Source organism: Pistacia vera, unplaced genomic scaffold (assembly GCF_008641045.1).
Source record: "Pistacia vera cultivar Batoury unplaced genomic scaffold, PisVer_v2 Contig345, whole genome shotgun sequence".
Taxonomy (NCBI): Eukaryota; Viridiplantae; Streptophyta; class Magnoliopsida; order Sapindales; family Anacardiaceae; genus Pistacia; species Pistacia vera.
In genome coordinates this window covers 269,668-325,988 of record NW_022196163.1, presented here as the reverse complement: position 1 = coordinate 325,988, position 56,321 = coordinate 269,668, and the positions used below count along the sequence as shown (strand labels likewise).

At 35.3% G+C, this 56,321-nt stretch overlaps 6 protein-coding genes and 1 pseudogene across 7 annotated transcripts; 4 read left to right on the top strand and 3 right to left on the bottom strand.

The window, feature by feature from the left end:
• LOC116138964 overlaps positions 1-2,546 on the bottom strand; it is a 6,331-nt pseudogene extending 3,785 nt beyond the window's left edge.
• Positions 2,547-5,235: 2,689 nt separating this feature from the next.
• On the top strand, positions 5,236-6,983 carry LOC116138963 (DNA-directed RNA polymerases II, IV and V subunit 6A-like). The gene is made up of 4 exons (XM_031424637.1): positions 5,236-5,344; positions 5,441-5,496; positions 6,392-6,459; positions 6,656-6,983. The coding sequence occupies exons 1-4, from the start codon at positions 5,236-5,238 to the stop codon at positions 6,723-6,725; spliced, it is 303 nt and encodes a 100-aa protein (XP_031280497.1). The 3' UTR covers positions 6,726-6,983.
• A 4,969-nt stretch (positions 6,984-11,952) lies between these two features.
• Positions 11,953-14,453, top strand: LOC116138990 (F-box protein PP2-A12). Its single transcript, XM_031424667.1, has 3 exons — positions 11,953-12,535; positions 12,685-12,803; positions 14,001-14,453. Exons 1-3 carry the CDS (start codon positions 12,224-12,226, stop codon positions 14,422-14,424), a joined length of 855 nt encoding a protein of 284 aa, XP_031280527.1. The 5' UTR covers positions 11,953-12,223; the 3' UTR covers positions 14,425-14,453.
• A 2,030-nt stretch (positions 14,454-16,483) lies between these two features.
• On the bottom strand, positions 16,484-23,265 carry LOC116138952 (probable transcriptional regulator SLK2). Its single transcript, XM_031424630.1, is given in 11 exon segments — positions 16,484-17,732; positions 18,444-18,513; positions 18,620-18,713; positions 19,068-19,168; positions 19,785-19,853; positions 19,942-20,156; positions 20,604-20,652; positions 20,915-21,046; positions 21,293-21,882; positions 21,885-22,278; positions 23,215-23,265. Coding segments are annotated over 10 exon segments (2,571 nt in total). The 5' UTR covers positions 22,222-22,278; positions 23,215-23,265; the 3' UTR covers positions 16,484-16,818.
• Positions 23,266-30,030: 6,765 nt separating this feature from the next.
• LOC116138991 (protein COFACTOR ASSEMBLY OF COMPLEX C SUBUNIT B CCB2, chloroplastic) lies at positions 30,031-32,614 on the top strand. Its single transcript, XM_031424668.1, has 6 exons — positions 30,031-30,213; positions 30,296-30,408; positions 30,488-30,559; positions 30,996-31,139; positions 31,247-31,400; positions 32,385-32,614. The coding sequence occupies exons 1-6, from the start codon at positions 30,057-30,059 to the stop codon at positions 32,591-32,593; spliced, it is 849 nt and encodes a 282-aa protein (XP_031280528.1). The 5' UTR covers positions 30,031-30,056; the 3' UTR covers positions 32,594-32,614.
• Positions 32,615-35,140: 2,526 nt separating this feature from the next.
• LOC116138977 (dihydrodipicolinate reductase-like protein CRR1, chloroplastic) lies at positions 35,141-38,454 on the bottom strand. Of its 2 annotated transcripts, none has more exons than XM_031424650.1 (10): positions 38,227-38,454; positions 38,009-38,131; positions 37,711-37,785; positions 37,560-37,625; positions 37,337-37,432; positions 37,089-37,205; positions 36,536-36,628; positions 36,151-36,252; positions 35,990-36,061; positions 35,141-35,883 (listed from the first exon to the last, which is right to left on the bottom strand). In XM_031424650.1, the coding sequence occupies exons 1-10, from the start codon at positions 38,335-38,337 to the stop codon at positions 35,851-35,853; spliced, it is 888 nt and encodes a 295-aa protein (XP_031280510.1). In that variant the 5' UTR covers positions 38,338-38,454; the 3' UTR covers positions 35,141-35,850. The 2 variants fall into 2 exon arrangements, with proteins under 2 accessions (XP_031280510.1, XP_031280509.1); XM_031424649.1 differs by having other exon boundaries at positions 35,146-35,883; positions 35,975-36,061; positions 38,227-38,449.
• A 4,864-nt stretch (positions 38,455-43,318) lies between these two features.
• On the top strand, positions 43,319-44,884 carry LOC116138974 (BAG family molecular chaperone regulator 1). Its single transcript, XM_031424644.1, has 4 exons — positions 43,319-43,556; positions 43,672-43,928; positions 44,018-44,164; positions 44,269-44,884. Exons 1-4 carry the CDS (start codon positions 43,319-43,321, stop codon positions 44,683-44,685), a joined length of 1,059 nt encoding a protein of 352 aa, XP_031280504.1. The 3' UTR covers positions 44,686-44,884.
• Positions 44,885-56,321: the final 11,437 nt, after the last annotated feature.

Here is a 56,321-nt window from a genome sequence, read left to right as displayed (position 1 = left end):
ATGTAAAACCAATGAGCTTCAGAAATTTAAGTAAATGCAAGACAAACTATATTATGCATGTAACCATCTGATGATTAAAAAAGCATGGGCATAAATGACATATTAATTCAAAAATGAGAAGTTGCATGAGGGTAATATTAGCAATACATTGCATCGAGGGAGTGCAAAAAAAAAAAAAAAAGGTTTAAACAAATAGGTGGTACCACAAGCAATCAATAATTAGTGAACTCACAGAAGGCCGTGTCGCTGATGATATAAGTATTGCATCAGCCGGCGAGCACAACACCACTATCATAAGGGCGCTTTAGTGCATTTGAGGGGTTGCATTCCCTGTTGCTGCATCTGCTGCTGCAGAATGTCCTCCTGTTTGATACCAATGTGGTTTCTTCTGCACCTGGGATAGATTATTAGGTCTGAATGAAGGATCCAGGTACTCGAGGGCCCATGGGAAGAGAAACTTGGCAGTTTGTGATGTGGGCAAGGATGTAGCACTCGACGCCCCTTGTCTGCTGACTCTCGCACTTGCTGGGCACTCGGGTCTGGATGAGAGCCCTGCTGCACTACCGAGGAACCATCACAACTGATGAACCCGAAATACTAATAGTTATTAGATGAAAATGACATGGTGATGCAGGTAAGGCATATAGGATTCTGTATTGATGCTCGCACTCTCTGCAAATGAGGGCCTCCTGAAAGAGCCGAGTTTGCATCTGTGACCAAGAACTCGCCCCCACACTTGGTCCGAGTTTGCCACACTGTTCAACACCGCATTATCATATCCCCAGAAACCGGACCCAGATTGGGGCGTCCAGTCCCAGGAATTGAATTAGATGAGTCCATATGATGAGCTCAAGTGGAGAGTTAACTACAGCCTGGGACTGCCCATCTCCTTGGAAGAAAATTCCGGAACTTGAGGAAGAGGTCACCCTCCAGTCACCGCGATGGTGCCATAAGGGACACCACCTCCTGGTGGCTGGAGTCTAAATAGCTTTCCAGAGCCAGGCCTGACTATTACTTTCAATAATAAATATTCCTCAACTCCCTCAATATCATAAAAATACAAAAGCCATGCAAATAAAAGAAACAATCCCAAAAAGCATATCACAGACACAACAGAATTATCTAAGTTTTCCCACTCCACGACCAATGAGAAACAAAATCTGAACCCCTGATTCAATACTGTCATCAACTAACTCAATGTATTACAAATCTATGAGGATGATGAATCAAGTGCTTCGTACCCTTATCGGAAATGGAGCGAGAGATAAAAATCATTCTGTTATATTAATATGATACTATAAAATCAAAAATTTGATATCAAAGTTAAACCCTCAACTTAAACATATAACATTATTTATAACTTAAAAAAAAAAAAAAATATTTACAAAGAAATGATATCCTTATAACCTAAACTATATATTTACAACATATGTTAAAAAGAATACCTGCAAAGAGGTGGAAATAATGATCAAATTCTAAAACCCGAAGACCCGCATATTGGTTGACTACTTGACTTTGATAATTTGTGAAGTCAAGCAATTTTTTCCTTAATGCTTTTCCACTAAGCATAGTCTTATTGGTATATTATACGGAAGAAGGTCAAGCTCACGTGTTTGAATTTCTCTTATGAGCAAAGACATGTTCCCACTCAAAAGTTTAGCGAAATACCAAGGTTTTACCACTAGTTTCTTATTCCAGATATCCACCTTAAAGTAACAGAACAATGTTTATAATAATGTTCAAGGGTGAAGTTGTCATTTTGGCACTTCCTGTCTAATTGCCCTGAATTTTTTCTCTCAACTAGCCACCACTGGGCTCACCTGCCGACTGCTGCCGGCGATTTGAGCTGATACTAGTCGGATTCTTGCCAAAAACCGACAGAATTCATCCACCCAAGCCCGATTGCATAGCCTTCTGCCTCATCGATGTATTTTTGGCCGGATTGGCCCTTTTTCGGAATTTTCCAGTCGAGAGCATTCTCGTCTCGGTCAGATTTGGCCGGAATCTGGTGTTGGTGGTGTTCCCCGTACACACCAAAGAACCCTGGCTCCCACCATCAAAACCCCACCCTTGTTACCCCGCACTGCACACACTGTTCTCGGCCACAGCAACGGCGTCATGCAATCGTTTTTGCCGGATTTTGACGATTTGGGTGGCCAAGACCCCTACACCACCCACCCACAACTCGCGGCTCTTCCCTACAAAAACCCATCCTCTCCGACCACGGCAGCCACTATCATAGTCCACACACTCAACTAGGGTTTTGCGTTTGTTGAATTTGTTGTTGAAGGTTGGATTTTGATGAAATTGAAGCTTGGGTATCGGTTGATTGATTATTGCGTGTGGTTTTGCTTTGATTCTGGTCGGAGAAACCCAACCAACCACGTGATCACCTCCTAACTTCACCTGTCACCACGTTTTCTGTTTGCCTCAACCAACCCAGACGCCACTTCACACAACGCACGCCAAGCCAAAGTGCGTAGAGAGCCCTTCCAAGACGCACTGTTTTGTGCCTGCTTTTGCTCACAGCAGCAGGCAACCCCCATTTTCTGTGTTATGTCGACGGCGGTTTGTTGGTTGACGACGGTGGTAGATTTGTTGATTTGTTTTCATTATTTTATTTTTTGTATAAATAAAAAAAAGTAGATTTAAAAAAAAAAAAAAAAGGCTGGGTGGTGATAGTGCGGCTGGTGGCAGTGGTGGCAATGGTGGTGGCGGGTGGTAGTGGCTAGGCGGGGTGGTGGTAGGACTGTGGCTGGGTGGTCGGAGATGGGGATGATGTGAAGCTGAAGAAAGGGTGTCATTGAAAATAAATTTGAAAGTAAGATAATTATTTTCTAATTTACTATAATGAGGGGGTTACAAATAATTTATTAATTGTTCTTAAGGGTAGGATGGTAATAGCATCTTCTGCATCTAGGTTAGAACTAAAAATAATTACACAGAGTTACTTTAAGGGTGGGTATCTGAAATAAATGAAACTAGGGTAAAAACTGGGATTTCGCTAAACTTTGGGTGGGAACAAGTCGTTTATATCTCTTATTTATGGATATGTCATGCAAGTGATGTCACTTATGTGTATGGGCAATACTATGCTGAGTCTGACGAACGAATCTCATAAATACAACGCGGTAGTTGGTAATTGATTTAATTGATTTTTCCAGCTAATGAATTATCAGAAACAAATTATCAATTATCACGCTGGGTGTTATGAGAGAAGTTGTGGAGATTAATTTGTAAACCCTATACATATATTTCTATATTTGCTATTTATTATTATTATTATTAATTATTGAGATGGACATATAAAAACTTAAAATTATTTTAGTTTATTGAACAAAAACAAAAACATGATAAGAACAAATTTCAGTGGTGGTAAGATCAGGATCCTCAAATCAAATTTTCATGCATGGATCTTACCAAAAAAAGTTATATCGAAGCACTATCGATCAGATTCAGTCGGTAGTACGCCGCTGTACCAAATTCTGGCCACCTTTCGACGGTGGTGGCCGGAATCTGACAAATATGGGTTGGTGAGGTGTTTTTATTAATTTCTAAAAAAAAAAATTGGAGGGTGTTTAGTTAAATTAACAAACCTACAAGGTTTAAAAATAATTAAATTAAAATAAATAATATTTTTCGAATAAGAAAATAAACGTATATTTCGGATAGAATAGGGAGAAAATTGTAAAATAAATGCATTTCTATCCCATTTTGTGGGTTGCGACCTGCAAAAAGTTCCACATTAGTACCAAGTTGTTTTTTATTAATATATCTAAGAGTTTCTATTGTTACACTCACGTACAAGATCATTACAAGTCTTCTGTCAAAAGAAAAATCAATTACTGCTTTGAATCAGTTCAGCGTTACGTTTGCTCTGGCTAGAAGAATAGAGCGACTTTTAGGAAAGTTTTGAAAGCAAGATGAGACTAAGCGAAAGTTTGTCACTTGTATGGCTGCAATTAATTAGGCTCACTCGCATGCGACAATCTGGCAATTTGGTAAAATCATTGTGGACCTGATAATTTCTCTTCAAATGTTAAGAATTTAGCCGAAGGTATCTAAGTCAGCTCTTACGCATCTCAACTAATCTTTTGAGGTCTTAAAATTAATGACCATGTAAACCTCCAGTAGCCACTCTATTAGGAGCCGAGGTGAATCAAATTCAAGATCTTTTGAGTAATACACCCAAAAATCCTAATTGATTACTCAAACACCTAATGATGGTTAAGTATCGTCAATCATGACTGCCTCCTTTCTACAAATTTTCTTTAGTTAGAACCAAGTAAATTTATATCAGTATCAAATTGTAGAAATGCCACTGATTAATTCTCTAATTCAGCTTCTGCTGACTGAGTGCTGACTACAATAATAGAAGCAGAGAAAATAGTCCATTTAGTGATTAGCCCAATGAATCCTTAAGCCCATATTTCCTTTGGGCTTTTAAGCCCATATTATCTTTAAACAAAAGTCCAATACCCATTTCCTGGTTCTATGTGTTAGTCTGTAAGCATTTGAAAGGACAAAGGCACAAAGCACTGTCACCTGTTTTGGGAGTAGTCGAAGGAGAAGGAGCAGTAGCAGTAGCAGAAAGGAAAACAAAGTTGTGAATCAACCATGGCCGATGATGATTACAATGAAATTGATATGGGGTTAGTTATCTCTTTCACTGTAATATAGATTTCTTACTTATACGAATAGGGTTTCAATTCTTCATTTTCATTTGCGATATCTTTTTAAGAGCCTACAGATATTACCCATGGTGAGTGACTGAGTTCTGATTTTTTTTTAATTAAATAATCAGTTTTTGCATTTCAATGAAAGATGTTTATTAGATGTGTAGTTTCTTATAATTGATATGCAGTTATTTTGATGGTGTATGACTTATATATTAGATTGTTTCCAAGTTGAAATTATCTTTACTGTTCATTATAAAACCAACTGTTACAACATTATACATATGTTTATGACTATTTCCAGCGATGGAATTTTTTTTTTCTCCTTTAGTTGGTTTATGAACTTAGTGAACTGAGTAAATTTTTTTGCAGATACGGATGAGCCACCAGAGCCCGAGATTGAAGTAAGGAGTTATTAGTTTGTTTTGCCTGCCGAAAAAGTCATGAACTTTTGTTTCTTCCTGTCTTAATGAACTAACATGAACTGGTTGAGTGCTGAAATAGGAAGGAGCCGAGGAGGATGTAGAGATAATAACAATGAAGATGTAACAGGAGATCTATGAAGCTGAGGAAAAAGAAGAAGAGGACAAAAAGAAGCAGTCGGAAAACATCGAAATATATGACCAAATATGAGCGTGCCAGAATCTTAGGTACTCGAGCTTGCAGATCAGGTTTTTTCTCTTCTTTCTCTTGTGTAAACCCTATCAATCTAATATTTTGTTTTTTTATCTGGGTCAAATTAATAAAATTTTCCTTTTCACTGAGCAGTATGAATGCTCCGGTGATGGTTGAATTGGAAGGTGAGACTGATCCGCTTGAGGTAAGATTCTTTGAGAGTAATGTTGGATGACTAATCTTTTTTTTTGCTTCTGTATCACATCTTATCAAGTCTGCAGCCGTTTCTATAGTTAGGATTCTACTGGTTGCACCCACTGAATTCTAACGATCAGACCTTTAACTTGTTCCTTCTGCCAATTATGGGACTGAGCATGAGCATTTTGTTAATATTTGCTTTCATATTTTGTTTGGCACAAAGAGTTGCATGTGTAACTTTGACTCTGATTGTGGACCTATTTTGGGCTGTGTGGTAAATTCATGATGAACGAACATATGAATGGGTGTATTAGAAGTGCACGTCCATTTGCATACCAGAAAAGGAAGTAGGATATCCAGTATTAGCTCCTTAATTGTTTTTATGAAAAATATGAACTTCTCAACACTGACGTTCCTTCTTCCTACTTTTTCTATATAACAAAGTCATGCTTCCATTTGGAAATTATATCCTGTTCTATCAAATTATTTTGGCATGATAATGTTGCTTACATCTTGTTTTATAGCATATTCAAGCTGGAGTTGGCACTCATGTTGAATGCCGTTGTAATTGTAGTGTTGCACCTAATTGAGATCTTTTCTTTTTGTCACCCCATTGGGACTGCCAACTTCTCTTGACTTTTTTTTTTTTTTTAAATTAAAATAAAATGTTGGGCCATGCTGCAGGGTTAGCCTTTTATTCTGTTAGTGTTGTTATTTTAGCTATGCTCTTTTTTTCTTAACATTTCAGACATAAAGGGATGTGTTGTGTTGTAACATTGTCATGATTTTGCTCTTCTATATTATGTGTTACATAAGAGCTTTCCACTTCATTTATCCATCTACTAATATCATAATGTTATTTTCATGCTACAATTTTATGATGTTGCGTTCTACCTATTTAGATTGCTATGAAGGAGCTTCGGGAGCGGAAAATTCCATTTACCATTCGTCGTTACCTTCCCGATGGAAGGTGAGATTGTTAGTTTATAATACTGTTTCCTTTTTAGTTTTTCTTTTTCAGTAAAATTGTTTTGACTGATGGAATGTTAGCGTTAATGCTTTGGAATTTTATTGGAAGAAGTGCATTTCTATATTCTCTACATGTTTTCTGCTACATCTCCTTCATATTTGATGTACATTTAAACGGATTTCGTGTAATTTTCCAGTTACGAAGATTGGGGAGTCAATGAACTGATTGTTGAAGACTCTTGGAAGAGGCAAGTGGGTGGTGGTTGATGACAACCTCAATTTTGACCAATTGGCTGGAGCCTTGACTCCAATGTTAAAAAACAATTGCAGGTTTGGAACTAATGTTGTGTTAGATGTCCATGAAAAGAGTTTTAATTGGCTCAATATCTTGTATGTTGTGAGGCGGCTATTTGATTTCTTTCTCAACTATGTAACCAGAAGACAATTTTGTATGTAGCGTAAACCCAACTTTTAAACCCGTATTGGAAGGTTTATCAAGAAATTACTTTGATAACTCAATTTTTATGCCTAAGTTGTATGATTTATTTTCCAGAACGTAGAAATTCTTTTACAAAGTGTGAAATCTTAACGAAATTTTCGGTAACAAGCAACTTGTTTGATCATTTTTGGCCTGAAAGGAAGCAGGGATTTTTTTTTTTTTTTTGTGGGAAGATTTAAGCTGCCAATTGTAATAACATCGGAAGCGTATTAAAAAGGTCTTGAGCTTATGAAGAGAGAGTCCTTCCACTTAATAGGTTAGCCTTTTGGGTGTGACCCAGTCCATGACAAGTGATATAGAACATACCTGATCTGTCTTTCAATGTTCCTGTTAAGCACCCACATAAGGGCGATCACATGTGATTGTGGGTTCACACGAGAGTGAGGTGGACTGGTAGGCAGGGAGCTCCACCTATAACGAGGGTGTTACAAGATTGGGTAGGAGAGAATGTAATGAATCTCATATCAGAAACATAGTGAGAAAGTCTTAGGTTTCTAAAGGTTGGAGTCTCTCTGGTCTCTATCTAATAGGTTAGCCTTACTCTCAGCCTGTTACGCAATACAACATAATAAACTAGCAAAATTATCAACAGAGGTTAGATTTGTCACTCCATTTATTGTTTTTTGATTTTTCTGAACACAGTATGCTCTGCTACTTGACAGAATGTTATTGCGTTGCAATTGCAAATGATATTTATAGTAAAAAAAATCCAGCCGTCCAAGAATACGAATCACATGGAGTTGTAGCACATGCTTAATTTTATAACATAAATTGAAAGCCAACAACCCCACTTGTTATTTGAGAACATGAATTAGATATTATCTGAACTTTACCATTCAAATTGCGCCATGGACATGTGAGCAGCATCACCTTTTATTGGATTGAGTTTTAAAAAATTGATTTCAAATTGACATATGCCTCTATCAAACAGCAGAACTTACGTTTCTTCACATTTTCAGAGTTCCAGTTTAGTATCTGTTTCCCCTTTTTGGTTCTTTCTTTTTTAAGATTTTCCCAGCTTGATCCAGTTGTAATGTGATATGCAGCAACTTGAGTAGTGGATGTCACTTTCATAAGGCTGGGATAGGTGCAAAAATAGAGGCTATAAAATGAAGATAAAGAGATAAGTAGTATAAGTTATTATGAGGCAGCTACGCTTCTGATATGATAGAGACTGCACCGCCCCAGTACTATGATATTTGAGATTTTCGATTATATTAAAGGTGAATTAATTGAGTTTCTAAACTGATGCTCGACACAACCACTATTGCTGTCACTTTCTTGCTGCTGTCTTGTGTCAGAAAATCAATCAATTACAAGAAACCATATTGGCATAGTTAGCGCACTATCTTTCAGAAGATCAAATCTCCAGGGTGTCATCTCTGAAACTTCAGAGAAAGCCAATTAACAAAATACCCAGAAAAATTTATAAACTAGAGCTTCCAGTCAAATTTAAACATATATACACTTTTACACTATAATATTTGAAGTGGTTGGCCATTTCATAACAAACCTCATATAATATTTGGTAATCTCAATTTACGGCTAGGTTTCAGCAATGTGAGATCATCCATCCGCCATTAAAATACCTTCAGTGGCTACATGTCTTCAGACTTCATGTGACAAATGTTTCAACTTAATAATTTAATCAACTTTTTTCAACATTTGGGTACATGATGAGTTATTTAAGATTAAACTTTGGTTATAATTTAGGAACAGCATGTGATTCATGTTTTCACCAAAATGCGACTGTTTTATTACTTAAAAACAAAGGCAAAGCAACAGCAACCTAAGATTAATTAACTCCAAAAGACAATCTTGAAGTATCTGTGGAAGATGGAGGTATAGCTGGTGGAAATTTACAAAGAGAATCATATTCTAGATTAAAGTCACCACAACCTAAGAGCCAGAATGAATCAATTCCCACCATTTTTATTCACAAATCAGACAATAAAGTAGGGTTAGATTATGCCTGCTCAAATTCCTAGGTTCCATTCACATCCAAGAAATACTTTTGGAACCTACTGCTACTTGAATAAAATTTATGGTTTTTTTTTTTTTTTCTTTAATGGACGATTGAAAAGGTTTACAATGCTAATCACAAGACTAAACAAAAACATCTTATTCACACGTGATAATATATGATTAATGCAGTAAAAGACATTTATGGAAGGGATGAATATGAAGACAATGGGTGGCTTATCTTTTGTACTAGCTGACTCAGCCCCAGTCTGCTGGTGGACTTAATAAATTACGTGGACAAATTGCTTCAATAATATAAACTTCTAAATTATTTATTTATTTGGTGCGATTTTTGAAATTTTTGTGTTCCTCAGAGAACGATAGACCAACCACAGCCATTTTCTATTTTCAGAATACCCAAATAATTTATCGAATTTCTGACTTTAAATTTAATATTATTTGCTTTTATTTTGTTAGGATGTGGGTTAAAGTGGGATCAGCTGTCTGATAAAGTTACCTTAATCTCAATTGTCTTGACAAAAGACATTGTTTTTTATGAACGGGTGTGACTAACTTCACACAACATAATTAATCTTTTAGAATCCTAAATTAGGGATCATAAGAGCCCCTAACCTATTAGCAATCGAGGAATTAAGAAGCTTCCTACCTTTATTAGCAACCGAGAAGAGATTTGAACTCAAAACTTCTTGAGTAATACATTCAAGAATCTCTATTGAACCATTTGGTCACTCAAAGGTAGTTGAGAAAGACATTTTTTTTTTTTTTTTTTTTTGTATGAAAGGTGTCTGGCTAACTTACGCATACCTTAATTAATCTTTCAGAACCTTGAAATTAAGGATCAGGTAAGAGCTTCCTACCCCTATTAGCAACCGAGGAGAGACTCGAACTCATAACTCTAAGAGTCTCTATTGAACCGTTTGACTATCCAAAGGTAGTTGATAAAAGACATTTTTTAATTGGGTAAAAGATATATTTTAAAAGGATTGATAACAAAATTTATATGTGTAACTATGCATTTTATGAAGGTGGTTATTAGCATGAAAGTAATGAAACCGTAGTAAGTAAGGATATTGAATTTGATAGAATATTCACATATTTGCAAAACTTTTTATTAAAATTTTAAATGGAAATTCCCTTAGATTTTATTTATTTTAAGAGAATTATATGAAAGCGATTAGTTATTCATAATATTAATAAATTTATGAAAGTTCATGTGTCGAATTGCATCTCTTTTTTCCAATATATTGATGATGGTGCAGTTGTCTTTATGTAATCCATTGCTTAATAAATTGCCAATCTCATGTTAGTAGTCAAATGAGACAGACCAAACCAAGAAAATATATATATATACATGTCAACAACGTGCTATAATTAAATATCAATTATAAATTTTAAGGTTGGGTGCATGTGCAAGTTTTATGACCTTCTAGTGGTTAAAAAACAATAATCTTAATCTAATTTAATTAGATACACCACAAATGTAATTAATTTTACTAAAAGATTAATATTAGTTATTAAGATTTGAATAATATTACATATATAAATTTTTCTTACAAACTCATATATATATATATACTAAAATGAGATAAACTCAATAATTAAGATAAATGATATATCAAACATGCAAGGTTACTACATCAGCTTGTAGGAAATATTTGTATATTTAACGTTAATCTTAAGATTTTCCAACTAAAACAAATCACCAATGTCAAGAGACAGTTGAAAGTTGAAACAAAAGCAATTAATTAAGCTAATTCACTCCATTTTTTTTTTTTTTTTTGATAAACAAGGTATCCAAACACCCTATAAACCCAATGTTTTAGATAAGTCATAAATGTGTTAGACGATCCCAAAAAGTCAATAAAGAGAGCAAACTTTCTTAACTGCTAAACCAACCCCTTGGAATTAATTAACTCCATTTTCTCTCCAAGCTCGTGAGTTTATTACCACCAACGTCAAGAGACAGTTGAAAGTTGAAACAAAAGCAATTAATTAAGCGAATTCACTCCATTTTTTTTTATTTTTTTTATTTTTTGGATAAACAAGGTGTTCGAATACCCTATAAACCCAATATTTTAGGTAAGCCATAAATGTGTTAGACGATCCCAAAAAGTCAAGAGCAAACTTTCTTAACTGCTAAACCAACCCCTTGGAATTAATTAACTCCATTTTCTCTCCAAGCTCGTGAGTTTATTACCATGTTCATTTATAAAGTTAAAACCATTGATAGTCAAAAGAGTATTTTTTTTTTTTTATAAACATATAAAGCTTTCTATCAATTAAATTACTAGACACTTATATAATATTTTTCATTTTTAATGAAAACGAAGGGAAAACAAAAAAAAACTTAAAATAACATGCAAAATAGAAGGTTAATTATATAATAACAAGGCGTAAATAATTAAACACCATTTGAAATAAATTTTATTAATAAAAAATTAAAATATCAATAAACAAATTGTTTATTCTTTTTATAACCTAAACCTTGATGGGAAAGGAGGTGTGAAGAATTCAATTCTTTTCATTATTTTAAAAGAAATATCCAATAAATATCAAGTATTGGATTAAAATAAAAATAGCTGAATTCTGAATTCGAATTCGAATTCTGCCCGACACTAATAGGTGTGGCTACTATCATTAGAACTCTAATCCGATCGATAATTTAAAAATCTAGAAAATTAGTTAAAATACGTACAAAAGTATACATATACTCCAATGATTTAAAAAAAAAAAATAGTTTAACTTAATGTATGGGTTTTATTTATTAAGCAATTACTCAAATATACGTAAAGCTTTGTTTGATAGTGTCAAAAAAGTAAAGTTAGTAATTAATTCTTAGTTTAATTATTAATTATTCCAGTTTTAATAATTGAAAAAATTGACTGTTCTTCCGCTTCCAACACGCTACCAGGAACCGTGTTTGGATAACACAAAATTATTCGCAAACAGATTAATTCCATGCACAGTCATGTACACGCCCTTCATGAATTGAATTTGTTTAAAATTTTCTATTATTTTTTTTCTCAGTGGGGACTCTCCATTTTAGAATTTCTCTTTATCCCTTTTCTTACACTTTCTTTTTTCTCATCTCTCATAGCCTGAAAGGCCAATTAATATCTCTCTCTATCTTTTACACATACATGATCAAGAAAATGTTGAAACTTTCTTCAATCTCTCCTCCCACCTCCGAACTCTTTTATTACCTTCTTCTCTATCTGTAAACCTTTGGTTTCTTGATATACAGAACGGTCTTGTTTCTTTTATTTGTTTTTTGTTTTTATTTATGGGGGTTGGAGTGTCTGATCTTGCAGCTGAGACTGATTCATATTCAAGGTCACCTGGTCTGGGGGATATACCTGAAAATTGTATATCGTCTATTCTTTTGCACTTTGATCCTCCGGAGATTTGTAAATTGGCACTGTTGAACAGGACTTTTCACGGCGCTTCTTTGGCTGATTTTGTGTGGGAAACCAAGTTACCATCAAATTATAAGTTTCTTGTCAAGAAAGTTCTTGATGAGAATCCAGAAAATATAAGCAAGAAAGAAATTTATGCAAGATTGTGTCTTCCTAGTCGCTTCGACAATGGCACCAAGGTATGTTGAGCTAATTTTGAGCATATGATTAACTCTTCTAATGGATATCAAACCCTTATTCTTTGTATCTGTAGAGGAAAATTCTTAGAAATGAAAAGCCTAAAATATGTGGTTGTAAATGGTTTTGTTTTCATCTTCAATTAATGCAGGAAGCATGGTTGGATAAGGGTAGTGGTAAAATTTGTGTGTCCATTTCTGCAAAGGCAATGAAAATCACAGGGATCGATGATCGAAGATATTGGAATCACATTCCAACGGAGGAATCCAGGTATTTTATTTATTTTTTTCCTTTTTCTTTTCTAATATATTGTATTTATGTGTGATGGGAAAAGGTTTATTTTCATTGGAGAAAGAATAAAAATCACAACTACTTAGATATTTATATCGTAATTATGTTCTTGGTGGGGCTATGGCAATTGGCACATCCGATAATATTTTTTTTCAACTACCAGATTTTTTCTTGTGAATATCATTTCAAAAGCATAAGTAGGTCGTCTTCGTTCTATCAGTTATCAGTATTCTCTGTATGATTGTCGTTTATAATTATGATTTTTTTATTTTCTTTTTAATAAGAAAAAACAACACAGAAAACTTTAATTTAAATTTTTCGAAAATTCCTAATATATGATGAATAATATGCTAGAAGATAAGACTTATAAATTCAACCTCTTTTTACAAGCTTTTATTAATGGAGGTAGCATTTCTAAATTCAAAACAACTATAATTAGAATCTTGGAAGGGATTCAGCTGGTCTACTTGTCTAATTTAAGAGAAAAAGTTGACAAAAACGTTGATATTTTAAAATCTTTTTTATTGGCTCCCTGATTAAACAATTTTATACATTAATTAACGAAGCAGGCCCATCTGGGAAAAGGGTTCACCAGTAACCATTTGCAACTTGCTACCATGGAAAAGGACTGGTCACTGGTCAAGTTCGCTATCTTTGAAGATAATAATATGCTTAGAAGATGATAATTCAATTATTTATTAGATTACTTGTCTTGTTAATAGAGCACTAGTTAATTTAAAACCATTTCTCTGTTGCTAGATGCTTCCTGCAACGACTACATCATGGTCAGTGATCGCATAAGCATTAGAATAAGTTTTTTTTTTTGGTTACTGTACTTCAGTCTATCGTGGCTGGTTAGTTCAATTTCTTTGACAAGTTACTGCAATTGTTATATAATATATCTCGCTTTCGCTTAAAAAATCTTTGACAAGTTATTGAATCAAATATGGCATGTATAACGTGAACAAGTCCTTGAAAATGCTTTTTTTTTATTGAACTGAAAGATTGTGTGAAAGGATCTAAAGATTTTTCTTCTTGTTTTTGTTCTCAGCCAAGCCTACCATTATTGAGTGTTTACAAATTCTTAGACATGCTTTGATTTTCCATGACATGGTTCTAGAAATGTATATTTAATTTTTACAACATTGACAGAAATGTTTTCCTTCTGATTTTCAGGTTTCACACAGTGGCATATCTTCAACAAATATGGTGGTATGAAGCGATAGGAGAATTAGAGTTTGAGTTTCCTCCAGGGAGCTACAGTATATTTTTCAGACTGCAGCTTGGGAAAGCTTCAAGAAGATTTGGCAGAAGGGTTTGTAATTTGGAACAAGTTCATGGGTGGGACATTAAACCTGTGAGGTTTCAGTTATCGACTTCAAATGGACAGCAAGCCATTTCTGAATGTTGTTTATATGAACAAGGGAACTGGGTTCTCTACCATGTTGGTGATTTCGCCATTGACAACAACTCTCACGACATGCTTACTAAGATCAAATTCTCAATGATGCAGATCGATTGTACACATACAAAAGGAGGGTTATGTTTAGATTCTGTGTCGATATATCCAAGTGAATTCCGAGAAAGATTAAAAAAATAAGTTTTAAGTTTGTCAGGTGATCTTGCAGTATATATATTGTGCAACTCTTTATTAGGAGATGTGGGTTAGTTTTTAGAGGTCCACTGATAGTTGCAATTACAGCAGAATAATGTATATGCATTTGTGCCTGTTTTTTTTATGTTCCTTAATTTTGGTGAATTAGTTCTTTGTTGGGTGGTTTTGCATAAATATTTTGAGATTTGTTTTAATACCCATATTGTTGTTTCTATTCTAGTGAATGGAGATGAGACTAAACTGGGGCATGTTTTGTCTCCAGTCATGGACCACAGCTTCATTGTTTCTGTTAAACAATCGAATTCTTATAGAGTAATGTTACCCTTACTTACTTCCTTTACTCACTTTTCTTACTCACTTTTGTAAATATACAGCATAGTATGGGAGTGAGTAAAGTGACAAAAGTGAGTAAGAGAAGTGAGTAAAGGGAGTGAATAAGGATAGCATTTTTTATTCTTATATGATGAAAAAGATAAATTAAAAATAAAAATCGCTGACTTGCACTTGCCAGCTAAGTGCCAGCTTGGAAGCCTTATCCAAGAGGATGAGAACAAACAAAAAGAATTTGTAATAGAGTAATGTTATCGTTATCGAAAAGAGCGCATTGAATTCATGCACCGAATGACGTGGCATAATCTTGACCGTCGATTAATATTAACTCATAATTAATCGACAGTTAAGATTGTATCACGTCATTCGGTGCATGAATTCGGTGCACTCCTTTTGGTAACTATATTATTTTTCTCTGTAATATAAGGAGAATTATGGAGAGCTAGGGCCTGGCTCTGCCTCTACCTTTGTAATTCAATTACTAGTATTTGGGTAAGAGTGATGACGACTGTACACTAGAGAAAAGAATAAGAACAGGCCCTACTAAGGCTGTCAGTCGAGCCGAGCCGCTCGCGAGTCAACTCGGCTCGGCTCGTTAAATACTCGAACTCGGCTTGATTATAATCGAGCTGAGCCAGCTCGAATTCGACTCGAGTAAGGTACCGAGCCGAGTTCAAGTCTACCTCGACCCGGCTCGCGAGCCAATAGTGGCTGGTTTAGGGTATAATACAAGTTTTTGGTTTGTTTTATAATTTGACATGTAAAAGACTAAAAGGTTTAAAAAATCACAAATTAACCCTTAACCAAATAACCCCAATTAACCCAAAATCAAATCGCGTAAATGCATTCTCCCCCAAAGTTCTATGCCGTTTTGATGATAATTTTGATGGACATTTGTATTTTTTTTTTTTTTTTTGTTATTGTTGTTGTTGTCTTGGTCCTCTTGGATTGTGTAATACGTTGTTTATGTTGATTTGGATGTGATTTAGATGCAAATTTATCAAAAATTGGATCTGATTTGTGTAAAACAAGATCTGCAAGTTATATTAAAAAAGGGTCAAACAAGCCATAATCGAGCCATACTCGAGCCAATTCGAGCTTGCGTTAAACGAGCTCGAGTCGAGTCACGAGCCGGCTCGTTTATAAACGAGCCAAATTTTCCTGACTCGGTCGACTCGAACTCGTCTAATACTTAACCGAACCAGGCTCGTTTAGGGTGATACTCGACTCGTTTACACCCCTAGGCCCTACCTGTTACAAAAACTTGATTATTTTCATTGTTTAAGAGTAAGTTTAAATCATTGATATTGGCTATTTTTAATTTCCAGACTAGTGTTGCAGAATTGAATTTATTTTTTTTTTTGTTTCAAATATCTAATCTATAGTCATTACCTCATTATGATTTTATGATACGTAAAAGCCAAATGTATTTATTTCTGACCTTGGCCTACTATGACCATATAATTTTTGTACACTACAAAACGAGAATCTCGTTTATGGATCCAACAAAAGCATCCAAAGATTCTTAATATAATAAAATCTCAACGAAATGTGTATAAACTTTAAACGCAACTCTTAAATGCTTCGAAAACCGCTCTTGATCAAAAACAATGCACTAGATATTCATCTTGACTTTACTGGGATGTGTAAAAAGCTAATAAATTCATTTACAAGATAAATAAATGTAAAAATTTCTCATCGAAACATGACAATATTGAATTTTAAAAACATGTATCGCAATCAAGGAATAGGGAAGGAGATACTGGAGTCAGAAGCTGTTCTTACCATTTGTCCAATAGATTACACTTGCAATGACTTGGGAGACAGGAAAAACTTAAAGGAAAGAAAGAAGAAAAATAAAAAGGAAAAAAAGAGAAAAAAAATGATCACTAAATAACCTAATAGAGTACAAGTGCATGCTGTCACAACAAATTCGATAATCAGAAAAGCCAAAAAAGCAGCTATTTCCAAATATTCTGTACAAACTACAACGATATATGCCCAACACTCACTCAACAGAAGCCAATAATTGAGCTAGCCTTTAGTTCGTCATGCCTTCCACCCATATCCCATTGTATCGTCAAGGTCGCTGTTAAAAAACCCATTTTCTGTGAACTCATGAGCTATATCCTGAACAATATCATCCTGCAAATGAAGATTCTGAGGCAAATCTTGTGCTCTCTGGTTAAATCCGTTATTCCCACCACCACCAGCCGCTGATGAATCACTGTTAGAAGCACCTTTGAAACTGTTGCTCCGGCTTGGTGGACCTGCAACACATCCTGACACATTGGAGGTGGCTGCAGTTGCTGCCGGAGAATTGCCTCCAAAACCTAATCCACTCCTTCCCATAATCCCATTCGCCTGCCCACTATGAGATTGCTGTTGCACTCCTGTCCCACTGTTATTAGACATCTCCTGCAGCAAATGCTGGATCATCTGCTGCTGCTGTAAGGCCGGGTTACCTTGAGAGGGCTGTGAATGATTCTGTTGGAGCATGTTATTTGAACTCAGAGAACGATGCTGCAGCTGATGTGGCTGTTGTGGAGGTAGATGCTGACTAGAAAAGCCACTAACTGGCAAGTTCTGCAGGGAGCCCTGCATGTACGCAGAAGGCCCTTGGAAGCTTGAAGTTGGACTTTGGTTAGAATTATGAAACGAAGAAGATGCCTCCTGTTGATGCGAGTTAGAGTTTGAATTTATTGAGTTCTGCCTCATGAGCAGATTCTGGTAATTAGTAAGTGCCAAAGCAGCCTGTGCTGAACCATTTAAAGCTCCTCGACCAACCATGTGATGGTTATTGTTCATACTGTTGTTTATTCCAGGATGCAATGCCATCAGCTTATTGAGGGTGTTCCTGTCTGTTGGCAAACCCTGAGCACTTGCCAGCTGCTCCACTTCCTGCATCTTTTGCATCTGGAGCTTAGACACAGATGCATGTCGAGGATAATTTTTCAAGCCCTCTGCAATTAAGGATTGGTATGAAATCAAAGCAAACATATAAATTTGGAAAAAATAAATAACAAATATAAAATAACTGCGTTCTCTGGTCATATGAAAAAATAACATACAACTGAAATAACTAAGCAAAATTGGACAACAGAGTTCAAAAATATTGGGGGGAAAAAACAATTACCATAACAAGAATTATACTTCATCAAATAGGAGAAATAAATAAATAAGAGCTCCCCATCATAAAGAAACTAAATTTGAGTGGATTGTACACTTCAAACTCAACCAAAAACTAAAGACTTGAAGATGAACAGACAATATAAATCTGCCACATATTACTAAGTACTTCCATAAAAAACAATCCAACATCCATTTGCATTTAGAGGAAATGGCGGCTAAACAAGCAGAACAAAAGTGGGGAAAGGCCATATTTCCCAGACAGATTGCTCCAATTTAGTATTAATTTAAGATGATATAATCTCCATGTCATAGAGAACTACATTCTATCAATATGATTTAAAAGACTGTGACCAGATACAAGTTCCATATTATCTTGATCCTTTCAGTAGCAGATATACATATAGTATCACAAGTTAACAGGAGTTACAAATGTACCTAGTATATTTCATAAAATCCAGAAGATAGAACACCAAGATAACTATCTATAAAGGTCAATATAGAAGTATAAAATGATATATGAAAAACAAGCAACAGAAAGTTACCAATTGGCCCAACTTTTTGCTCCCGACAGAAATCTATCAAATCTTTCATGCTGTTGACAACCTCAGAGATCTGAAATAATTGATGTCAATTACTGTACAAAAACTCAGAAATTATACAAACACGCCTTACATTACTTAATACTAGAATTGAAACCCTGAAACAGCTAAACTTTTACCTGCAAACACCTCACATATCTTTTAGAAAATCCCAAGTCATTCAACGACTGGAGCTCCAAGCTCTTTGCAAGCTGACGTCCAGCTGTCAGGACCCTGAATTAGAACAAAGAACAAGCGTAAGTACATTCTCTGCATTAGGTGTTTGCATTCATTCCTAATCACTCCAAACTAAGCATGATTCACAGAATCCTTTTATATAAAATAAAACCAGGCTCAAATCAGAGCAATAACACGCAGTATTAAATAGCAAATGGTAACTAAACACATCTCCTAAATACAGCACAACCAGCTCACCAGGAACCACACTAATAACTTGCCGAACATTTAAGCCATTAACCATTGTAATAGATTACTTTACCGATGCCCCTCAATATTAGAGGACAAAATCACAAGGAAAAGGAAACAAATGGCATCTATAAAATGTCACTTGTGGCTCAATTAACTCACATATTGCTGTTCGTTTGCAAGTCCTGCTGAGAGACCCCATCAGCTCCACCTTCAGAAATTGTGCTCTGACATTTTTGGGCAACTTGAACCAACTGGTTGACCTGCAGAAAGACGTATGATAAGCAGTACATGTTACAAATATATATAGAAATGTGTATATCCTGACCTTCATAATGTGAAGAAATAAAATATGTTTACAATTAAGAAGACTGTCCAAAATTACACACATTCAGCAAGGCAAAAGATTGTACTTATGGACAAAAGAATCAAGATAAAATAAAGCACATATTCAAGGCAGAGACTTACATGGGTCAGAGTGAATTGCAATAAACGAATTGCTTTTGCCTCAGCAATAAATGTGTCATTGAACTAAGAATCTCATTATAATGAGAACACTACCATTTCAGGGAAAAAGAAATTAAATAATAAAACTCCCCACCCCTACCCCAATCTCTTAATTAGCAGACTTTCTGTCCTTAAATGTGCATCCCATGTAGAGAGTCGCTTCTGCCAGTTTTCAATCACAGGACCAACAATCTCAAAGGCCAGTCTTTGAAATATGAGGACCAATTTAAATGAAATAAGAGAAGCAAAACATGCCACAATAATTATTAACAGCAAGATCAAGATTTTTTGTTGTTTATGCATGAGTACATCAGAGAAACTTAAGATCAACTAAATCAAAGAAATAGATAATAAGGTATGAAAAATCTGTACCTGTGGTGCAACCAATCTTCGAGGAAGAAGCTCTTCATGACGACGAGCACAAAATTCCCATGACAATATCTAAAAAAGCATAGAGGTCCCCACAGGTTAGTCAGTCCACATAAGCCAATAATTCTAAAAGTGAAATAGCATCTTTTTGCTTTTTTACCTTTAGGTCATGGGTGAATATGATACGAAGCTGACCCTCACGAACAACACGAAGCTGCTCATACACACTCTCTTGAACTGCTTTTCCGTACTCCAACATCATTATTCCAGAAGGAAATCGACATTCACGTGGCAAGTCCAAAAACATAAGCTCATCAATGACACCACTACCAAATTTGATTTCATTCAGCCTAGGGAGCACTTCAAAAGTTGCCTCTGCAAGCAGGCCCCATAAAAACTATAGTTAGGTATCATTTGAATCAACATATCATAACACAGTAACTGACAAACAGAATAAGAAAGTTTTGCGTTGAACATTACTATTTTGCAGCCTAACTCCTTTATAACAACTAATAAGAAGAATTTAATCATGCAAAACAAACACTCAGAGTATAAACTATATTGGCAGTTTCTCTTCAATTCTAGTGGTGACCAGATAAGCAGACTCAACAATGATCTACAACTAGATTGTTAAGAATCTGAGTAGAGAATTATCTGACTCATATGAAATCAGGGAACCTTTTCTCTCTTTGGCATACAATTGTTCGCAAACTCAGCTTGACCAATTTTGAAGTCTGATTTTTATGTAAAAGCATTACCAAAATCCTACTTTAAGAGTAAAAGATTCCAAATACAGCCTGTAAAACTTCTCAAATCCCTTACCAAATCCCCTCCCAGATTTTGATCCACATATGTCACACTGCCATGAATCCTGGAAAAGAAAATAAAACACCATAAGATATAAAAAGAAAAAATAAAGGGATATGTTAAGACGAATAATTATCTATAAGATATGAAATTAATGCATTTTTTTTTTTTTTTTTTCTACTCCTCCGTGATAGAAGCTTGCTCAAGAGATCATCATAGTGTAATGGGAAATATTTTTATATTACATGAAAATTTCACTTATTAACTTTAGAAAAGCATGGCAAAAATCTTAAGGTTCCTAAATTAGAAACATCACAAAAACTGACCATAGCTGCTTGGGGGAAAACACCAAGTGCATGATGTCCAACATTATCATATAATGACAAGCACCACCTTTTCTTTGCACGAGGCGAATAGTACTCCGTCACAAACTTCCTCCAATACGCAATAGTATTTTCCTATCAAGATTGATGTAAAACCAATGAGCTTCAGAAATTTAAGTAAATTGCAAGACAAACTATATTATGCATGTAACCATATGATGATTAAAAAAGCATGGGCATAAATGACATATTAATTCAAAAAATGAGAAGTTGCATGAGGGTAATATTAGCAATATATTGCATCAAGGAAGTGCAAAAAAAAAAAAAAAGGTTTAAACAAATAGGTGGTACCACAAGCAATCAACTAATTAGTGAACTCACAGAAGGCCGTTGTCGCTGATGATATAAGTATTGCATCAGCCGGCGAGCACATACACCACTATCATAAGGGCGCTTTAGTGCATTTGAGGGTTGCATTCCCTGTTGCTGCATCTGCTGCCTATACTGCATCTGCTGCTGCTGCTGCAACTGGGCCCTTTGCAAAGGTGGCATGGACTGTAGAATCTGCTGCTGTTGTTGCTGCCTCAGCCTCTGCTGCTGCTGCTGCTGCAGCAAAGCCTGTAACTGCTGGTTACGACCTTGTAACTGCATGGAGTCCTGTCTCTGCAGCAGCTGTTGAAACACCTGCTGCTGCAGAATGTCCTCCTGTTTGATATCCAATCGTGGTTTCTTCTGCACCTGGGATAGATTATTAGGGTCCTGAATGAAGGATCCAGGTACTCGAGGGCCCATGGGAAGAGAAACTTGGCCAGTTTGTGATGTGGGCAAGGATGTAGCACTCGACGCCCCTTGCTGCTGACTCTGCTGCACTTGCTGGGCACTCGGGTCTGGATGAGAGCCCTGCTGCACTACAGAGGACCCATCAACAACTGATGAACCCGAAATACTAATATTATTAGATGAAAATGACATGGTGATGCAGGTAAGCGCATATAGGATTCTGTATTGATGCTCGCACTTCTCTGCAAATGAGGGCCTCCTGAAAGAGCCGAGTTTGCATCTGTGACCAAAGAACTCGCCCCCACACTTGGTCCTGAGTTTGCCACACTGTTCAACACCGCATTATTCATATCCCCAGAAACCGGACCCAGATTGGGGCGTCCAGTCCCAGGAATTGAATTAGATGAGTTCCCATATGATGAGCTCAAGTGAGAGTTAACTACAGCCTGGGACTGCCCATCTCCTTGGAAGAAAATTCCGGAACTTGAGGAAGACTGGGTCAACCCTCCAGTCACCCGAGATGGTGCCATAAGGGACACCACCTCCTGGTGGCTGGAGTCTAAATAGCTTTCCAGAGCCAGGCCTGACTATTACTTTCAATAATAAATATGTTCCTCAACTCCCTCAATATCATAAAAATACAAAAGCCATGCAAATAAAAGAAAAAATCCCAAAAAGCATATCACAGACACAACAGAATTATCTAAGTTTTCCCACTCCACCGACCAATGAGAAACAAAATCTGAACCCCTGATTCACTACTGTCATCAACTAACTCAATGTTATTACAAATCTACAACCTCTTGCGTGACCAAATAGAGTGCAATGTTTATGGTATCTTTGAGCTTTCGACAAATTTGTTGTAGGGATCTAAACAATGTTCAATAGAAAAAGCAAACAACAAAATTAGCAATAGAATAAAATAAGTTAAACCAAAAGAAAAATTACAACATTTGACAGCATCTCACCTAGATAAACTTATCAAAACTAAAAACTTGAAGAGACAACAATTATTCCCAAATTAACTCCTTAATAAGGAAAACAGCTAAATTTTTTTACTATACTCGAAAACCCTAATTTTTACTCAGCTAGCTAAAAGAATACAACTGATACAGACTAAGACTCCAAATTAGTAGAATTAAGAACGCGTATTAGTAAATTAATCCTACAACTTACAAAATTAAACTCCTACTGAATTTTAACCTCGAATCAATCACGCGTATCGTGAACCACGAACTGTGATCAAGCTCAAATCGACTACAATAAAGAAAAGTTCCCGAACTTCAAAGGTCGGTAAAATCAACCGATTAACCTTAATTGAACTCTTAAACAAGGAGATCAAGAAAAAGCAAAGCAATAAAAGTTGCAAACACTGATTTCAAAAGCAAACTTTGCTTTTACAGTTCCTGAGATCGATCAACATATAAGAAGACAAACAAAACAACGGACTCTATTGCATAAAATTAAGCAAAATTTATAAACGAAAAAAAGATATAAACAAAAAGTTAAAAGAGAACACTAACCTGAAAATCACGAGCTGGAAAAGAGCAAACGTTACTTTTTGCTAGCTTAATTTTAGAAACTGAAGAATTATAGAGAGAGGGTGTTCGAGGAGGCTGTTTATATACCTAGCGGGAATTGCAGAGAGGGAGTGACCGGCTGCACTGGTAAGTCACCGGCAATATCAGGTGAATCACTGGACACGTGTCTTGAAAAGAATTGTATACCGTAGTCGGTGTTTGATCGCGCGGTGGCGACGCGAGTTTGTATAACGTGGCGTCATATCATTTGTTGATCTATAGATTGCCTAGGGTAGGTCTCATGAGCTAGTATCTAATACAGTCACACCAACTAAGCTGTTCTTTAATCAGAACACGCCACGTTGCAATGTGCAGGATATAGGGATTCATTTGTTAAATAATAGGGGTAATTGTGGTATTGAAATGAAGGCAATTGGTTGCCGTATTTGCCAAAAAAAATATGCTTATGTATATGATAATGTCTTGAAATTTACTGATTTAGGATTAAAGGATAGGGATAGATGGTTGCATTGCCACGTGTAAATAACATGTTAGAATAGAAACAGGCACTCGTGTGAGCTGCTGCCAGTGTAAAAAGCATAGAATATTAGATTAAAAATCTTGCAATTTTGTAATTTTCTATTATATTTTAATTAACAGTAAAGACTTTTAAAATTAAATTATAGACCTTTGTTTTGCAGCTTTTGCTTTCCTTTGTAATTTTTTAAGTCATCAATTATTTATTTTTAAATTGAGAGAGCTAATCAAATGACATGGCTGTTAGATAAGGAAGAGAAACTGGTTTTTTATTGGAGGCACAAGATTTAAAGAATTTTATTTAGAATGAGTGTCAACATCGTTGATCAAGTTTTGGGTTAACCTTTGATTTTATGTAGTGTCTGATTACAAATAATAAAGCTATGGGCTATCATATAATATTAGATGGGCAGTTTTATTAATGAATTTTGATAATCTTTTAAATAAAACGTACCTAACATTTGAAGAATTTTGTGACATAATTATAATCCCAATATATTGTTAAAGTATGTTCAATTGTTTATATTTTATTACAATCAATCCCAAGTTTGATATGTGTTTGCCGAAAAGGTTTCAAAATGTTAAAGTAAATGCCTTCTTTTAATGATTTATTATATGGTTTTATTTTTATACGATCAACTTTTGATCATTAAAAGATACTCGATACTAATGACTAATAATACAACCAATGACCTGAACTGGTATAAAACCGGCTCAATTATTAAATTTGAGAACAAATTTTAATTGTTTTGAGTATATATCTCAAATATAAAAAAGTATTTAAAATGTAAATGATAAATATTATTCATATTAATATGATAATCTTATATTAATACTACGTTTAAAATAATAAAATTATTAAACAATTAGAAGATATTAAACATTATTCTTCTATCATATATGAAAATTTATTAAGTTTAATTTTTTTGAAAATCAAATCCTCCTTCATTTGACAATAATAAAATACGAAATAATAAAAATTACAGTTTTTAATACAAAAAAAAAAAAAAAAAGGCTAAACTATAATTTTTTAGTATTAATATTGTGGCCAATGACAAGACTTTAAGTGACCTAAAGGTCTTATATTCGGTTTCACCAAGTAGTCATATATTACATTTGTGAATTATCTGACCTATTAGCTTATAGGGGTGTTCAATGGACTTTAAGAATTAGCTAAGATCACGCAAATATTCTAGACATCCTTGTTATAATATATATATTATATATATATATAATATTATATATATTTTTTTTTTTTTTATTATTCTATATTATTATATATATATATATATATATATATATATTATTATATATATATAGGAATAATAAAAAATATGCTTTTTCTCTAGAAGTAATTTAATATGGTATTCACAATTTATTAATTATAATAATTGTTCCACTATTACATTGACCTAAGTAACCATATAGTATTGAATTGGCCTCTTTCTGGAATATTTAATAACTTAAAGCCTTAATATCATTACTACAGATATTGCTCCACTAATTATTTGACTTGATTCTTTTCTTTGCACCAATCCCTTGATCCTTAACCTCATGACTTAAAATCATTATACTATCTTTTCATATTGTATATTGCATTAAAAAATGTAGCAATCTAATATGGACCAAAGTAGCATCTTCATCTTTTACCATTTTCATTTTTGTCCGTCACGTCCTTTTAATATTCAAATCTAAAACAATTCAACGTCAAAAAAACGTTGCTGAAAGGAACACTAGCATTTGATGCACGTGCAGGGCACAAAATTAATGGTCCATGTGCTTTGATTATTTATCTCAACCGTTGATTGATCTAGGGCCAGACTCTAGACAACTTCTGAATATATTCCTATGGTTTGAGATAATTTTCATTTTTCATAACACCTTATATTTTTTGGAAAGAACCAATGAGGACCATATTTCTAGACCGGTGATGACATTGTTTATGTTGTCAATACAAAAGATAATATTAAATAGAAGTGTTCAGTTCTGGGTACCCTGTATTTTTTTAGACCCGAAACCAGCGTTTCCTTGAAATTTGAAACTAGAATCGGAACCTGTAACAATGGTTCCGATTCCGATTATGGTAACCTGTAAAATTACAAGGACCCCTCAAAAGCTTTTAAAATGAAAAAAAAAAAAAACCCTTCAAATAACCCCCCCCCCCCCCCCCCCCCCCCCCCTCCTCTTAACAGAATAAATTATAAATTATAAATTCAATTAAACAACTCTATTACTTTGTAAATGTAGATTCTCAAAAGTCAAACCAACTTAGTTATGAAATATAAATATAAAGTATTCACATTACTTTTTCTACAAAGTTTTTATAACCCCATACTCTTTAATTTTATTTATATTAATCTCGGTTCCCGGTTCTGTTTCCAAATTTGGGATCTTAAATTTGTGTTCCAACCCCGTAACAATTGATTTGACAAGTTAATGGAGATATGTCTGACGGTTAGGAGATTTGCTCTCTTCTTTGAGTTCGTAAGTTCAAATCTTGGGGCTACCTCATATAATAATATTGTGGTTTTTCTAGTTATTTGGGCTTGTAAAATGTTCAATGGATTCCGAAATTACCCACCCCGATTATGAAAAAAAAAAAGAATATAATACAAATTTGAGATTACAATTTTGTACGTTTGGATTTATTAATGCAAAGTATAATATTATGGATGTAAAGGTTGATTTCAAGTTTTTTTGAAATTATCATATGTTACAATGTTGTTTTTATATTTAATATGCAAGTATAATATTATTTTATAAGGTTATTTCAAGTTTTTCTAAAATTATTATATGCTGATTTTATGGGCTTCTATCAACCTAACTCTTAGGGTCTGCTTGAGAGTTTTTTTTTTAATTGGTTTTGGAGGGTTTTTAATTGGACTGGTTTTGAGGTGTTTAAAAACCCGCACTTGCCAATTTTTAATGGGTTGTTTGACTGGTTTAAAAACCCCCCAAACCGTGTAGTGTATTTTTAAGGGGTTTTAAAACACCCCAAATCGGGGTGTTTTGGCTGGTTTATAAATTTAATCTCAAAAAAACCCCTTTCCACTCCCTTTGCTGCACACAAATCTCTTGTTGCTGTTGACTTCGCTCTAGCACACAAATCTCTCGCTGCTGCATACGAATCCCTTTGCTGCACACAAATCCCTTTACAATCACACGAATCCTTTGCTGCCACACATCCTTTTACAATCGCAATTCACAGAAATAATTAGCAATCATGTTATAATTAAATTATTTTACAAATATATAACTAATAAAACTTATTAAAACAAGATCCTAAAAAAAGATTAGAGAAGGGTGCATACAGTAAACAAGTAAACAGAATTATTATATCAAATAGATTGGTACCAGTGAGGTGATTTGGCTTGACTGTATCCATAACTAAGATTTGAACGCCTTCTTTCAGGGCTGTAGGTGATTACGGTTTCCTCATTGTTCCCTTGAACATTTTATAACAAAAGGGTTTGAAGTGGAAGACTTCTCAAAAAATTTGATGAGAAATGGAACACTGGAGCCTATCACGCGACAATGATGGCTAACCATTCACTCTTTGGTGATATTACGTGTATAATCCAGTTACAAAGGCGACCAACGTTCCGAAAAGGGCGATATTCAACAAGTTCTTGCTATAAAAATTGCTGAGTGCAAGAAGGCAGGATCACCAACCATTGCTAGAATTAAGAGAAATACCACTGTCATGGAAGAACACATTGCAAGTGAATCAGCCAACACAAATATCTATATTTATCAAGTTAATTAAGCAAAGAGAGAGTGTTTTAACTTTATGGGTATTTATATAAATTTATCATTTAAAAAAACTGTTAAGACCGTTGGAAAGAAACTCCCAAGCACAGGTTGAGTGTTTTAAAAACCGCAACTAAAAACTTCTCAAAACCGTTACAGTGGTTTACCCTCAAAACCGCTACGATGTTTTACCCTCATAATCGTTACCATAAAACTCCCAAGCAGACCCTTATCGAAAAATTGTTCAAATCCAACTCTGATTCTAGTATTGTTTAAAATTCGGTTAGAAATATCTAACACGTAAATTTATTTATAAAAGTTGACTTTTATATTAACTCTATTTATCTTGTACCATGTGAATTTGTACAGAAGACTTTATATGCCAACTTTTTATGTATAATATTATTCTTTATAAAAATAATGAATTCAAATACTAAATAAACAGCTCCAAAATTAGTATCAACCCATTTTGGCATCTTGATTGTGATTTCAATTTCATTAATATCTTGGGTTTAAACCTCGGGGCCTCTTACGATATTTGTGATTTATTTTAGAAGATTGGGTTTGTAAGATATTTAATAGGTTTCGGGGATTAATTAAAGTGAACACAAACTAGTCTAAATACTTCAATCGTTAAAAAAAAAAAAAAAAATTGTGGTTTCCATTATTAAAAAAGGATATCCATATTTAAAAATAAAAGGGAGCAAAAAGTTGTGATAACCCAATAAAAATTAGTTAAAACTAGAAGATTTAAAAAATAAATAACAGTTTTATAATCAAGGGCTTATAAAAACAATTCAATGGAGTGTATTCATCAATGTTCTGAAAACCGAACCAGACAATAACCCATTCAAGGGTTCGATTGCCGGTTTGACCTATTGGATCGGTCGGTTGGACCGTAATTTATAAAAAAAATTTAGTCCCTAAAGGTTTGAAATTCATCAAAAACACCCCTATAGTACTCCCTTAAGGTTTGAAATCTGTCTAAAACACCCCTGTCACGCTAAAATTCTGGTGAGTGTGGCGGCAGCGACGATCCGCGGCGAATTGAAGCTGGAATCTTGGGGCTTTTGATGTGCAAGTGCCGGCGACTCTGATGGTGGTGTGACGGAGTTCCATCGGCGTCGGAACTCGCCGGAATCAACGAAAGAAATCTGACGTCGCGTAAAGCCGTAAGCTTTAGGTGGACGGCGATCGACGAAGGCTGGACGACGGCGACTGAAAATTGATGGGTTTGGTCTTGGAGATGCCGTCCGTCGAATGAAGGCGTTTTTTTCGTCGAAAGATGCCAGAATCCAGCGACGATTGGACCGCGATTCGGCACTATTCTGGTGGTCCAACCGCGATCCAATCTAGTTTAACTTCAAATAACGGTTTTTTATATATATCGGACCAGATTTACCGTCGGTTGTCGGTCGAACCGGTCCGATCGAGTGGTCTGGTATGATTTTCAGAGCACTGGTCTATACTATTACAACTCATGACGTGTTAAATAAATTAGATGAATTGTTGTAATAGTATAGACTTTAAAAATTGACCCTTCTATTATATACTGATAGCAGTAATGTCCCGTTTATAATGATAGGGACATTCCACATGCTTAAATGTGAAGAGCTCACATGACGTGTGGAAAGCCACGTGCAACCAATGAAATGAAATAGCTCCAGAACTTGGAAAACCGCTAGTACTAGTTTTCCTGTGGGCTAATTACTGCTCCATTCGCAGTATTATTCCCGCCAGAGGCTTTTCTACTCGCACTTGGGCTCCTTTCTCCCCTCCATTTCTCAATACTAAATTAGAATTTAGTCAAATTCGTCTTCAAAAAAGAAATAGGGAATAAAGCCATTTATCTTGTAAAATTATTGATTCTTCAAAAAGAGATCCCTCTTTATTGATTCACGATATTCCTATGCATAAAAAAAAAAAAAAAATTAATTAAAGATCCAAAGGGAAATTTCAACCACCATCAGAAATGATAATACTCAAATCATGCTAACTAATAAATGAATAATTTAGTGTTTGAATTTTGATTTCAATTACTTGTATTTATATTGAGCTTGAGCGTTATATCGGTAACATTTTCGTTTTGGTGATTTAGGATCTTAAGTCAGTTTATATATATCTTGATTAATCATTTTTAAACTCTAAAATTAACGATTAAATATATCCATTAATATTCATCTTTGTTAACAACGAAAGTGAACCAAACTTAATTAAAGCTCTTGACTAATGCGTACAATATCTCGTTATTTGTGATATTGTTTGACCGGTATTATTATGGTGCAGTTGACATATTTATAATAATATGATATTATTTCGTATTAAATAGCTGTAATTACATACAAAATTAAAAACACATCACGATATCGATATCAATTACAAGAACCACTCACCTCGCTTGTCGCGTGCTTACACTTGCCAATCTACAAAACAAGGTCGGTAAGATTGTTTATGAAGCTACGACAGTCTATGACGCCTGATGGAGTGGCATCACCGTACCAAAATCCTCTCATTTCTCTCACACAGTCACACTCCTTCACAAACAGAAAAAATAGAAAATGAGCATCCTCTTATCCAATCCGTTAATTCAGTTAAAAATTCCAACCAAATATCGCGCCAAAACCAGCATCAAATCATCATCAATCTCCGCCCGCCTTGACAATTCACAACAGCCGGAGCAACAACTCAATCTCTCCGTTCTACGTTTCACATTCGGTAACTCGCATACATGTATATGCTTACACACTTTTTTTGAATTTCTGTTTTTCTAAGCTTAGACGCTTCTGTTTGGTTGCAGGTATACCTGGATTCGACGAGTCGTATCTACCGAGATGGATCGGCTACGGATTCGGCTCGCTTCTGGTGTTGAATCATTTCGTATTCTCCAATTCAGTCACCTCAGCGCAGCTGGTTAGCTAACTCTGTTTTTTCGTGCTGGTTTATTTTTACTTGGATTTTTTTTTTTTTCAGGATTTTTTTTTGTTTACAGAGAGCAGAGGGACTTGGCCTTTCTTTGGCTGCATTTTCTGTCGTACTTCCTTACCTCGGTAATTTTCTCAAGGTAAATCTACGTATTTATGTATATATATATTTTCATTTTGTTGTTTATATTTGTAATTTTTCACTTGTTCATGAATTTGAACTTTTTAATGTTGTTTCATTCTGTTAATCTAAAAATGTATGGCCTGATATGAGTTTCAAAAGACTAGATACGTTATAAGTTTCAGGATTATTTTTTTAAATTTTAACAATGATGAAAACACATTTGCTAGTAAAACTACTGACAAATTAGGTTAGCTTTTTGAATCAAATACTGTATAATTGTGATTTAGTAGTATTACCAATTTAAAGTTTGTATTAAAATTTAATCCTAAACCTATTAAGTGGAAACAAGTAAACAATAGTGTGTGATTTTCCATTTTTTTCCTTTTCAAGTTTATTAGACTAGGATAAGTTAATGCTTGCCGATTGATGTAAGGATGTGGGAAATCATGCAGGGTGCTACTCCAGTGGATCAGAAAATTCTTCCTGAAAATACCGAGCAAATTTTTGTCATGTCACAGAATATCTCGGATACTTTGAAGGAGGATATGGCTTGGGCTACCTATGTTTTATTGCGCAATACAAACTCCATATCTGTGGTATTTTCAACTATAACCTTTCCTGTAATATGGTATGCTGGTGCTCCATTTTATTCATAATATTAATTATCAGCATTAGTTAAATGCTTCTTGTTGCCAATTTTCAGTTGATATCATTTCGAGGGAAGTTATGCATACGTGGCTACTGGAACACTCTAGATGGTTCATCGAAAACTCAACTAGTTGAATGGTTTGAGAGACAGATTGAGAAGATTGGCTTGTCTGATTTGAAGGAGAGCCTCTACTTTCCTCAGAGTGCTGGTAAAAATTGGCCTTTGCTCTAGAAAATAGTAATCTTATGTATTGGAATACTTTCTCTCTTTCTATTTTTCTTTATTAATTTTGCGCATCGGTAATAAATAGGAATGGTACTTGAAAAATATACTAGAAATTGGCTTCTTACAACGTGCAGAGATGATAAATTCTCTGTCTCTGTATGAGCTAAAAAGTCTTGACATTAAAAAATTAGTTGATTTGACAATCAAAAGGGTTCCCTTCTCTCAAGAAAGGGAGAGACAAGGGAAATTATACTCAATTAAAAGTGAGCGAATGGAATCCCTTAATCTTAGAGCCATAGATATATAGAGAATTATGTGGAAAGTTGTAATATGAGGCACTTTGTGGTCTGTCTCCAATATTCTTATTAGGAGAGTGATTCATTATTAAATTTCTTTCTCAGATTTAATAATGTCTCTTGGTTATGTATGTATCTATTATTTTGATTTCTGGCTTGGATGAAGCTGAGGTTGGAAAGAGAGGGCTCTCTGCCTGTGATCCCTATCAACAAAAGTCAAAAGGCCTATAATTGATACTAGCGATGACCCCCTTTATTTTTCGAGACTATTCCTTTTATGTAGTGATTTATTTATGCGTTTATTTTTGGTTGCATCTGTTCTTGTGGAAAATGATAAAGTGGAGAACCTCAGGTTCATTATGCTCAGATAAGGCTCATTGTCACCGTCTAACTTTCTTGTGTTTTTGAGATATGAGTGTCCATCTTGCTAAGCTAATTAATTAACTGCAAGTTCGTAGTTTTGTTTGGTTTTAAGCAAGATATTAGTGACTTATTCTGATCAATTGGCATGTTTTGGGCGGGATATCTTTCTTCTGCATATTCACATTAGTTTCTGATAATAATGGTGCTATTTACTTGAGTGCTTATAGTTGATTATTTGTCACTTATTTAGTTATTTATTTGTTTTATTCTAATTTTGTAGCAATATGAAAGTTTGATTAATTTTGCAGATTCAGGACTTTGGAAGATGCTTCCCAAGGAGACTTCTTCTCTCTTCGTACAACCAGTCATACAAATTCCAAATCCTAGTGCCAATGAGATGGAAAAGACTGAAGGGTTTGTCCTACTGGCTTCTAGCATTTGGTATGCGTATAGCGATAAAGATAGAGCTTGGATAAGAGCAATTGCTAACAAATTTAGAGGTGAAGCCTATGTATAAATTTGAATTGAGTTTAGGGGAAAACTCCCAATTTTGTTTTTTTTTTTATTATTTTTTTTTCTAATTTTACCGAAAATATAATTTAAAGCCACCTAAATTCTTATATATTTAAGCCACCTAAATTCTTTCATTTCCGAATACGCCAGTGTTAACACAGGTTATGCGTATTTTGTAATTAGGTGTTGATTTCATGTATACCATTTTGACTACTTCACATCTTTTATAGATATGGTGTTACTTTTCTAGTTATTACTATTGCAAAGTTATGATGAGAACCCACTCCCAAAACTCAAAAAACAGTAAAATAATTACAGCCAACAGCCAAGAAATAGGAAGAAAATAGATACGTGTTGATATTCAACAAATTGATAACAATGGTAGCAAACAACAAAATATACCCAGCACTCAACCCAAAAGGACAAAATCAAAATATGAAAGAAAAACAATGCTGGACTTTGGGCCAGCTCTCCCTATTGCTAACTTCAAGGATTAGCTCCTCCAAATTTCCCTATATTCTTCCTGCCCTAATCAGCTCTCTGCCTCTTTTTATCCTCCAGCTCTCTCTTCTCTCTCCTAACTGAATTCCTTTGCTGTCCTAACCCCACTTGCCACTGTCATAGCCTAAACCGTGGAAGTTTCCCCACATCCCTTAATCCACTACTTGCTATCTTATTTCACTTTTCCTAACCCTTATTATCCAAGATCATTACCCTCCCCAGGCACTACCACCTTGTCCTTAAGGTGGGAAGATGGAGATTGTTTACTGACACCATCCCACTCCTCCACTCCTTCACCGCCCTCTTCTTCTTTACCCAACTCTTCCTCAACTTTATCGTTCGCCAGAAAGGAGTCGATTTGTTGTTGATCATGGGCGTTGACCCTGAGTGGAATGATTTTCGGGGAAGCTTTATCGAATATGAGTCTAATTTGGGGAATGGGTATTAATCTGGCTTTAGATCTGGATAGGTCAAAATTGAATTGGGTTTTGGGCTGGTCTTCAGGCCTGCAAGACTAGAATAACTTTGAGCCCAGTTATATTTGTTTTCCCATATTTGCTCAGCCCAAATTTTAAATCCTGCCAAGCCCAATTTTTTTCCTCTATTCTTGGGCCAACTAATTAATTGGACTATTGAGTGGATTGACCCAATCTTACTTTAACCTAATTCAGGTTTCAGCCCCATTACAACAGCAACCCTCAAAATTTCTTCTTTCTCTTCACTTAACAGGGGTGAAACAACCTCAAACTTACTCTAATCTTCTCCACACGTCTAGCTGCTGAAAGATTCATAAGTTCCTGTGCCTCCGTTTGATTTCCCAGATTTTGGTTGTCAATAGTTCCCGATGACTGTGGAACTTCGATGATTTCTCTCAATCTCTATTCGTACTTCTTCTTCATCTTTCCTTCTCATCCAAGCTCGTATTTCCATCAAACCATCCAGAACAACACCAATATCTCTCCCAAGTTTTGACACTTCCCTCTCAACATTTGTTATTCTAACTTCCATTCTTGTACCAACCATCCCACAATCGAACTGCTCTGATACCAATTGATGAGAACCCACTCCCAAAACTCAACAAAACAGTAAAATAATAACAGCCAACGACCAAGAAATATGAAGAAAATAGATACGTGTATTGATATTCAACAAATTGATAACAATGGTAGCAAACAAAAAAATATACCCAGCACATCAACCCAAAAGGACAAAATCAAAATATGAAAGGAAAAACAATGCTGGACTTAGAGGGCCAACTCCTCCCTAATTGCTAACTTTAAGGGTTAGCTCCTCCCAAATTTCCCTATATTCTTCTCTGCCCTAATCAGCTCTCTGCCTCTCTTTTTATCCTCCAGCTCTCTCTCTCTCTCCCTAACTGAATTCTTTTGCTGTCTTAACCCCCACTCGCCACCTGTCCTAGCCTAAACCCATGGAAGTTTCCCCCCAACTTCCCCTCAATCCACTACTTGCTATCTTATTTCACTTTTCCTACACCCTCATTATCCAAGTCCCATCAGTTTAATATCCTTTTTTTCATTTAAGTTATTTTGAACATCAACCTGGAAATAGGTTTGCAGGATTTGCATGAGAAGAGTGCCTAACAGACTAATTGATTTATAGAAATCATGATGTTCTTCTAAGGTTCACTGCACAAGTAGTGAATTTTGTGTTCTTCCGGTGATAATACTTAAATATGACTGGCACTGTGGAAAAGTTTATCAGCCATAATGCTTACAAGTAGTTAGCATCAAATGTTCCCTCAGATCTGTGTTTGATGCTTTTGTCTATATTACCTGTGGATAGAAAATGTTTAGCTAATTTAAAATGAAATGCTAGCTTTATTTTTTGTTCTTCTCATTACAAATATATGCTATATTTATTTCCTCTTTCCTCTTTTTTTTCGTTGATTCGGGTTTGCTGTGGTATTATTAGTTAAATTGTTAAATTAATATGAAAGGTCATAATTTTGATACAGTTAACTAAATAAACTCAGCTTTTATCATTCGGGAGGGGAGTTGGGAGATCCTTAGCTAAGGAATATAATACACATATGATTGCTTTTAGAAGGAATATAAGAGGAAAAAAATAATTGCTTGGAAAAGCAGTCCTGGATATTATACAAGATGTGAATCTCAGTATGAAGTATATGTTTTAAATTATGAAACTGCTAGTGAATGATATTTCCTGCATGCTGAAGTGATAGCTTTCTTAAAATTAAAGAACCAATATTCAGCAGCTAAGATGACGGTGTGCGAATGGAAAACTTGATGAGATTCCTGCTATTCTGCCTATCCTATGAGTTTTTCGGAATCTAGTGGAGCCCTCATACCATATACCAACATTGGCAGGCACATTTATACCTTTTTAATTGAATATGTAAATGGTTTTGGAATGTCTGGAAAACAGCCCTCTTCATGTGATTCTGTTTGATTCTGATGGTGAAAACTCCAACCGTTGAATTTCATAAAATTAATCAAAGAAGATTTTCATAGTGAATGAAAATGATTGACTATGCTCTTCCTCGCACACTTTACTTAAGCTTCTTTGCTCTACTATATGTCTACAGGATGATGTGGATCCTCAACTGAATTAATTTGCAGGTTTAGGTTGTACACTGAGGAGATTGAACAACACTTAAGTTCCTGCAAAAATTTTCCACTATCCATAACTGTTTCTGCCGATTGCATGACGATGTTGATTGTCTACTGAATTAACACTGAGATTTAGTTATGAATCCAGGAGATTGAATAATTTGAGTTCCTACAAAAATTTCTCCAAACCATACACCAGATTCTGCCAAAATAGAACAGGTAATTTGTTTATTTTTTACCGACCGAAGCAGGATGCTCAAAGAAAGAGATGAAATATTGTAAGATTGGTTTACCTTAAGATTTACAACCTTTCTAATTGCCAAAATTAGGCCTGGCATGAGGGACTGAACATCTGTGATATCATGTTTGACAGAGTAAACCTGCACTCAGCATCATTTCTTGGTCAGAGGTAATGAACATAAAATATTCAACCTAACCTTTAGAAAAATGAAAAGGGAAAAGAAACCACCTCTCCTGGGCGAGAGAAGTAAACAGTTGTACTGGATGGAAGCCCTGGAAGGACCATACTGTGCACACGAACCCCATCTTCTCCCAGGACTTGACCCCTTGCCTTAAGGACAGAATGGATAATGAATATCATTTTTTTTCTTAACCACAGCGGTGTGAGGAGAATTTATTAAATAAGCAAAAAGAACTGAGTCATTGTTTTATTTTATTTTAAATGGTACATAAGAAGTTTTGAATTTATTGGCTTCTGTTAAATATTGTCCCAGACACTATGGTGTAATTACAGTAGTTTTTTTTTTTTTTTTTGGTTAACTTTATATAAATATCCATGATTGCCATTTGACGGCTGGACCTGGAAAGATTGATCTAATGTGGTAATATAATACCTTCACATCTGTTGAAATATCTTCTCTGTTGTAGATTTGACCAAGGTTGGAGAGATTGTTGGCAATTTGGTTGGCATCTGTTGATGGAAAATCCTGTGCATCAAAGACAATTTTATCATCTTCAGTTCTTCAGGCACAAGGTCTGTTTTCTAAATCTTGAGTTGAATGTTTACATCCAGAATCGCAGAGGATTGGAGATATATAAATTTAATTTTCACAATTAAATATTCTCCTCTATTACCCGAAAACTTGGCTATTAGAAAACAGATTTATGTGATAAAAACATATTTTCTTTGTATTTATAATATAAGATTTCTGTTCCCACTAAGTCCCGAAAACTATGTGGGGAGCTAATGGGCAACCATCATAATCTTTAAGTCAATGCATTAAACTATTAAAAGCTTTGCTTTGGCAACTAAACAGCTCTTTTAGGGACGTTGGATTAAGTAAATTGCTTCACACACATTACAAAGAACTCCATGGAAAATTGAACAACGTGTTCATATTTACTTGATTGAAAATTTGAAATAAAAGAAAAACTCATATATTTTACCGTTGGATTGGGCCTTGATTCCACAATTTCTACATTCCTGTAGTGGAAGGAAGCAGAAATGGCAGCTTGCTGGAGGAGTATGGATCCTATGGATAGAGTTGGTGCAATCAAACAACCCTGACATGAATGCAGCATATGAAGTGCTGAAGTAATTTGATTGGAAAAAATATTTTTATTGTTGAAGATAATTGGTGCAGGAATTAATAAAATGGATTTGAAATGTTAATGATCTCTCACCCTGTGCTCACCATGGTGGCCTTTTCACAGAATGCAGATAATGCTGAAACTGTCTCCAGCTTAATCCGTGGTACGTAAACGACACTTCTCATGCCAAATGCTATTGCCTATAGTTATTGATAGAGAAATCACAAAGACAGCTTGATTACTAGTGCTTAAACTAACAAAAATGCCAATGTTGATGAGCTACAAATTAGTCTGTCTACAGAAATAGAAACATTAATAAAAATAGACCTGTTTCACATTGTCATAAACAGTAGTTGGCTCGGTGAAGTCGAGGACCACTCCTCTTGCTTTTGACTGCCAGAATTCCATGAACAGTTGACTGAGAAATGTAAGTGATAGAACAGTTTGAGAAACAGAAACCAGAATATGAGTATTTTACCTGAGATATGGAACCTAATACCATGGTAAGATCATTCATTATTGGAATTTCCATAGGCTCTTCCATATCACACACCTACTTAGAAATATGAAACAAAACATATATATTAAATTAGCGTAGGCCCTTTAAGACAAATGAGAATGTACTTTGAGAGTGTTGTTAATAATGTCCAACGTGAGTTCAAATAGTCGAAAACAATTTCTTATTTGTTTTATGATGTCTGGTTGAAACATATAAAACTGTTTCATTGACCAAAGGTGCTCTCAAATGTTTTTACTCGAGAAAGAAAATGAAAAACCTTTCCAATATCTTCTCCTACAAAATGTGAATCAACAGCACCAGCCACCTCCATTCCTCTAGCTTTAGTGACTGCAATTACTGCAGCTCTTCCTATTTCCTTTGCGGCTCCATTTACAATCACCTATTCTTCCCATAGGAAAAGATTAGTTCTATTTAAAAATAAATCAAAAATCAAAAGATACATGGCATTGATTGAAATAGAAATCCAACTTTTACCTTGATATTACTTTGCGGGGGGTTGACTGAGCAAGAAACATAACGCTTGGCTTTCACATTATGAAAAATGTGGTAGATTGCAGGATGAAATTGGGAGCTGAAGGCTGTCATTGCTACACAAAACTCTAATGCTATTCCTCTGCTTAATTGGGTAGGTACTCCATTTTGATAAGCTTTGTTTTACCACTATTAAAACTCCAGGAGATAAGGTTTTGTGTTTCGATAGGGCTTTGTTTGGAGGTAATTCTTTGACAGTGATTTGCGTGTCAGCATGTGCAGTAGGAGAAATGGGTGGCAAAATCAAACATAACAAATATCATTTTGCTTTTGTCTAAGATCAAACCATGGCCCATTATCTTATGACTTAGTTGTAAGTCTTGGAAACATGTGTGAAAATGACTGTTCATAACTTTTTGTCATGCCCAGAGCCCATCGAGTCCAATAATTAAAATAAAGCAACTTTAAGATCTAATGGTCTAAAAAGTAGAACTTCTTTGTGACGGAAATGTGCAGCTATTTTGACAACTGCATGCTTGAAAATTTATGAGTCGGTTCAAGTATAACCAATTATAAATCTTGTATCAATCATTTGAATTGAAGGGTTATTACTCTCATTATCTAATTACCTCAACAAGCCACCCCTCTTTAAAACACTGGATATTTCAGCCAATGAAATAGTGTGTAGTTCGGATCCCAATTAGTTGACTTGACTTGATAACTAATAGACATACTGGAAAATCCCAATCAATGATGACCCCAATTAAATATAATTCCAGTTGATGATGAGCTGGTAAGGTACGTGTTGAATACTGACCTTTAATTAGTGATAGTAAATTAGTGATGACTTTTTCCTTATATAATAAAATCTAGAGAAATCATAGAAGTAACCAATAATAATAACCATCTTACGGCCACAAAAGTAGGCTAAAACCAAGTGTCACAGCAATCCCACTTGTAATTATAACATTTCCAGCATCACCACATCATACCCACATGATTATCGTCAACATATCTACACAACCCAAGTTTCCATTACTTATATCAAAATCCAGTATTACGAAAATCCAATTAGATAGCATATTAGAAAAGTAAATCATACAGGTTTTAGATAGAATAGTGGATGAAGTGGGCGTCAAAATGAAGCTGAAAGTTAGACAAATGGCCAAATTTTGAGAGGGTGTGAAATTTGTGTACAGAAGAGAAACAGAGCAGCGCAGGCTGAAATGAATTTTCAGTGAATAATATTAAAGTCGGTTGTGACTTGTGTTGTGGGCAATGGCATTCACTTTCCATCATTTTCATGGGCTTTAAATGCCAATTCAGTATATAAATATGTCAATTTATATGGGGGTTTTCTTGGGTTTTTTTTTTTCATTTGGGAAACTCTTATCTATATCTCCTACATTTTACTTAACTTCGGAAATTGGTATGATTTTATTTGTTCTTCATTTGTCCATTTTGGTATTCCGGTGGTTGGATTCTCCTTTTCCAACTTTGATTAAGGAAGTAGCTAATCAAGTTTGAAGAGACCTCCCACCCTCCAATGCTACTTAAATCTCTTTTAATTAACCACTTTATCATAATTAATAAAATTTAAAAAATAAATAAGATTAATGTGATCAAATTGAATAATTGAATATTGAATTCTAACAACTTTTATGAATGTGGCCAACTACTCTAATTTAACGTATATCCCTATCAACTATTATATACGTGATTTAATAGTGTTATATAATACAAATAATTAATATTGTCATTTTATTTATGACAAAATTGTAATGTTATTTAATAACTATAACTACCTTATTACATGTATTTTTTTGTTTTTTTGTTTTAACTACTATGAAAGTACATGTATATAGCTTAACTATTACAAGTGTAATAACTTTTTTTTCTGACTTCATCCTCAATTAATTTGATAAAATTATTGAATTTTTCATGATGGTACAATTGCTTCTTTATTCTTTAAATATCATATCATGGTCACGTGAGTTGCAGATGGCAGTCCCACAGTAGTTCTGTAAAACCAGTGGCAGACAATCAAAGCACACTTTCTTTTACAATCCAGAATTTAATATCCCAATTGGTCGGTAGCATGTCTATAATCAAACATGCCCCAATACCAAAACTTCTCTAAACCCTAAAATTTACTAAATTAATCACAATCTCAATTATTATTTTTCATCAATTTTATAATAAAATTGTCTATTAGTCAATTCAACGGCTGGGAAAAATTCTGTCGTCACTCGTCCCTGGGTTATGTCTTCAACAAATTTAGGACACATTTATTTTTTACAAACAAAATGGTCCCTAAACCAAACGATACTGTTGCCTAACTCATAACCTTTCATACAAAGACTAAAAAAACCCCTTAATATAACAAGGATTTAAAAAACTGTGAAGAAAAAAAATCAAATAAATAAATAAACTGAATAAAAAATCACATTTATTTTGTCATGTTGGGAAGTAATTTGATGGAGGATGGGAGATGATGATATATGTGGTGGTGGTTGTGCGTGCCAATTAATTTTTATTTATTTGGATATTAAATTGGATTTTTGCTATTTTTATTAACTGGATAACATTATCGAAAAGTCAGATATGTCCTTCGCCCGACAGTTTTACATTAACGTATGTCAACTTGAAGGAATTTTTTGTTTGGTAGTAAAGAACAACGTGTCCTTGAATGTAATAGACCAAAACCTAAGGGACTAAAAAAATATCACAACGACCGCCCGCCTTACAACTTGGTGTCGGTTGCACCGTCCCAATCCAACTGCGTTTGCACAGAATCCCATCTCCCACACACTCTGGCTTGTGATGGACGGCTCACACTGCGCCACGCGTTATTAAACAACCCCGTGCCATTAGCACGTGTGAGAGTGTCGGTGGCTGGTTGTGAAGTGAAAGGCAACAAAGTAAAAGGCATAAAAAGCACTGACGGGACCTAGATTTTGTTTTCCATCTTTGACGGTATCGATGTGTGCCACGTGGCATTTACATATTATGACGTAAGGTGTGTTGCGTTTTGCTTGGTTTTAAGTTTTAACCGAGACTTAAACGTGGCTCTATCTGTATTTATTTTGATTTTTTTTTTCTTGTACTTTATTGAAGTTTAATGACTATTTTGTCCTTGATTGATTTTTGTGGAAAATCTTTTCAGTTTGAGTAGGTGAAGACAAACTGTTAAAGTAAGAAATCAACTTTTGAAGCTTTTTACACTTGTTTTCACAGCCCTTGTTTTAATTCAAAACATTATCTTAAAATATCTTTTCTTAGAAACTATTATACATTATTTTAAATAATAACACCTAAAAAATTAATTATAAACGAGTTATCTTTGTAAATACCATAAACATTTGACTTCATAAAATCCTACTATTTCTAAACAAATGGATAAGGGTACAACCGTACTTTAGTTTGTAATAATTTAGTTAATGTGTACTTATCTCTAATGAAAGTAAGAAAGTGACACACGTGCCAACTTTGAGATGGAGTGAAAGAAAAGCGTGTGGGGAGTTGGACAACGAAACGTTACCGGATTTAAGGTTTTGTCAAAGAAGGTGCCGGCAAACTAAAACTACTGTTTAACTAACCTTAACTACACACTACGTGACATAGATACCACCGCACACGCCACTAGATAACGCCACGTGTCAATCTTAAGATGATTATTCTTGTATGTAAATAACCCTCCATTGTTAACAAGACAATGATTGGATTATTATGTATAACCAAAAATAACCCTCTAGACATAAACGTGTAAGTCAACAATTCACCGTCAAGTCTCTCTTAACATAGAACTACATGTACGGGATCCTGCCCACCAGTTTGGTGAAAGACCAGAGTTTCCTCTTTGGTTTTTTACCTTTGAACAGAAGCTTTGGCGGCTTTTGTCTTTCTTTTTTCGTATTAAAATATTGATAATTAAAATATTAAAATAATTTGGTTGAAATAATTTATATAAATCATATAAATGTATAGTCCTCAGCTCTCAACAACAGACTCTGTTAGCTGTCCACTCGTTTTATATTCATTTATTTCATTTTCTTCTCTTATTCTCTTCTTCCACGACATTTCCAGAACTACAAACAAGTGAGAGAAAGAGGGAAGGAAAGAAAAAAAGAAAAATTATACTAGGGATTTGATTCTGTTTTCGATTTCTATTTCTCATTGATTTTTCCGTTACTTCTCTTGGGCAAAATCGTTGGTCCAACATTGTTTGCTTCAATTTTCTTGTGGTTTAATTACGTTGACCGCATTCATTGAAGAGATCTGAAATATTCTTTTGATCGTTTTTGGCTTTAGCAAAGTTCAGTGGAGGCGATCTCTATCTGGGTTTTCTTGGTAAATAAGGTTCAAAGATTGTTTTTTTCTTTTCTTTCACAAGACGCCAGTTGGTACCGCGAAGAAGGCAGAAGAAGAAAGTAAAGAAGGTTCTGTTTGGACAGGTTGTTTTTCTGTGTCTGTCTACGCGTGGCTTAAGGACTTGGACTCGTGTAATGCTGGGGTCTTACAACTCTAACGAGCTTTGTCTGAACAGGGTGTCTATGATTTTCGTTACAGATCGCCTGGAATCACTGTTACAGAAGATCTAAAGACTCTTCTCTTCAAGTCAAACTCATTTCTGTAACGGAACGACAACAAATATAAAATATAAAAAAGTTGAGTTTTAAGATGATGAGGATGAAGACTAAAACCACAGGGCTGTCACCTTCCTCGATGACGAATGGTAGCTCAGCTGGTGGAGCACCTGTGCCTCTTCATGAATGGGAACTAAGACCAGGTGGAATGCTTGTACAGAAACGAAATCCGGATTCTGATCGGGCCTCCGCTCCGCCACCGACAATTAGAGTTCGGGTCAAATACGGGTCTGTTTACCATGAAATGCATATCAGTTCTCAAGCTACATTTGGTAAATTCACAATCTTNAACTCTAACGAGCTTTGTCTGAACAGGGTGTCTATGATTTTCGTTACAGATCGCCTGGAATCACTGTTACAGAAGATCTAAAGACTCTTCTCTTCAAGTCAAACTCATTTCTGTAACGGAACGACAACAAATATAAAATATAAAAAAGTTGAGTTTTAAGATGATGAGGATGAAGACTAAAACCACAGGACTGTCACCTTCCTCGATGACGAATGGTAGCTCAGCTGGTGGAGCACCTGTGCCTCTTCATGAATGGGAACTAAGACCAGGTGGAATGCTTGTACAGAAACGAAATCCGGATTCTGATCGGGCCTCCGCTCCGCCACCGACAATTAGAGTTCGGGTCAAATACGGGTCTGTTTACCATGAAATGCATATCAGTTCTCAAGCTACATTTGGTAAATTCACAATCTTTCTTTTTTTATTTACAATTGGAGTTGAAAAAAAGTTGTGGATGAATGAAGAAAGTTTTTGCTTACGAATATATATGGTTTTGTTTTACTTTGATTGCAGGGGAGTTGAAGAAGATGTTGAGTGGACCAACAGGGTTGCACCACCAGGATCAAAAGCTGATATATAAAGATAAAGAGAGAGATTCAAAAACGTTTCTTGACATGGCGGGTGTGAAGGACCGATCGAAAATTGTGCTTGTTGAGGACCCTATTAGTCAAGAGAAACGTTTACTTGAGATGAGAAAGAATGCCAAGATGGAGAAGGCTTCAAAATCTATCTCCGAAATTAGCCTGGAAGTTGACCGTCTGGCAGGACAGGTGAATATTTCTAACTAAATTTTAGGCCTTTGAAGAGTTTGTAAATGAAGATTTGTTTGTGAATTTGATGTTTAATTGAAATTTGGCAGGTGTCGGCTCTTGAATCGATAATTACTAAAGGAGGGAAAGTGGCCGAAAAAGATGTTCTTGGTGTAATTGAGTTGTTGATGAATCAATTGCTTAAATTAGATGGTATTATGGGTGATGGAGATGTAAAATTGCAGAGAAAAATGCAGGTAATTCTGATTTTAGTTTATGTATTGGTTCTGTTACTTATATAGTGTTTGAAATTGTGTAAAATTGTAGAGTCTAATTACTTTTAATTATAATGTGGGTGAAGGTGAGAAGAGTGCAAAAGTATGTTGAAACTCTGGATATGTTGAAGATTAAAAACTCTATGCCAAGTAGCAATGGAGTTCAAACACCAATGCAGAATCAACAAAAGCATTCAAATGGTCAAAGACTAACACCAATTCAGGAGCAGGCACCAAGGCGTTCCAATGGGCATAGCCTAGAGCCAATTCAAGAGCATCAAGCTAGGCATTCGTTTGAGCATTTGGCAATAAACGAGCAACACCAGCATCAACAACATCAACAATCAAGGCATTCAACATCAGGACCCGTTGTCGTGACCACGAAATGGGAGACCTTTGATTCCAGCCCAGCATTGCTGCCAGTCCCCTCAACGTCCACATCTACACCTGTCACCAATAATAATTCAACCCAACCTAAGTTCCCTTGGGAATTCTTTGACTAAGGCCTATGCCACGTATTTGTTCTTTCCGTGTGTGGATGTGCTTTGGGTTTGTCTCTCAAGTTGGTTTGCCATCTGTTCTTCATTCTTTTCTGTATTTAGATTCTGTTAGCACCCCCTTTAATCTGTTATTCAGTTCACCAGAAATAAACGGGGTTACTACAATAGTGATTAGTATGAGAAATATTACTCTGTTTCATTATTTTTTTTTTTTCTTTTTCGACTTCATTGTCTTTTGATTCATTTGTATGGTTCAGTTGTCTTGCTGAATACGTTTATTTGTAGATTTGTTACTTGAGAATATGTTTAGGTTTGAAACTTATTCAGATGAAGGAGAGGTGTAATTTGGAATCCAGCAATCCCAATTGTAAACAAGTTTCAATAATGGTTTTAGGTTGTTCTATTCTCTGATTCTCTATGAGACATTAGTAGTTGTGTAGTTGATGAAAAATTATTAATCTTCAATACCTTGCTTTCTTTGGGGGCTACAAACTGACAAAAAGATGTGTTTAACTAGAGGAGATTTTGGTAATCAAGTTACTAAACCTATCCAATAATAAATTGATAAATCTGATTAAAGTAGAGGAGGATGAAATGATAAAAAGTGGATTGGTTTTAAGTATTTGTTAAATATTTGCAATTTGTGTTCTTTGATATGATTGTTTTTTGTCTTGGTCACCTTTCCTAATTAAGGAAGACCTTCCACTTTTAAACCTTCTAGCAAAATTTGGGAGGCCATGATGCCTATTTCAGAAAAGAAAATAGTATAGGGCATAACACAATCGAGAGATGAAGTGAAGAATAAGATTCGATTGTTCTTGCTTCCTCTCGTCATTTGAAGCTTTCAACACATGTCCATGGCAGTTATGAGTAGTAGGATGACTCAACTCTTTATCTATACCAACTCTGTGATTGTTGGCAAGTTAAATCACAATATATGTATGCTTCTTTTTCCAGGAAGCCCTTCAAGAACCTGTCAGATTTTGGTAACTTCTTCAGTAGTTCAAATTTTGTTTGCAAAGGCATCAATGGCTATGGAATTAAGATATCATATATTTTAGGTGTGACTAGATGATCTAAAAACGGACATTGCTGTCCTTGTACTCCAAACTTATTCTGCCGTTTTAAGGGCCAAAATCATGTAGCCAGTCCCAAAGTGAAAAAGAAGATTGATGATTTTTTCTAAGCCAATAAGAGATGAGATATCAAAAAGAAATATTGAGATACAATAATGACAAATGAGGTACACAACAACAATAATAGCTCAAAAATGCATCTAAATTACGTTAAACAATCCTATATCAACACTTTGCAAAGGGTGATTGGAGGGAGCAACTTTACCAATAGCAAATATCAGTGGAAGGCCAAAAGCTCATGTCTTTATTTATTTGATTAATGTTCAACTTTATTTCAACCATCCCCCAGTTGGATTTTAAGCATAACTTTATAGAAAATACGAATAATGAAGCTAACTAAAGGTCTAAAATGCTACACCAAATTTGTCTGCAGGCATCTGATCTAAGAAAAAGTAAGAAGAACGGGTCAAAATTGATAAGCTCAAAACATTTTGTGAACTCACAAGCAAAGACACCATCATTCTGATTTCAGAAAACGTGTTTTAATAAAACTTGAAGCTGCAGCATATGTTGCAATCTATTCTCCAACACTGGCAACTTCTGCTTTATATTTGTTAGCATGTATCCCATTCTTGATGAAACACAAGTTTGCTGAGTGAAGCATTTGATCAAACAGTTTGTACTTTTGGCCGGCCTCTGTAAAAATCAAAGAATTAAATACACACATTTTAAACACTACCCACTAATCTTTAACATGTCAACAAAAATTTGACTCAGAAATCTACTAAATTTTATGTCGGTGTTGGAGACATATCAATGATAAGTAACCCTTAAAAGTAATAAGAAAAATCAAAGAGAGTGGAGATATTCTTATTGCTAGTGACAAATGAAGAAAATTAGATTGTTGAAATGTTTTAATCATGTAATTTGATTTTCAGAAAGGAAACAACAGGGGGTGGAGACTGGAGAGCAATAACAAAAAGTAGTGGTACCACTTTACTTTATGAAGGAATTTAATAGTGTAATAAGGACATTTGAAAGAAAATCTGACCCATTCCAGAGGTTTTATAGCTAAAGCAGACAACAGTTGTGAAAGAGGTCCACTTCATAAACTCTGTCTCGCTCCAAAGAATAGATAAGTGAGATTTTTTAGTGGCTCTTTAGATCTATACTCCCCGGCACACAATGCAACCTCACAATTTTCTCGAAGAATAATTCAGCCACATGTGATGCATTATTTATTTTGTTACATGCAATAAAATGTGCTATCTTAGAGAATCTATCAATAACAACCATTATAGAATCTTTACTTCTTTGGGTTATCGACAATGCCACAATGAAGTCCATGCTCAAGTCTTCCCATGGTTGGCTAGGAATGGGCAATGGAGTGTACATCTTTAGTTTGAAATGACTTTTAACTCTATGACAAACCTAGAAGGCTAGAAGTATTATTTTTCCAAAATATTTCCCTCAAAGCTTCTTACAAGTTGGAAATGATTTAATTTTAATACAATATTAGTTGATAAATATGATATTAACTAAGAAAAGAAACCTAAAAAATAATGTATTATTTATTTATTTGTTGGAAAATGTCAAATTCATCATTTTATCACCTAAAATCATTAAAATTTCATCTATAGTTGGGGAAAACAGATTGCTGGAAAAATTTCGATTTACTAGTAGTTAGAGCTATAGAGTAGGCAGGGGAAAGGGGAAGAAGAGACTAAGAAATACGAGATTAGGTAGGTCAATTTTTTTTCCTTTTCATTTAAAAATTAAAGAAATAAGAATTTTAGCACTATATTTAAGTATAAGCCATGCTGTGCGCAGCCACGCACAACCATGGTTAGGGTAGCTGTGTGCGGCAGCGCACAGCCAAGGAGCAGGGGCACCCATGGACAACAGTTGCGCGCAGCCCACAAAATACAGCCACCATCGTTAGGGTTTTCCAACCACTCTTCAAAGAAACTCCATCAACAAAATCAAATCAAAACAGCAGATTTAAAATTAAAATTAAAAAACTTACACATGCCAATCTAGCACCCAATCACATACATGCAATTAATAGTCTAATCGAAGCTTTGACACCACTTGTAGGAATCATGCCGTAGCAAGCGCGGAATTACAATAAAAAAATTCTTGCCATGGCATGATTCCATTACCCAAGATCATGATTCCGACTAAATAATCAAAATGTAAAACCATACAAGGTTATGTGATTTACCTCTGTTGGATTTCTAACTCATAGGTTCACCTCTTCCTTGGCGAGCAATCTACCCTGCTCAATATAAATGTGAGTACCATATCCTGTGTCAATGACCCAAGATGTTAAAGGAAAGAAATTAATCTTAATCATGTACATACTTGACAAAGAAGTTGCATTATTCTTGTTGTTTGTTAGGAAGGCCTTGCAATTTCCTCCAGTGTCTGGGATTCCCACAATGAAGACAAACGCCCTTTCTATCCATAGTAGTTTCTTCCAACGACTTCTGAGCATTTTCATTCACACTTGAGTTAGCTTCAATCAATGTCAATGTTTTTGATGCCTGACTCAGTAGCCTCCAACATATCCAGAAGCTCAAAAAAATGTATTCTTCTTATCTAAAATTGCTACTTTCTCTCAACTTGATGGTGAGTCGTTCCATGAGGCTTGGGAAATATTTAAATTGATTTTATTTCAATGTCCACATCATAGATACCCTTTAGATTTTTGGTGTCAGTATTTTTTGTTTGTGTAATCTATCGTTAAAATTTGTTTAATGTTATAGTATATAGTTGTATTTGATGAACATTCCTATAGATTGAAGTTATTTCTACACAATTATAACACTTGTAAAAAAATTTGGATCAAGCATTATTAAAAATGAAAACCTAGGTTTACTGTTTGGCTATAGATTGGTTTTTGTCATTAAGATCATCTTGCGCTTAATGGGTTTTTGTTATTAGACTAGGCTATACGCCAGTAGTTGGTTTAGTTGATAGAAACACTGGGTTATTCTGAATGGCCGCGGTGATACCTTAGAAACGAGAGATGTTGTGCCTATCTTGATTAGCTCTCTGCCATCACTGTTTAAAGTTTGGTTCTAGAGAAAGTTTAAAAATTTTATCCTCCACGAGTTATTGTGCAATTATTGTTGAAGCTTAGCCTAATGTGATTTAAAGTTTGTTTCTTGGGACTAGAGTAATTAAACAATTACGACTTTGTTTTAAACCTACTTGAGAAGCTTGTAACTTCTGGTGAGAAAGCGACTGTTGGTGATGGTGTTGGCGTTGGTGTTGAGCATTGTAGAAGCCACCATCAAAAAGGTTTGCGTGGTTCTTTACAGGGACAGAGATGGGAGATGGTTTTCTGGGTGGACCCAATAGTCCTTTGTTGTGATTATAGCAACCGTATGATTCTTGGTTCATTCTAATTCTTTCAACTTCCCCTGCAGTCACGTACAACGGATCCCAAGTTGCAAGAGCTAATTTTGTAAGTAATTGATCTACCATATGCAGCAGAAAACAAAAATTCAATCGGTAAATCAATTACCTTTCTTTGCCTAGATCCGAGTATAGATTGTACCGTTTACATGTTTATAAACAAAAATCTGTATAAAGTAAATCCATTCAAGGATTAAAATACTTACATACATTTGAAGGCTCCTTCGAATATCTCTGATTTTGGACAGGAACACTGTTCACGGTTATTATTCACGTGATTTTTCGCCAATCGATCCAAAATAGGATCGCACTCACGGAAGTCTACACGAAGATAATCCGCAGAACCCTTGATTATTTTGCTAGAACAATCAAAGGCATCAAGAATCAAAAAAGAAAAACAAGAAAAGTTTTTTTCTTGAGAGAGAGAGAGATAGGGTGGCTAGGGTTTTAATTGAATGAATAAAATTCCTTTGTTTTAATTTTTAAGTTGCACTTATATAGTGCAACAATTAAAACCCTATTCTACTTAGGAATAGCCATGAGCTCCAACCCTAGTTTACCCTTACAACCAAACACACCCTTTATGGTATTTTAATTAATTAATTAATTATTATAATTAAAATCAATTAATATATAATAATATATTAACATTTATTTAATAATAATAATTCATTTAAATATATACAGAGATATATGTTTAAATATAATCTCACTAAATATTAAAATTAAATACAAGCAACAACCTCAGCAAATTTAATAGCAATGTGAGATTACCAAAATACCATTTCGTCCTAAAAGATGAAAATACCTTTCTCACAAATTGATTCTTAAATTATCTTCTAAGTGTGTGACCCATAGGCTCCTCATCATATCGGCAGTGTGTAGTATCGCGATTAACACCAATTAATCGTCTCACTACACGTAGACCAAGATTGACCCCTAGCAAGGCATCATGGCCACCCGATAGATTCGGATTCAGCGAAACTGCAGCCTGTCAACGGTTTGGTTACCGTGCAATCAAATCATTTCATCAACTATTATCTCATCGAGATTGAGGTACAGAAATAGTGTCAACCTTAGATATCCTCGACAGGTTTGTATTTAGTTACTAGACCAATGACGGGAATATTAAATTGGATTAAGCATCAACTCAATCCCACTGTGGCCACATATTTAGTATCATTGTCATTTACTGAATTACCCAGTGAGATAACTTCTCACGTACCCAAGAGTGATGGATCCTTTGCCAATCCACCATAGTCTCGAGACATTTCTCAATGTAGCCAATCACTACCGTATTGATAGCTTTGAATAGTGCCATTTACTGAAAAACCTGGTGAGGTAACTTCTCACGTACCCAAGAGTGATGAATCCTTTGTCGATCTACCATAGTCTCGATACACTTCTCAATGTAGCCAATCACTACCGTATTGATAGCTCTAAATAGAACTACGTTGGGCTAGTGTCAAACTACACCAATTGGTGCATAAGGTGCTCCGGTGATCTCAAGTCTAAGGATCACATGCACCACCATCCATTAGAGGATTTATTCCATAGACACTGGGGTTACCATCTATATGGAATCCTCTGATGGGTCTGTCCAGTGAACTTGCCTCTAGCAAACACTTATGCGTTGCACAAGGTTGTTGGTAAACAACCTTGACAAGTAAGATCAGTCACTGTCTTTCGACAGGGTCGCTCAACACTATGATAGTCTTACCGTATTATCTGTGTCCTTGGTAAGAATAATACTAGGGCTACGGACGTTTCTAGAATGGCCACCATATGTGATCATAAGGTTCTCACTATCAAGATTTGAAACACTTGATACCCTCGTCATGGTTCTACCATCCTAAGGACATATATCATTACATACACGATATAGAAGAATATGTCTTTTATTGATAAATAAATATTTATTACAGAATCAATTTTACAATAATTGATTGGCTCTAGGGCACCTACTCTAACAATCTCCCACTTGCACTATAGCCAATCATTCATGTATTTAATACCGAATGACTTTAAGTGTTTTTCATGCTTCTGCTGCGATAGAGGCTTCGTTAGTGGATCGACGAGATTGTCATCAATATGCACTTTACTGATCTGTACATCTTTCCTCTCAACCATTTCTCTGATGAGATGAAAACATCTGAGTATGTGTCTGGACTTCTTGTGAGACCATGGTTCCTTTGCTTGAGCAATTGCTCAATTGTTGTCACAATAGACATCTATCGGATCAACAATCATGGAAACCACATCAAGTTCAGTGACGAACTTCTTAATCCAGATTGCCTCCTTGGCTATATCGGATAATGTAATATACTCAGCCTCCATTGTAGAGTCCGCTACAATGCTTTGCTTAGAGCTCTTCCAGCTCAGCACCCTCATTAAGACAAAATACAAACCCTGATTGCGATAGATAATCATCTTTATCCGTTTGGAAACTAGCATCACTGTATCCTCTTACAGTGAGCTCATCTTCCCCTCCATAAACCAAGAACATGTCCTTAGTCCCTTCAGGTACTTAAGGATGTTCTTGATAGCTATCCAGTGACGCTCACCTAGATCCGATTGATATCTACTACAAGTGATTAACGCACATGAGACATCAATCTGAGTACATAACATGGCATACATGATGATCCAATTATTGATGCATATGGGATCCTCTTCATTATATCTCTCTCATCGTGTGTTTTAGGACACATATCCTTAGAGAAATAGACACCATGTGACATCGGAAGAAATCCCTTCTTGGATTCTTCCATACTGAATCTCTTCAGTATCTTTTCAATGTATATACTCTGACTTAGGCCAAGCAACCTACGTGATCTATCTTGGTAGATCTTTATTCCGAGGATGTAGGTTGTTTCTCCTAAGTCTTTCATGGAGAAGCACTTGGGTAACTAAGTCTTTACCGACTGCAAATTCGGTATATCATTCTCGATCAGAAGTATGTCATTGACATGGAGATTTAAGAGAGACAGAGAGGAAGGACATGGATGTCCTATTTGTTTATAAAAATTACAAACAAACCCAGTAAATAATAAACAATAGGTCTAAGGCTTATGTATCGGGCATTGTTTTAAAAATCGGACCGTTCGTTGACCCGATCAAGGAGCCGATTCGTGGGTTGATTGGTCCAACCGATTGGACTGGTCGGTCTGACTGATATATAGCAGTCACATCTTTAAACAATTCTATTAATTGTTATAAGTTTGAAAACCAGCAAACACATCCCTAAAATTTACCTATAAACCCTTGTAAGTTTAAAATAAAGCAAATGCACCCTGCAAATTTTATTATTAATTATTTTTTTCTCTCTCCCCATCACTTACATCTTTCTCCTTTTTCTCTCTCCTTATCACTTTCTTTTTTCTCCTTTTTTTTCTCTCTCTTCCCATCACTCCCTGTCACTTTCTTCTTTCTTCTAACACATTTGCATCTCTCTACTGTAATTTTTCTCTCCTCTTCTCTTTCTTCTTCCTTCTGTTTCTCTTCGTCTCCTCTTTTCTTTCTTCTAATCTTCTTCCTTACTCTTTCCCTTGTCTCCTCTTCTCTTTCTTCTTCCTTCCCTTCCCCTTACTTCTTCTTCTTTACACTGTAGATTTTAGAGTAAGTGAAGAAGAATAGAAGATGAAAATGGAAGATGCAATTTGGTTTTTTATTCAAATTAAATGGAGAATGAAACGGTGCTGCAAATTGGTTTAGGAATTAGGAATATGAATTTTTTAGGATTAGATACCCAAAAGTAGAGAACCGTTTTAATCCCGGGCCGGTCGAACTGACGGTTTTGTACTGTTCCGTCGATACATTGCCAGTCCAAAGCGGATTTAATGACGTTCTCGGTATTTATGTTAACTTGGACCAGAGTAAAGACCGGCTCCCGATCAAACTGGTTGGACCGGACGATCCAGTCTGGGTTTTAAAACAGAGGTACCGGGCACCATGCAATTATCAAACAAGAACATTGCATACATTAAAAAATAATCAATTTTTGAATTGGGTGGGTTGAATTACCAAGTTACCATCTTAAACGTGCAGAATGAATATTGGCTTTAAAGGTTCAAAAAACTACAATTTAGCCCCTATGCGAAAAACGGAAAGTAAAAACAGAACAGTAGGTTTCTTGCTGCGGCGAAGTTCATGCACACATGGTTGCTGCGGTGAAGTTTTATTTTGCCGCGGCGACCGTGAACTTCCAGAAAACACAAACCGTTCTAGCGAATTTTATGTCGCGGCGAAGTGTTATTTTGCCGCGGCTAATGCTGCAAAACAGTGAATCAGGCATAGTAACGTCTTTTGTAATTTTTCACTTGATGACACAGATCCAAATCAAATCGAATGCTTAAACATTCGACCAGGATACAAACCAACCTATACACATTCAATCAACACATTATTTAATCAATTGATTAATTAAGACATTCAACATACATAATTTTTCCAGATTTAAAAACACTTCAAATCAAGCAATAACATGTTATCAAACAAATATACATGTTATCAAACATCAATTAAACAATATAATCTAATAGCCTGGCTCTGATACCACTGTAAGTACGTAATTGATCTACCGTACGCAACGAAAAACAAAAATTCAATCGGTAAATCAATTACCTTTCTTTGCCTAGATCCAAGTATAGATTATACCGTTTACATGTTTATAAACAAAAATTTGTAGAAAATAAATCCATTCAAGGATTAGAATCAATGTTCTGAAAACCGGACCAGGAGTCGACTCAGCCAGAGGCCCGATTTTTAGTTTTCACGGTTGGACTGGTCCGACCGGTCGGTCAGACCAGTGACATCATCATGCTGACGTCAATATGATTATTCACTTCAGTAAATGCAATGTGGCAATATGCTTGCCTCTGCATCATTTGTTTTTTTGCAAGGATTGTCCATATATAATGTCCCACACCATACTTCTTATGTTTCCCACCCAGCTATGTACTACTATACATGTCTATAATGTCTCAAGAAAGTATAACTCATATTTTCCAGATCAATTATATTCATGGAAATTATGTTCCCTTTTTTTCACGTCTTTAAATGAATTGAAGATCAAGTTGCTGATACATTTTGTACTAAAAAAGATAGGACGTTTAAATAATAATATCATGAATCAATACAATATCATGAATCATGATATGAAATAGAAGACAGAGAAAGATAGGATGACTCTTAGTCTCTTATAGTAGTTTGTTACTTGGTCGACGGCAAACGGCAGCTCGCAGACGGCGGCAAATGTGAAGGCTGAAATCTGAACTGAAGTTGAAATAGTGTTTGACTAATCTGGCAGACCAGCAATGACAAGCAAGAAGCAGGCTTTTAGATGGTGATGGCGATGATTGAAGAGGTTGAACCGTTGAAGAATGAAGACTCTGAACTGAACTACTGAAGTTGAAGTCACGATTGTAGTGTAGCAGACCAGCCACTTCAAGGAAGAAGCAGAGTAGCAGACCAGCCACTTTAAGGAAGAAGCAGAGTAGCAGACCAGCCACTTTAAGGAAGAAGCAGAGTAGCAGACCAGCGATGATTGAAGAGGTTGAAGACTTGAAGACTTGAAGGCTTGAAGGCTGAAGCTGAAGCTTGAAGGAGATCGCGAATGGAGAAGGACTGGACTGGAGCCTAAAGAGGAGGAGATCGCGATGATTGAAGAGGTTGAAGATTTGAAGAGTGAAGACTTGAAGGCTGAAGCTGAAGCTTGAAGGAGATCCAAGATCGCGAATGGAGGAGGAAGACTGGACTGGAGAGTGGAGATCGCGAATGGCAAAGGCAAACCAAAAAGAAAACTGAAAAAGCAAACGCAAATTTCAATTTAGCAAAGTGGCAGACAGCTAATCTGCAAAAGCAAATAGAAAATGGATTAAAAAAATTGGGGGTTTGACCATTTGACTTTAATTTTTTTTCACATTTTTTAATTTTACTCAATGGATCGGATTTGTTTCTTATACTAGTTGGACCGTCGGTTTGCTACAGTAAGACGGTCCAACAACGGTTTGAAATGGTCTAACTCAAAAACCTGGGTTTTTATTCTTTTTAAATAGGAAATCCCAACGAAACTCGGTTAGACCGGTTCGACCGCCCGATCCGGTCCGGGTTTCAAAACATTGATTAGAATACTTACATACTTTTAGAGGCTCCTTCAAATATCTCTAATTTCGGACAGGAACACTGTTCACGATTACTGTTCACGTGATTTTTTGCTAATCAATCCAAAGTAGGATTGCACTCACGTAAGTCCACACGAAGATAATCCGTAGAACCCTTGATTATTTTGCTAGAACAATCAAGGGCTTCAAGAATCAAGAAAGAAAAACAAGATTCTTCTTGAGAGAGAGAGAGAGAGATAAGGTGGCTAGGGTTTTATTTGAATGAATAAAATTCCTTTGTTTTAATTTTTAAGTTGCACTTATATAGTGCAACAATTAAAACCCTATTCCACTTAGGAATAGCCATGGGCTCCAACCGTAGTTAACCCTTGCAACTAGACACACCCTTTATGGTATTTTAATTAATTAATTATTATTATAATTAAAATAAATTAATATAAAATAATATATTAACATTTAATTAATAATAATAATTCATTTAAATATATACAGAGATATATATTTAAATATAATCTCACTAATTTAATTTTAATATTAAAATTAAATACAGACAACAACCTCAGCAAATATAATTACATTGTGAGATTACCAAAATACCCTTTCATCCTAAAAGACGAAAATACCCTTCTCACAAATTGATTATCAAATTATCTTCTAAGTGTGTGACCCGTAGGCTCCTCATCATATCGACAGTGTGTAGTATCACGATTAACACTAATTAATCGTCTCACTACACGTAGACCAAGATTGGCCCCTAGCATAGGCATGGCAATGGGGTGGGGATCTCATTCACCGTACCCATCCCCACCCTCGAAATCATTCCCCACCCCCACCCCATCCTCGTTACGAGGATGACAGGAATTCCCCTTCCCCGTCCCAAAGGGGAATGTTAGAGGCCCGTCACCGCCCCGTTAATTTTATATAAACATAAATTAATTTGAGCATTACTAAACATAATAGTTAATTCTCGTCCACATGACAAACACTTAAATTAATCGTTTAAACATAATTAATTATA

Bases quoted from the DNA above. Each gene is read 5' to 3' on its own strand.
- LOC116138991 (XM_031424668.1), top strand. From the start codon at position 30,057: ATGAGCATCCTCTTATCCAATCCGTTAATTCAGTTAAAAATTCCAACC. The intron at 30,214-30,295 runs GTAACTCGCATA...GTTTGGTTGCAG, and splicing joins CGTTCTACGTTTCACATTCG to GTATACCTGGATTCGACGAG. The intron at 30,409-30,487 runs GTTAGCTAACTC...TTTTGTTTACAG, and splicing joins CAGTCACCTCAGCGCAGCTG to AGAGCAGAGGGACTTGGCCT.
- LOC116138990 (XM_031424667.1), top strand. From the start codon at position 12,224: ATGGGGGTTGGAGTGTCTGATCTTGCAGCTGAGACTGATTCATATTCA. The intron at 12,536-12,684 runs GTATGTTGAGCT...CAATTAATGCAG, and splicing joins GCTTCGACAATGGCACCAAG to GAAGCATGGTTGGATAAGGG. The intron at 12,804-14,000 runs GTATTTTATTTA...TCTGATTTTCAG, and splicing joins ATTCCAACGGAGGAATCCAG to GTTTCACACAGTGGCATATC.
- LOC116138977 (XM_031424649.1), bottom strand. From the start codon at position 38,337: ATGACAGCCTTCAGCTCCCAATTTCATCCTGCAATCTACCACATTTTT. The intron at 37,433-37,559 runs GTCTATTTTTAT...CAATAACTATAG, and splicing joins TTTATGACAATGTGAAACAG to GCAATAGCATTTGGCATGAG. The intron at 37,206-37,336 runs GTGAGCACAGGG...CATTCATGTCAG, and splicing joins TCTGTGAAAAGGCCACCATG to GGTTGTTTGATTGCACCAAC.
- LOC116138963 (XM_031424637.1), top strand. From the start codon at position 5,236: ATGAAGCTGAGGAAAAAGAAGAAGAGGACAAAAAGAAGCAGTCGGAAA. The intron at 5,345-5,440 runs CAGGTTTTTTCT...CCTTTTCACTGA, and splicing joins AGGTACTCGAGCTTGCAGAT to GCAGTATGAATGCTCCGGTG. The intron at 5,497-6,391 runs GTAAGATTCTTT...CTACCTATTTAG, and splicing joins GTGAGACTGATCCGCTTGAG to ATTGCTATGAAGGAGCTTCG.
- LOC116138974 (XM_031424644.1), top strand. From the start codon at position 43,319: ATGATGAGGATGAAGACTAAAACCACAGGACTGTCACCTTCCTCGATG. The intron at 43,557-43,671 runs GTAAATTCACAA...CTTTGATTGCAG, and splicing joins CAGTTCTCAAGCTACATTTG to GGGAGTTGAAGAAGATGTTG. The intron at 44,165-44,268 runs GTAATTCTGATT...ATGTGGGTGAAG, and splicing joins AATTGCAGAGAAAAATGCAG to GTGAGAAGAGTGCAAAAGTA.